A 66,688-nucleotide genomic window follows, 5' to 3' on the forward strand; every position below is an offset into this window, starting at 1 on the left:
CATTTGTCTTTGATAACGAGTTTGGATGGACAGGTGCAGTATCCCTGCCGTTTGGAGATTCCTCGCAAGAGCGGGTGCTCATCTTTTAGAATTGTGAAAAGTTAATAGCTCTACTCAGTACCACGTCACTCTTTACGAATCGGCTAATCTTAGCCAGTGGCCACTGGCCAGCAACAGGCGCACTGATCAATATGTTTCACTCCATGGATGCTTTATACGATCATTCTTCTGGGAAGCCGGTGCTGTCTATTTTTGTCTGCCATCTTCCTGATCAATTAGCACCTCCGAGTTGATTTGTTAACTCTGCTGGCTTGCTAAACCCCTGCCCTTTACTCTGCGCTCTTTTTAGAATTGAGACTGACATGTTGGAAAGCTAGCACAACAAAAAAAAGCACCAAGGAACAACGAGAAAAAAAGCACCGTGGAAGGCGTCATGAATGACTGAACTTGAATGGATGACGGAACAACAAAAATAGCGTCAACGTCTTTGCATACGACCGATGCTACTTTGTTCAAGTCGCGGCAGTGCTGCATCATCTTAGTAGAACATTTTGCGCTGCTATTGTCCCTGAAGCATTCTACAGCAGGGTCGCGACTTGTGACCCGACCGACCCGCCCCCACCGCGCTGTGGTTCGAGCGACCTGCAGGGCGGCTGCCGATATCGGAGGAGCGATCAGCGCGGCAACTGCCGTCAATAGTGCACACCACTGGTGCACAAACACCGATCGACCAACAATGGTCCCACCGGCGACACAACAGAAGCTGCTGCAGACAATTCCGGCTCCGTGTCACCCCGCGCTGATAGTTTTATAGGTGTCCGGTCAGATAACCCGACCCCTTCACACAGATGACCCCATCCTCAGTCAGTGTCAGATGTCGCACTCATAGAAAACACCGCGGGCTCTGTCACATATTGTCAACAAGAGAATGAAATAAATCACTTTAATTGTAAGCTATCTCTATCACTGAAGATGACTGGCATATAAAATAGGTAAACATGGGAAATTACGTTTGAAGTTGGAGACACATACATACAACATAGCACACAACAGTAAGGCACACACTGCAAATTAACACGAACAACGCCCGCCGGGAAAAATATAACCACCGGCGTAGCGTCTTGAGCCACGTCTAAACTATCAGTCATAACTTAGTGGGCTTTGCTTTCCTTTTATATATATTCTTTGCTATTTGTTTGACTGCTCACTCAGCTAATGCCAGGTCTAAGAAAAAATTATAAATAAAAACGTCTTAACTTATTTTCAACTAATACCTACCAACTCCTGTGTTTTGAAATCATACGAGCCTTGCCGGCGGATTCTAAAAATATCACTCGTTAATATCAGCAAATTACTCTTGGCGACAATGAAACTGTGTCTATTTTTACAACTGTGACGTGCGTCATTCGAACAGTTTCATGTTAATCTGCTATGATCTGCTAAGACATTTGATTACAAATCCACCTTGCAGAGGCTGACGACGAACAGTTGCTGGAAGGCTCAATAGTTGCTCGAAATGACATGCTTGAAAGTGAAAACCCGATGTTTAAAGGGACCCTCCCACCTTCAAAAAAGTTAATGAATTGGCATGAAAGTGATGTCGCTCGGTTCAGAAAGAGCAAAAACGAATATCTACCAAATTTCATCGAAAAATATTCACCGGTTTTCAAGATATTAGACTTTTACTTTTGTTTACTTTTTGGGATCTCCGCTGTTCCTAGCGACTTTATTTGAAAGTGCGGCATTTGTTGCGCGCAAAGCAGCATATACCACCACGTGCTACAAAACGTTTTAGTCAAACATTTAACGGACGTTCGAAAGCCTGATGACGTCATCAGATTCCCGTAATGGTTAAGAGATAGGGACCACGCTGGTCCCACCCTGCAAGTAAAGGGAAGAAATTTCTTGAACACCATAAAGCTGCGGGGGTTGCGACCAGGATAAATGGTGGTTTCTGAGCCTGGCCGCAAACTTGGCTATCTCAACTCAAAACTAATGTTAAGGTGGGAGGGTCCCTTTAACAACCATTTTCGTCGAGCTGACCTTATACCTGAGAAGTTGACAATATTCCACGACCACGAGTCCTCCTCTTTTCGCACTAAATATTGCCAGCTGAGGCACAGTATAAGCATATGATGTACCGCACTTTGGAACCTTACCTAATATTGCCGTTGTCTGTTTAATGTATTGGGTTTTTGCACAAACAAAACTTAATTGATCAAGGGTTATAACTACTGTCTTTCCCCGTGACGCACAAAGTCGTATCCATATTGACCTGGAAAGGTCTATATGAAAATTTGACCTTTGGTCAAGTCAAGGTTATGTCAAGACCACAGTATGTCATGTTGGATATTTTCCTAACTACGTGTCCACAAAGAAAACACGTCAAAGCCATCCATAATGCTATATGTATGTAGATTGGATTCTGCAAAGTCAAGGATAATATTTTGCAAATCTTCCATCCCTGTGAATCCTATCGTTCCAACTCTGAACCGGTCCCACTCTGCCTCAGCGCGCGGTGCACCGAGCCCGCGCCGACATTTTGCTCTCCGGACCATGGCATGGGAGCGTCGTCGTCCGCTGATGGTCGTTTAGGAGGCGGTGTGGGCGGGGGCTGCCCGGGACGCCCTAACGTCTCCAGTCCAGCTCTCCTGGCCAGAGAGTTTAAACCTCAGCTCGGCCAGGGACCGCAGCAGCAGCGGCTAATGCTGCAAAACAGCGCCGGGCATGATCAGGTGAGCCTCCGATGGCCGACGGAGTGGCTGAATGGTTTAACGATGGTAATTAGGCAGATGCATTGATCCAAGTCAAGTCAGGAATCAGTAAACACAACTGTCGGAAAATGGGTTTAGCAGGTGGGCGAAGTCGGATAACTATAATATCTTGTAATTGACATTCGGGTGAGTGCCACGTCAACCATCCCTTCTACCTGCGCTATCACCCTACAAAAGCCGTTTCTTTTTAGGGGAGGGGTCGTGGACCGCGTTGACGACAGATGTGCCCTCGTGCGAGCTGGGTGGGCCGCGCCGACCCCGGGGCAGCCCTCGTCGGCCGGCTGGGGCCATCCCTCCCTTCCTACCGATAAACACGGCTGGCGTCCCTCCCCCGGGCTCAAACAGAAGCAAACAGTGGCGCATACAACAGGGCCACGGCGGCGGCGGCGTCTGGGAGTCGCCGCTGTCCCGCCGGGTTCTGGGGACGCCTCCCCTCGTGGCCAGCGGGACGCACTCTGCTCGGGCGGGGAGGGAAGGATCGACCTGTGGAACCCACGGTCGATGTGGCTTATTTAGGAGGGCTTGCAAGGGAAATATTAGGTTTCCCCGTAGCAAGCAGAAAAAAGATTTCCCAAAAAATGGATACTGGTAATGGATAGCGTACGAATGGACTTAGTGAGCCGGCGAAAGTGTCTGCAGCTTCGTGCCGAGTCACTTCCCTGGAGGGAGGTTAAACGTGAGTGCCGGAAAGGGGGTACATTATCTAGTCGCAGGGGCAGACGCGCACGTTCCGCCTGAATTGATATTCTGTCTACACGCAACGAGGTTAAGCGTATGAGACGACTCTCCACCAACCCCTTCACTCTCCTCTCGTATTTTCGTAAATTTTGTACAATCAAAAATCGGTTTTACTATTCCAAATATTGAAGGTGGGCTGAAAAAAATGTTGGCGAGCCTCACATTACAGAGCCCATAACTATACGCTACTGTGCAAGTGCACAGATGCACTTTGGCGTGCTGTGTGCGTGAGCGCCGACTTATGCCATAGCCAAATTTATCCACCAGTTACCATGTTTGAGTCATCGACTGGACCGGTCTGAACCGAGTTGAATCGAAATCTCAAAATAAAGTGTCAGTGGTTTTCGCTCGAGGAATTGAAGTCTCAAAATAAAGCGCAACGGCTTTCTCTTGGAAACAGCAGCACGCTCGTTTTTTCGATGTACGAACCTAGAGAACGATATCTTATTCTAAATCTGTTCTGTCAGCTTATTTAAGGTCCTCTGTCGACCGCTTGCAGAGGACAAGTGGAAGATCCTCAGGAGCATCAATCAATCAATAAATTTTGTAATCCAGTCTCTAATTAGCTGGCTGATTAAAAGTCCATCTGGCTGTCAGGTGGCAGGAGCAGTGCCGCCACCGATTTGAGCACCTGCCCCCGCCCCCAATGACGTCATGACCAGCAGCTGACCGCCGCGGCGGGGCCAGCCAAGGTCGGGCCGCGGCGGTCCAATCGATACGGTCCACTCGGGGCCAGGAGGACGGCCGAGCGGACCGACACTGCACAGAGGGCATGGCAGCCGCCGTAAAGCAGCTTGGTCCCGCACGACAGCAATGTGAGGAGCAGCATTGTCTCCGTGACAATCCCGTGACACAGCGGCCCTCTTCTGTCCCCCTAGGCAGAGCGTTCCGCCCATCACAGTTCTCATTTAACAGAGCAGTCACGTCCATGGGGTTGGAGGCTGCGCTTCAATAAGAACGTGAGGCGCATGGATATCCCCTCTCCTGGCACAATGCAAGGCAGAGCTGGCACTAAAGGGCACGTTGAGGAACGGTCAAGGTAGCCTCACCTGACCTGTGGTAGGGGGGTGGACCTATTATCCGTTGCTGGCGTAATATGCATGCTAAAAGTCATATTCACTTCTGTTTAAACAAATTTAGAGTACCTACCAGTAACGTCAAGTTCGCTGTCAAGCTAGAAATGTCACAACCAAAAACATATTTCAACTCTAAGTGTGGTACAATAAATATTTCGTAGATATTCTTATCGACGTTCTGTAAAAGTGTCGTTTACGTGTTCAGACAACATGCATGAGTCAAGTACGGCTCGTGCCAAGCTCAATTAAGTGAAAATATATAGGAAAAAACTTTCGTTTTTCTCGTTAATGGTATATGAAATCCTCCCACGCCCCGCTGGACTATTCAGCCAAACACGCCCGCTGGAGGAGCGGGGGTCAGATTACCCCCCCCCCCCCTGCGACGTCCGAATAGATAGTCGCAGAAAGATGGAAAAAACGGCAATCGAGAGCCTCTCAACAAGCCGGACCTTCCGAGTATAAAGTTTTTGCTCAAGTAGGTCAGAAGCCAGGTCAAAGTGAGGTCAAGGTAAAAATGGTAAGTTTCTACATACATTACTGGCTTTGAAGCCCAGTTGGCGAAAAATGCTCTGATCAATCAAAACGCGTTCTTAGGCCACCTAGACAAGATGCATTGCAAACAATGTTATGCAATGGTCAATGTGAAGGTCAGACGGGTTCACCAAAGGCGATAAGATATGTGCGAAACATGTCTTTCATTTTACTCCTAAAACTTAATGGGCATACTCAATTAGTAATATGGACCATATTTGAATGAAGTTCAAGTCGAGGTCAGGTCAAGGTCAGGTCAAGAGAGGTCGACTTTTAAAGTTTTCTTTTTAGATGAAAAATGTGACCAAGTGATGCAGTTTTTCACGACAAATCGAATGATGTTATTTCTATTCCTGGAGAGAGTATACATACAGTAGCTACATTGCCTAGAACTCTCATTTTTTAGCGTCGTGACGTCACTAACATTTAAATGACTTCTACACTTTTGAAGCAATTCTACTAGAAATTGAGAGGTAGGTGGCAAAGTGCGCACTTCTCTAGCATATATTTTGGCTTTAACTCCAAATTTCGAAGATTATAACCATGTTAAAACTATTAAAAATGTATATTTTTATAGGATCAAAATCCAGCATACTCGAAAACCCGGAATATGTTGCCGTTTCAAAGACGAAGGAATCACGTACAACTTTTTTGTTACGTCTTGATTTATTAAAAACTAAACATGTTACAGGCGTTTGAAGTGTTGCAGTTTTTGAAGCGATTGTTGATAAGCTATTGGCGAAAAACGGGAGGGGCAGATTAATAATACTCGCCTTAGGGGGGGGGGGGGGGGTCAAGATTACTTTATCTCTTGAAAAGTCAACGCAAAAGGAATTATTCAGCGGATTTTAGAACATAAAAGTGAAATTTAAGATATGCTCAATGTGGCTCAATCAAAGTTATGCAAGCTTGACCGAACATTTTAAATGACTTTTATGTGTGGTTATTTTTTTACTAATTAATTTTTTATCTAGGCACTTAACTTAATGTTTATCCATAAATCAAAATCGTGTTCTATAACTGAGAACACTACTGGAGGAGTGGTAACCTATTGTGATTTCTTTTTTATTATTTTTATAGGTGTCTTATATTTTAATGGTGTCTGTACCTATATAGGTATTTTGTTTGTATTGTATAGGACAATGTTTCCTTTGGGGGAGGCGCTATTAACGACACAAAAAAAGATATACCAGAGAGTGATGATTGTTTTATTATATTTGCCCTCTGCTTAGTTTTATCTGAGCCCTCCCCAGCCGAGGGAGGTTTGTGCAACTCCATTGCGGTTTTCTCGCGCTTATCCAAAGCGCGTTGGAGAAAGAGAGACAAAAGTTGGCATATCCTGGCCTTTGCTTAAAGCTAAATCTTAAGGCACCATTCATATGACCTATAACGCCATAACAGAAGATTGCACGGTCCAAAAAATGCCGCAATTTAGCGACATCCTCAGTGACAGAAAATATTTCGCTGGGAAATGAACCTCACAGAAAGCACTGAGCTCCCGAGCCCTCATATCTCTCGGATTTTTCATACGTTTTAGCTTTGCCTGAGGTCAGTACAGCACATGACTCCATTACTAGGCATAGGTAAATTAAAGTGAAGAAACATGGAAACTGTTATTTTGGCGCCGGAATAATTTAACCCTATTAGTGGCAGGGGTGGGGTTGTTTTTATCCACCCCTCAGGTTTTTCGGGAATATCTCCGAAACCGCTGAAGCTACGATGCTGAAATTTTCTGACTTTTCCTAAAACTAAATTGGGCACATTCCCTGAAAATTTCAAGTTCATAACTTTACCAGGGGCGGCTCCAGAGCACTGGGAATTGGGGGGTCCTATTCGTGAAGCGAGTCATTTGGGCGAAGATCACGATGCTGCACCAGTTTTACGAACAGTGAATGAAAGGTATTATGTGATAACATATACAGTTATTGTGCATCCTCTTTTGACACGTTTTTGCTATAATAGGCGGATCCAGGCGTCCAAAAAGGGGGGTTATGTTTTACCTCCCAATATAGGTGCCCTGACACCGCCTATGCATGACCAATACAATTATAGTCGTTCTCTCATAAGAAAATTGTAACATTACAAGACCATTACCACCCTTTTTAGAAACAGTACCAACAAAAACCTTATTTACTATACTTTTTGTGTACCCCCAATCTCAATGATCTGTATCCGCCTATGATTTTTGAAAATGCATATTTTTAGGATCCATGTGAATTCCTGGTTCATTCTCTATCGATCGGCAAAAGTTGCGTTAAGATTGGTTCAGAAACCTGGCCGTGATAAACAGTCTAAAATGTATCTGCAATCTGCACGTTTTTACCCCCCTCTACCCCCCCCCCCCCTATTGACATTTTTTAATTTTTATTTTTAGAAATGTAGATCACGTTGAGCGAAATCGAATGCCGTTTGAATTTTGAAAATCGGCCCGTTAGATCTCGAGATATCAAGGGGGGGGGGTCGTAAACAGCCCCCCCTGCCACTAATAGGGGGTAGCCAGGAGCCTGCCACTAATAGGGTTAAGGCAATCTTTACCTTCTCCCCAGTGTGGGGAGGGGAGGGGGGCATATGTTACCACCCTGTCGCGTTTTTTTTTTTTGTGTGTGTGAATGAATAACCGCGGCGCGAGTATCTTTCTGTACATCAACTTTGGACAATGTTGATGTGTGAAAATTTTGACCCCAGGTCATGGCAGGTTAGGTCACCAGAGGCCTCTTGCACCAAACTACCTAGCTAGGTAAAATCGAAAAACCGGTTTCAGAATAAGCTAATCTAACGGTGGTAAATTTGTTTGCAATAGCCCAATACATAATCCTACATGTACTTGCTAAATTTTGCACGCAAATTGTTACATTTGAGAATCGGACTGGGCATACGATGCAAAATAATCCGAGCATTGGTGCAAGAGGATTTTGGTGCAAGAGGCCTCAGGTCAAGTTAACTGACCAAGCCTAAAAAAAGTTTGCAATCATATCCAGCCTGCAGTGTTTATAAGAGAGCTTTTAAGTTTGGTGGATTGCATGATGTTATGGGCACCTATAACTTGTATATCTCGCGGATTTTTTTATGTCCGTGACCTAAGGCCAGGACAGTGGCGTGACCTTTCCATTAGGTATAAGTCAACGGATAAAAATGAAAATGCCTCTAGATCCGTTTGTACGCATAGGAACAGTCCAAATATTTCAGAATCACAATGATTTGGCCCACCCGTGACGACCAAGGTGTCTTTTTTGCTGATAGTCTCTAGAAAGGTAATCCGAGGTCATTTCAGGCTACAAACAGATTTTTGCCAATAACTCTCGATTGGAAAGAGATAGAACGCTGGAGATGGCTTCATTGTGTTTGTCTTGTCGAGACGCATCGAATGATATGTAACATGACCTATTTGGGTCACCACGTGACCTTGACCTGAGGTAAAAATTTGACCTTGACCTTTCCAGGTAAAAAAAAAAAATATTTCGAAGCGGCTGAAGGAGAGAAACTTGATATTGCCATTGCCAATTTTTCATCTTTACTGGTTCAAAAGTTATTCGTGAAAAAGTTTTATCCAAAAACAGCTATTTTAACAATATTTGAGCTATGGAGGCTTAACCGTTGACCTGAGGTCAATTTTGATAATGACCTCATCAAACAAAGAGTTCAAAAGCTATCGATTGCTTTTCCATGTGTTTTTCTAGCTATCATAGTTCTTGAGATAACTGCATGTTTTCTGAAAAATATAATGACATTTGGCAAATTTTGACCTTTGATGACCTCCAGTGACCCAAATATTGCTCTAAGATGAAAAATGACCGGAATACGTTCAAACGTACGCATTGAAAGCTATCGACTGATTTACTGCGTCTTTCTAACCCTCTTAGTTTTTGAGTTAGGGGTGGGTGGTAACATATGACCCCCCCCCCCCTCCACTAGGGCTGAGGAAGTTGGCTGAGACCGCCACTCAGGGCGCGGGTCAAGCTCACCAGAAATCCCAAGTTCATCACACCTTGCAAGGTGCGACGCTTCAGTTTTGAATGGCGGTCCCTCACTACGGTCGCTTGAGGTCATCGGAGTTTTTTCCGTTCATACCTAACGGCTAACCTTCGATCAAATAAAACTAGCGAGTCGGGCAAGCCACCAAAAGCGGACTCTGCCTTGGGACACTTGACCTGTCACCATTTAGAAGTCACCATCTGATATAAGACCTTAGCCCTATTCCGGGCGGGCTCTGAAAGGTTCAATTCTGGGTGGGGGCCTTTTCGCCCCCTCCCCTTCAGATTGAGATCTAAAATAAAACACACACACACATCCGAGCGACAAACGGCAAACGGTGTTTGATAGGTCATTCAAAGATCTATAACTTTTACATACGCCTTAACCCTCGCCGGACCTATTGGTTTTCTACATACGCGCCGGCCGAGGGGGGGGGGGGCGGGTACGACCCCCCCCTCGCTGTTTCGCCCCTGGTGGAGCTAGCGCGTCGCGGAAAAAACGAGCGTGTGCGCCGTTACGAGACGCAGAGATTGGTACCCGATTTTAAGGTCCTAGGTCAACCGGTGACCTCTGAGGTCAGGTCAAGGGCCCCAGGGTACGGTTCAGTTTTTGGTGAATAACTTCGCAAAAAACGGCCACAGAGCCCCGATTTTGGCAGCATCGTGCTCGCCTTGCTCAGGCGCGTCGAATGATATACTTTCTGTTCGGGTCAGGTCAACTTAGGGTGTTGACCTCAGGTCAAGGTCAGGTCAGCACCCCCAGGTCACGAAGTTGGTCGGAAGAGGTCATGTCGCATATCATTCGATTCGGCAGGTCTTCCTGAGTCCATTGGTGGCTTTCCCGACTCGCTAGCTCAATGTGATCGGGAGTTATTGACGAAAAACTAATATGACCTTGATGACGTCATAAATGACGTCACGGAAGGTCAACATTGCAAAAGTGACGCATCTTACCTTGCAAGGAGTGCATCAAATCACGATTCTGTGTGTTTGAGATAGTTGGAGATCGTTCCCGGCGCCAGAATAGCAGTTTGAATTTTTCCCCATTGACTTATAGGTAATGGTGAGGTCACGAAAATGACCTGACCTCATATGACCTTTAGGAAAAATCCGAGACATACAAGTTGTGACACTCATAATGGATACTAGATCCTGCAAGTTTCATTTCCCTGTGACATCTCCTCTGGCAGTGAGGGCGTTGCGAAGTTACGACATCTGAAGACCGTGCAGAGGCTCACTTATGACGTCATAGGTCAGTGACCTGACTTGACCCAAAAATGCGGTTGGTGTCAAAAGATGCGGCTTGGATCAAAGGTCAGGTATGCCAAGTTTCAGCTCTCTATCGCCAGCGTGTTCGGAGCTATCGCGAAAAAAACCCTATGGGGGGGGCGGCACCCGCCCCCCCCCCTCGGCCGGCGAGGGTTAATTCATTTTCGGAGCAAGTCAATATTGAGGTCACCAGAGGTCATCAACGATAAACTGTTTTGGAAATAGTTACTTATATAGGTAACTTTTGAACTAAGAAACATAGAGACATAAAAATAAAATAAATACATTTTTTGCTGGTCTCGTCGAGGCGATGCGAAATAAGTATGCGAAGACCTTCACATGTCAATTTGAAATTTGACCCGAGGTCAAGGTCAGGGCATTCACCAATGAGGCTGTGGGGTATGGTCATGCTGCATATCAAACGACGTACCCTGACCAGGCGAGCAGTTTGGTACCACTTACAAGTCTTTAGCGCCATTATGCCGTGATTTATTGAAAAAAAAAACGATTTATGACGTCACATGAACTCCGATGACCTTTCATGGTGCCCCTGTTAACAATTGGCACCTAGATCATCACTGATCAGATAATCTTCCACAATACTGAAAGAGTTGGGTCATAGACCCCTTTAACCCTATTAGTGGCAGGGGGGGGGGGTTGTTTTTATCCACCCCTCAGGTTTTTCGGGAATATCTCCGAAACCGCTGAAGCTACGATGCTGAAATTTTCTGACTTTTCCTAAAACTAAATTGGGCACATTCCCTGAAAATTTCAAGTTCATAACTTTACCAGGGGCGGCTCCAGAGCACTGGGAATTGGGGGGTCCTATTCGTGAAGCGAGTCATTTGGGCGAAGATCACGATGCTGCACCAGTTTTACGAACAGTGAATGAAAGGTATCATGTGATAACATATACAGTTATTGTGCATCCTCTTTTGACACGTTTTTGCTATAATAGGCGGATCCAGGCGTCCAAAAAGGGGGGTTATGTTTTACCTCCCAACATAGGTGCCCTGACACCGCCTATGCATGACCAATACCATTGTAGTCGTTCTCTCATAAGAAAATTGTAACATAACAAGACCATTACCACCATTTTTAGAAACAGTACCAACAAAAACCTTATTTACTATACTTTTTGTGTACCCCCAATCTCAATGATCTGTATCCGCCTATGATTTTTGAAAATGCATATTTTTGGGATCCATGTCAATTCCTGGTTCATTCTCTATCGATCGGCAAAAGTTGCGTTAAGATTGGTTCAGAAACCTGGCCGTGATAAACAGTCTAAAATGTATCTGCAATTTGCCCGTTTTTACCCCCCTCTATTGACATTTTTTAATTTTTATTTTTTAGAAATGTAGATCACGCTGAGCGAAATCGAACGCCGTTTGAATTTTGAAAATCGGCCCGTTAGATCTCGAGATATCAAGGGGGGGTCGTAAACAGCCCCCCCTGCCACTAATAGGGGGTAGCCTGGAGCCTGCCACTAATAGGGTTAAACAAGGGGTCTATGACCCCTTGTTGTTTAAAGGGGTCTATGGTTGGGTGGTTTTGACTCGTTACACGAAGTAGGAGACATTTCAATATTTTCCCACAGGCTTGCAATGTAGAGGTCACGAGTCTGGCCTAGATATGTAAATTCTGCCAGATATAAAAATTGCACCTACTGGTATATAATTAACTAAAACCTGAAGAGTGAAGAGAAACAATTGATCAGTCAAAAACTCTAGCTCTGGCGTGATTGCAAACTTTTCTGAGGTGGGTCAACAAGCCGCCTCTGGTGACTTGACCTCACCTGACCCGGCAACTTTTTTATCAAAATGTGCGCAATGAATGTTTCGGAAGTCACCGAGTATGAACGTTCAGTCTTGCGGCGTTTGGCAATGGCACAAGAAGAACCTAGGGGGGGGGGGGGGGCGAATAACCCTCCCCCGTCCGGAATAGGGTTAAAATTGGGCACCAGTCGCTATATCTCGTATCAACGCACACCATCGTTTTTTTCGCGAAGCTCTAGAAGTCTAGACCAATTAGGGGGGGGGGGCGGCGAGGAGGTCCCTCTCTACCGGGGAGGTAGAAAAGCGATAGATCCGGCGAGGGTTATTCTACGTGTTATCTTTTGGGTGCAGTAGGTATTAAATGTTTACTAATAGCCTCCGTGACCCATGAAAAAGTTAAAAAGGGTTGAGAACTTCTTAAAATAATCAGGAGACATGTTTTTTGTCACTATTGTCGGATGCGATTCCTTCTACGATTGTGAGCCAGCATTTTTCGATGATGCTGCGCGACATCCCATTGTTTCTCCAATCTCTGCGTGCTTCCGGCAGCGGAGGCACGGGGCTGCGCCTCCTACCCGCCGCGACGGCGCCCGCTCGCGGATTGACCCGAGGCGGCCGCCGACGGCCCTCCTGAGGCGGGGGATCGGCGGGGAGGGGGTCGACTGCCTGCGTAGTGCGTACCTGGCCGCTGCCAGCCGGCCGCTCATTGGTCGGCGCCCTCTGACGTCAGAGGCAAGAGTTGATCGATGCTGGCTGGCGGCCGAGCGACTAGTCGGGCCCGAGTCCCTAGCGCCGTTTGGTCGCCGCTGGTTGCCGGCGCGACGCGTGCGCCTATTTTTGAACGTCTATTTTCAGATTGTTGTATTTGACTCGATATTTTCGTTGAGTGGCCGCGTGAGAACGTGGAATTGCGTGAGAGCCACGGCATTGGGGCGCCACCGACCAGCGCCGGCTCCGGAAGACAGCAGCAGCGGCGCCGGACTTGTAGGCGCCACCACTCCGCAATCGACTGTCTTCACCGGGAGCCCAGTAAGTGTGCTACGTCTGTAGTCTGTGTCCGTCCGCCCCTGCGACAGGAGCTGCACGCCGCTCTCGGCAGCAGTGGTAGGAGTACTCCGCTGGGTACCAAGGTGAGACTCGCTCCCCGAGCGCGGCCCGGGGCCCGTGGGTGTGTGCGGAAAGTGCGGACCGCCGCCGCGCCGCGCCGGCCAGGCACCTGGAGCCCACATGCGCTGCCGCCCGCCCGACCGGCCCGGGCCGCGATCGGGACAAACAAGTGCCGCCCCACGCCTTCCGCGCCGCGGCTGCGGCAGACGCGAATCCCGGTCGGCGACCCCTGCCAACCCCAGCCGGACCCCGGCGGGCCAGTGGATGTGCCGCTCCTTGGCGGGGGACCGACCGACCGACTGGAGACGCCTTGCATCGGCCTGTCATTTGAGCCCACGGAAGGGGTGGTTTCGACGACTGGGACCCGGCTGGTGGGTTGGGGTCCTCGGCAGACCAGCCAAGACTGTCAGTGGTGGTGCAGAGACGGTACTTCGGCCACTTTCGGCGCTCTCATAGCATGCTGGGGAGAGCCGGTACCTTTCTGTAAGGGACACGACCGGCGGGATGGTACCGGTACCTTTCCTGTGAGGGGACAGAGAGACAGGCTGGGTGGTATAGTACCGACTGGCACTTTCTCTGTGAGGGCACAGAGACAGGCGTGCAGTACCTTTTCTTGTGGCAAAGGGACAAGCGGTACGATAACTTTCCTGTGAGGGGATACACTTCTTATAATGTGCATCGGTACCCTCCCTGTAGATACGTCACAGATTGAAACCACCTTCCTGTGCTGATGAGCAAGTGCAGGTGCTGCTTTTTCTCCTTGCTGAGAGTTACCGACGTTATCTCCCATGCGTGGGACCAGACGGTTCCTCTACTGCCCTGTGGAGATAAATGTCACCTGTTTGTGTGGTGACAGATATTCACACGGTAGGTACCCTCCCAGTGGGCAGTGAAGTACAGATTGATTCACAGATGGTCTCTCTCTCCTGTGTGCGTGTACCCTCCCCCAGGGACTGACTGTAACTCTCCCGTAGACGACAGGTGGTGCACTCCTGTTTGGAGACGGGCAATACCCTCCCTTCCCTCAGTGCGGCCAGGCATTACCCTCTCATTATCCTCCCGTGGGAGGGTGGAGGGTCACACGGTTCCTGCCTTTCTCTGAAGGGGCCGGACGCCTTCCACAATCCACACCGAGCGGACGTGAGTGGCAGGCGCGTATTGACCGGATCGCGATGTCAAGGTCGTATGGACGATGCTCGCCGTATATAAAGACGCTCCCGCTAAAGAGAGCGTTAAAGTTTCCAGTTTATCTTTTTTAAGCTCTGATAGCCAACTATTAAGAGCAGTCGGCTCGACCAGAATCTCCTACAGCTACTAGGAATAGACAGTAACAAAGCAAGTTCTACCAGATATGCCATGCGTGCTGGTACTAACCTTACCCACAGTAAAAAAAAAAAAAAACGGTGTAGGGATCAGCAGCCCGGAATAAATTTAGTTTGGTAGGTATGTCGAACTACTTTTAAGCTTAAAACAAAAACGTTAAAAACATCAAATAAAGTAAAATGAACTCGCACATGAACGCCAGCTCAGCCTGCGGCGCTGCTGCAGGTCGACCACACTCCGTGCCACAGGTTGCGGAACCAATCCTTGACCATTCGCACTACACGAGCCGCTATGGTGTCTTCCTGAAGCACTACTATGCTCTACGCACCGTGGAGTACGTTTGTGCGTAACTGGCGGGGCGGAAGGTCGCTAACGCAGTAGTGAAAAGTGAAAAGTCCATCGCCTCGGTGAGCAGCTCACAGCTGAGAGCAATAACATTACTCGCAGCCGCAGATGGACTGTTCTTTCAGTTACTGCGTGGAGGTGTCTTCTCGGAATGCGAAACTATGCCACGGGTGGGCGCGGCAAAATTACGCTTCACTGCTGATCGTTTCATACTCGACTAGTCCTCAGTTAAATCGATTACTTATCTCCCCATCGTTTAAAATGTTAGTTACTTCATATTTGATAATGGCTCTCTTCGGTGTAGACTATGGTCTTGTTGCCAGTCATTGACTTCGACTTCCCTGTGCCAAGCTTACTGAACAGCCGAGTGGACCAGGGTGGCATGAGGCGACGCGAGAGAAATGCACAGGCAGTAGGCACTGCTGTGGACAGCAGATCCTTGGCATGTCGATGCGTCAAAACATGAGGAACACGAGGAAGCTTTACTGCAAGTCAGTCCTCAGTATGACGAACCGGGATCGGCGGACGCAAAATTTCATCTCGTGGGCAAGTAATTACCGCAGTTACCGGAACCGCAACTGCTCCATTACGTCGATCAGTCCACGCGCAATATCTCCCGCATTGTCACGTGCATCAAGTGCTATGATATTCAGATTCACTTTCAAATGCACATTCGAAAAAACTCACCAAATGCAAAGTTTTGGCTACCATCGTGTAGCCAGGAAAGCCCTGATTCTGAAAATACATATCCCAATACATGACACTGAATAGTTAACGAGATATACCTGTTTTCCTTTTGAAGGTCATTCAAGGTCATATAGTGGCAGGTCATCAAAAAACTCACCAATATACACCAAAATTACAGGATATATAGTCCAAAGCAGCCTCCATCGAACGGTGGTAGTCACTATTCATGACACTTCTGCGTTTTTGGTACAGGGGCCATTTTTATTTTCAAATGCCTATCTCGCTAATGTTAACACTGCCTGACTTAACCCGCGCGGGGCTGGGGGGGGGGGTAAATTTTACCCCCCCTCGCGAATTTTTGCGATATCTCAAAAACGGCGGCGCGCAGCGCCGCCAAACTTTCAGTACCTTTTCTTACATCAATTTGACACGTTCCCTGAAAATTTGAGCGAAATCCGTCGGAAAATTTTTGAGAAATTGACGTTTTAGTGACGTCATGTTCGCCATTTTCGCCTCAAAAACGGCAAAAGTTCAAACGCCGCTAACATCTTCATTTTTAAAGGAATCAAGACGTAACAAAAAAGGTTATACGTAATTTTACTTTGTCTATCAAATGGCTATCTCGGTTTTTTGAAAATTTTGGATTTTGACCTAATTTTTTTCAAAAAACTGACTTTTTTGGGAAAATCATTATAAAATCCAAAATTTTGAGTCTATCAAAAAAACCGGAATATATGTCAGAGAAGTGGTCTATGTGCACCTACATACCAAATTTTAGAAGAATCGGTTCAAAAATGTGGGAGTTATTCAAAATTTTATGACGTCACGACACACAAAATTTTTGAAAAATGACTTTTTTGGAAGTTCTAGACCTCGTACGGAAACAAAAATAGCACCATTCGATTCGCCGTGAAAAACTGCATCAGATAGACACCTTTTTAGGCCTTAACAACCAACTTCAAAATTTGACCTCACTTGACCCGACCTTGACCTGACCTCGACCTGAAATTCATCCAGAGGTGGTCCATATCACTTATTGAGTGTGCCTATTGAATTCTATGAGTAAAATGACCCATAAAACATGTGTCGCACATGCCCTTTTTTATATTTTGTTTTTTGGTGACCTGACCTGACCTGACCTGACCTTGACCTTGACCTCTGAATGATATTGTATGCAACGAATATTGTCTTGGTAGCCTAAGAACACGTTTTGGGCGATCCGTCTCAGTCCATGACTCCATTCTTCGGCAACTACGGTGCAAGGCCGATACTGTAGAAACTTGCAATTTGTACCCTTGACCTGACCTTGACCTTGACCTCAAACTTTAAATTAAGTACATGTTTTTAGTAGTTCGTGACGAGAGCTTTCGATTGGCGTTTGAATTTTCCAAATCGGACCATTAGTTCGGGAGATAACAGGGGGGGTAAAATTTACCCCCCCCAGCCCCGCGCGTTCGGCTGGAGACCCCAGCCCCGCGCGGGTTAAAGGCCAATAACTCCCAAAGTACATCACCGTTCTCTTTCATCTTTTAATGACACGTTTGCAAGGCCCTAAGGCAGTTTTTGGTCAAGTGCCTACCCATGACGCCTTCTCAAGTCGTTTGTACGCGGGTTTGAAAATTTGATATTTTTGGTCATACGGCCAAAGTCAACAAAAAGAACTCACCAATATGCACAAAAATTACAGGGTATATAGTCCAAAGTGACCTCCATTGAATGGTGATAGTCTTTATTCATGACACTTTGCGCTTTTGGTACAGCGGCCACATTGATATTCAAATGCCTATCTCGCTAATGTTAACGCTGACTGACTTGGATGGGTATAACTCCAAAAGTACATCTTTGATCTTGTTAACCTTTTAGTGGCACGTTAGCAAGGCCCTGGGGCAGTTTTTGGTCAAGTGCCTACCCATGACGCCTTCTCAATACTTTTGTACGCGGGTTTCAAAATTTGATTTTTTGGTGATACGGCCAAAGTCAACAAAAAAGAACTCACCAATATGCACAAAAATTACGGCATATATAGTCCAAAGTGACCTCCATCGAATGGTGGTAGTCGCTGTTCATGACACTTCTGCGTTTTTGGTACAGCGGCCACATTGATATTCAAATGCCTATCTCGCTAATGTTAACGCTGACTGACTTGGATGGGTATAACTCCAAAAGTACATCTCCGATCTTGTTAAACACTTAGTGGCACGTTAGCAGGGCCCTGGGGCAGTTTTGGTCAAGTGTCTACCCATGACGCCTTCTCAAAACTTTTGTAGGCGGGTTTGAAAATTTCATTTTTTTGTTTTTACGGCCAAAGTCAACAAAAAAGAACTCACCAATATGCACAAAAATTACGGCATATATAGTCCAAAGTGACCTCCATCGAATGGTGGTAGTCCCTATTCATGACACTTCTGCGTTTTTGGTACAGCGGCCACATTTATATTCAAATGCCTATCTCGCTTATGTTGACACTGACTGACTTGGATGGGTATAACTCCAAAAGTACATCTCCGATCTTTTTAAACTTTTAGTGGCACGTTAGCAAGGCCCTGGGGCAGTTTTTGGTCAAGTGCCTACCCATCCAAGTCAGTCAGCGTTAACATTAGCGAGATAAGCATTTGAATATCAATGTAGCCGCTGCACCAAAAACGCAGAAGTGTCATGAATAGGGACTACCACCATTCGATGGAGGTCACTTTGGACTATATATGCCGTAATTTTTGTGCATATTGGTGAGTTCTTTTTTGTTGACTTTGGCCGTATCACCAAAAAAATCAAATTTTCAAACCCGCGTACAAAAGTTTTGAGAAGGCGTCATGGGTAGGCACTTGACCAAAAACTGCCTCAGGACCTTGCTAACGGGCCACTGAAAGTTTAACAAGATCGGAGATGTACTTTTGGAGTTATACCCATCCAAGTCAGTCACCGTTAACATTAGCGAGATAGGCATTTGAATATCAATGTGGCCGCTGTACCAAAAACGCAGAAGTGTCATGAATAGAGACTACCACCATTCGATGGAGGTCACTTTGGACTATATATGCCGTAATTTTGTGCATATTGGTGAGTTCTTTTTTGTTGACTTTGGCCGTATCACCAAAGATATCAAATTTTCCAACCAGCGTACAAAAGTATTGAGAAGGCGTCATGGGTAGGCACTTGACCAAAAACTGCCCCAGGGCCTTGCTAACGTGCCAGTAAAAGTTTAAAAAGATCAGAGATGTACTTTTGGAGTTATACCCATCCAAGTCAGTCAGTGTCAACATAAGCGAGATAGGCATTTGAATATCAATGTGGCCGCTGTACCAAAAACGCAGAAGTGTCATGAATAGGGACTACCACCATTCGATGGAGGTCACTTTGGACTATATATGCCGTAATTTTTGTGCATATTGGTGAGTTCTTTTTTGTTAACTTTGGCCGTATCACCAAAAAAATCAAATTTTCAAACCCGCGTACAAATGTTTTGAGAAGGCGTCATGGGTAGACACTTGACCAAAAACTGCCCCAGGGCCCTGCTAACGTGCCACTAAATGTTTAACAAGATCGGAGATGTACTTTTGGAGTTATACCCATCCAAGTCAGTCAGCGTTAACATTAGCGAGATAGGCATTTAAATATCAATGTGGCCGCTGTACCAAAAACGCAGAAGTGTCATGAATAGCGACTACCACCATTCGATGGAGGTCACTTTGGACTATATATGCCGTAATTTTTGTGCATATTGGTGAGTTCTTTTTTGTTGACTTTGGCCGTATCACCAAAGATATCAAATTTTCCAACCAGCATACAAAAGTATTGAGAAGGCGTCATGGGTAGGCACTTGACCAAAAACTGCCCCAGGGCCTTGCTAACGTGCCACTAAAAGTTTAAAAAGATCGGAGATGTACTTTTGGAGTTATACCCATCCAAGTCAGTCAGTGTCAACATAAGCGAGATAGGCATTTGAATATCAATGTGGCCGCTGTACCAAAAACGCAGAAGTGTCATGAATAGGGACTACCACCATTCGATGGAGGTCACTTTGGACTATATATGCCGTAATTTTTGTGCATATTGGTGAGTTCTTTTTTGTTAACTTTGGCCGTATCACCAAAAAAATCAAATTTTCAAACCCGAGTACAAATGTTTTGAGAAGGCTTCATGGGTAGACACTTGACCAAAAACTGCCCCAGGGCCCTGCTAACGTGCCACTAAATGTTTAACAAGATCGGAGATGTACTTTTGGAGTTATACCCATCCAAGTCAGTCAGCGTTAACATTAGCGAGATAGGCATTTGAATATCAAGGTGGCCGCTGTACCAAAAACGCAGAAGTGTCATGAATAGCGACTACCACCATTCGATGGAGGTCACTTTGGACTATATATGCCGTAATTTTTGTGCATATTGGTGAGTTCTTTTTTGTTGACTTTGGCCGTATCACCAAAGATATCAAATTTTCCAACCAGCATACAAAAGTATTGAGAAGGCGTCATGGGTAGGCACTTGACCAAAAACTGCCCCAGGGCCTTGCTAACGTGCCACTAAAAGTTTAAAAAGATCGGAGATGTACTTTTGGAGTTATACCCATCCAAGTCAGTCAGTGTCAACATAAGCGAGATAGGCATTTGAATATCAATGTGGCCGCTGTACCAAAAACGCAGAAGTGTCATGAATAGGGACTACCACCATTCGATGGAGGTCACTTTGGACTATATATGCCGTAATTTTTGTGCATATTGGTGAGTTCTTTTTTGTTGACTTTGGCCGTATGACCAAAAATATCAAATTTTCAAACCCGCGTACAAAATTTTTGAGAAGGCGTCATGGGTAGACACTTGACCAAAAACTGCCCCAGGGCCCTGCTAACGTGCCACTAAGTGTTTAACAAGATCGGAGATGTACTTTTGGAGTTATACCCATCCAAGTCAGTCAGCGTTAACATTAGCGAGATAGGCATTTGAATATCAATGTGGCCGCTGTACCAACAGCGCAGAAGTGTCATGAATAAAGACTACCACCATTCGATGGAGGTCACTTTGGACTATATACCCTGTAATTTTTGTGCATATTGGTGAGTTCTTTTTTGTTGACTTTGGCCGTATGACCAAAAATATCAAATTTTCAAACCCGCGTACAAACGATTTGAGAAGGCATCATGGGTAGGCACTTGACCAAAAACTGCCTTAGGGCCTTGCAAACGTGTCATCAAAAGATGAAAGAGACGGTGATGTACTTTGGGAGTTATTGGCCTTTAACCCTCGCCGGACCTATTGGTTTTCTACATACGCGCCGGCCGAGGGGGGGGGGGCGGGTACGACCCCCCCCCTCGCCGTTTCGCCCCTGGTGGAGCTAGCGCGTCGCGGAAAAAACGAGCGTGTGCGCCGTTACGAGACGCAGAGATTGGTACCCGATTTTAAGGTCCTAGGTCAACCGGTGACCTCTGAGGTCAGGTCAAGTGCCCCAAGGTACGGTTCAGTTTTTGGTGAATAACTTCGCAAAAAATGGCCGCAGAGCGCCGATTTTGGCAGCATCGTGTTCGTCTCGCTCAGGCGCGTCGAATGATATACTTTTTGTCCGGGTCAGGTCAACTTGGGGTGTTGACCTCAGGTCAAGGTCAGGTCAGCACCCCCAGGTCACGAAGTTGGTCGAAAGAGGTCATGTCGCATATCATTCGATTCGGCAGGTCTTCCTGAGTCCATTGGTGGCTTTCCCGACTCGCTAGCTCAATTTGATCAAGAGTTATTGACGAAAAACTAATATGACCTTGATGACGTCATAAATGACGTCACGCAAGGTCAACATTGCAAAAGTGACGCATCTAACCTTGCAAGGAGTGCATAAAATCACGATTCTGTGTGCTTGAGATAGTTGGAGATCGTTCCCGGTGCCAGAATAGCAGTTTGAATTTTTCCCCATTGACTTATAATGGTGAGGTCACGAAAATGACCTGACCTCATATGACCTTTAGGAAAAATCCGAGATATACAAGTTGTGGGACTCATAATGGATACTAGATCCTGCAAGTTTCATTTCCCTGTGACATCTCCTTTGGCAGTGAGGGCGTTGCGAAGTTGCGACATCTGAAGACCGTGCAGAGGTTCACTTATGACGTCATAGGTCAGTGACCTGACCTGACCCAAAAATGCGGTTGGTGTCAAAAGATGCGGCTTGGATCAAAGGTCAGGTATGCCAAGTTTCAGCTCTCTATCGCCAGCGTGTTCGGAGCTATCGCGAAAAAACCCTATGGGGGGGGGGGCGGCACCCGCCCCCCCCCCTCGGCCGGCGAGGGTTAAGTCAGGCAGTGTTAACATTAGCGGGATAGGCATTTGAATATCAATGTGGCCGCTGTACCAAAAACGCAGAAGTGTCATGAATAGAGACTACCACCATTCGATGGAGGTCACTTTGGACTATATATCCTGTAATTTTTGTGCATATTGGTGAGTTCTTTTTTGTTGACTTTGGCCGTATGACCAAAAATATCAAATTTTCAAACCCGCGTACAAACGATTTGAGAAGGCTTCATGGGTAGGCACTTGACCAAAAACTGCCCCAGGGCCTTGCAAACGTGTCACCAAAAGTTAAAAGAGAACGGTGATGTACTTTGGGAGTTATTGGCCTTTAAGTCAGGCAGTGTTAACATTAGCGAGATAGGCATTTGAAAATAAAAATGGCCCCTGTACCAAAAACGCAGAAGTGTCATGAATAGTGACTACCACCATTCGATGTAGGCTGCTTTGCACTATATATCCTGTAATTTTGGTGTATATTGGTGAGTTTTTTTGATGACCTGCCACTATATGACCTTGAATGACCTTCAAAAGGAAAACAGGTATATCTCGTTAAATATTGAGTGTCATGTATTGGGATATATATTTTCAGAATCAGGGCTTTCCTGGCTACACGATGGTAGCCAAAACTTTGCATTTGGTGAGTTTTTTTGAATGTGCATTTGAAAGTGAATCTGAATATCATAGCACTTGATGCACGTCGTATTGTCCACGTTCAGGCTGGCGGCTTATTCAATCCCCGGCAAAGCGAAACACCAAGGACTGCGTCGTCTTTAATATTTTCAATTTTTTATTTAAATGAAATGCGGCTGAGCGCGTAGGAAATCAGACTGAAGCACATTATGCAATGAAACAATCTGATCGTGGCTGTGTGCCGGTTGCACAGTAGCGAAAACATCTTCAGCATAATAGCATAGCGTAATACAGGATCCGCATAGTTTAACGCCGTCATTGACCGTGGTCAGTACCTATACGTAATCTTGTTACCTAAGCTTTCCTGCGCTTTATGCATCGCTACTGCATATATAGGGACATACATGTAGACATATACCTATGTCATGGGATGCTATATGTCATGGGATGCTATATGTCACAGCCAGCATTTCATTATGACTGCCGAGATTCTCGCATTCGGTGAAGACCATGAATCGGTTTTATTGCCGGGTCGACTCGCAAAACCGTTGGCATGAGGTTCACCTTGGAGCGTGTATAGCGCTGTGCCGAGGCACTGCACTGGCAGTCCGGATGCGGGACTGCAGAATTGTGGTGACCGAGGACTGGCTAAGAACCGGTTCCAAGGTTATCTATCAACTCGTAGCTGTGTAACGGCTTGGGCCGTGGGTTCCGGGCAGTGGGATGCACGTAGTAGGTATGAGTACGGCTCTCCGTTGTTAGTGGAACACTCCAGCCTAAACTGTGCCACTTTGTGTGACATGGACATTAGGACAAGCGATAAGTCGTACCCTACACACAGCTTCGGTAACATTGAGGTGACGGATGGAAATAACGTGAATGTATCCTGCTTGGCTGCGAAACTAACGTATCGTCTCTTTTTTTTCAGGAGGCATTCAGCTGTCGTAGCTCGACTTGCCCACAGAAACTGACACAATGGGCCGCAAGAAAATTCAAATATCTCGCATCACCGACGAGCGGAACAGACAGGTCAGTCAGAACAGCCCGCATTTATTCAAGGAAATGAATGGCTTGAGGTGCTTCTATCGTCAGCCTCACATGTGGTGACGATAAATGCGAACTAACTTTATAACCGATCATTGAATTAAATGCTCTATGCAGATATTCACCGTACGAGTTATTCTGCCATTCTTTCACTTCTTCACCCTCTCCCGCACCTGCGATTCCCCATCCCAGTATTCACCGGGGGAGTTGATCTCGGCGCCGTTTCCTCATGGTGATAAGTTTTTTCAATAAAATCATCGAATGGCTTGAAAACAAAGAATCCAATGGTACCGAAATAAAAGTTTCTAGGTCAACGATAAGCTTAGGGTAAGACGTAACTAGGCTGGGGGGATCCGTGCTATCGTAAGTTATATCGGACGTGGCTGCGAAACTTCTCTCGGTACGAAACTTCTCTTGATCGGAAGAAAATCGGAGGGATGAAAAAGAAAGAGCAGCAAATCGGAGCTACGTTGTACGTAAGTTGTTTCGCAGCGTTTAAATGCCAGTTTTACTACGATTTAAATGCCAAGCAGATCAGCTGACCTCGTAGTACCATGTCGATAAGGTCGAATTCCCCATACGTCTATAGTGTAAAAGTGACCCTTATTGCAAATAGGCTATCAGGGACATCTCCTCCTCTGTAAATTTGGAGGGATCATGTGTCGGCATTCCCATGTTCGTTTCGGAGTCCATCTGTTCCATTTGGAGCCCGTCAGTTGGCGTCAAGAGTTGGCGCAGCGAGCGCCCCGAAGACTGCGTCTGCGCACGAGGCTTCGCGATGGAGGAGTATTTTGACGAAATCGCCCTCGCTGCAGAAGAAATAGAGGGACTTGTTGAGAAAGAGGAGGCCGCAGTGTGCCGACGACTTTAAACTGTACGCCAACGCCAAGACCAAGGCAATCAGGGGGCGCTCAGATGATCGGGAGGTTTCAATTGATCAGGGACCCACCAGGTGACCAGGGAACCCTCTGATAACCAGGGGTCCTTCCAGTAACCAGGGACTCCTTCAATAACCAGGGGCCCCTCAGTAAACGTGGGCCACTCAGGTTACTGCAAGAGACAGGAGTCCCTTATAACCAGGGACCGGCAAGGTCTCTCAGGTCCGTTTTTGACAAAGCTGTTATTGACGTCATATGCGAGCCCTTTGCCACCAGCAGAGGGCCCTTTCAAGCCTTTTTAGGGCCGTTTAACGTCTCTTGAGTTTCCTTTGAGGCTAAGGGCCTCTTCAGCAGCCGAGGGGTCTTTGAGGCCTTTTTGAGGGCCTCTTAACGTCAGCTGAGGACCGTTGGACGCCATCTGAGGACCGTTTGGTGCCTTCTGATGGCCAGTAGATGCCAACTGAGGGCTCTCTGACACCAGCTGAGGGCACGCTGACACCAACTGGGGGCCTCCTGACACCAGCTAAGGGCGCTTTTGTATTTGACACGAGCTCAGGGCCTTTTGACGCCCTTTGAGACCTTCTGAGGTCCGTTTGACGCCAGCAGAGGACCCTTTGGGGTCATATGAGGGCCCTTTGCTGCCTTCTAAGCGGCCTTTGAGGCTTTTTGAGGGCCGCTTGACGCCACCTGAGGACCGTTGCGGTTGGACTCCAGTTACGGACCGTTTGAGGCCTTCTGATGGCCATTTTGCGCCAACTGAGGGCCCTCTGACACTAGGTGGGGGCCCTCTGACACCAGATAAGGGCCCTTTAAGGCCTTCTGAAGTCCGGTTAACGCTAGCGGAGGGCCTTTTGAGGCCAAATGAGGGCCCTTTGAGACCTTATAAGGGCTCCTTGAGACTTTTGAGGGCCGCGTGACGGCATCTGAGGACCGTTGTACTCCAGCTGACGACCGTTTGAGGCCTTCAGATGGACTTTTGGCGCCAGCTGAGGAGGGCTCACTGACACCAGCTGGGGGCCCTCTGACACAAGCTAAGGACTCTTTAAGGCCTTCGGAGGGTCGTTTGACGCGAGCTCAGGGCCCTCTGACGCAGGTTTAGGGCCCTTTGACGCCCTTTAAGGTCTTCTGAGGTAGGTTTAACGTTGGCTGAGAGCCCTTTGAACCCATCTGAGGGCCCTTTGAGGCCATCTTGTGGCCCTTCATTTGGCCATCTGAGGGCCCTTTGACACCAGATGAGGGCCATTTGACGCTAACCGAGGGCCCTTCGAGACCATCTGAGGACCCGGTGACCCCATCTGTGGGCCCTTTGAGGTCTTTTGAGGGCCATTGAAATTTCACCACAATACCCCTGGCTGCGCTACTGGGCATTTATGGACTCGTATGGGCCTGCTGGGGAACGAGATGGGCCCTCCCGGTCTTTTCAATCATTATTTCAGTTCATTTTACATGGTTTTCGGCGGTCTAAAGATTAGGGGCCCCAACTCGAATGTGGGGAGGCCCGTGTGCCCTCTCCTGTGTGCGGCCTTGCCGACACTACACCGCTTCCCCTCCCTCCGCCATAAACGCACCGCTGCACTGTTAGGCGCCGACAAATACGGACCGGCGCCGCAACCGGCTCCCCCGCGGCCTGCCTCGCGTTGACATAGCCCTTCCCGAACACCAGTGTAACCCCCACGCGGCCTAGGTATCGCCGCGCCCACCTGTCCGCGGCGCGGCCTCTGATGGCGTATCGGATCATTGATGGTGCGATACATGTTTTGGTCAGATTTTCGCAATTAACGCGAAAAATTGCCCAAAACACTTTTTAAATTTTGAAAAAGTGATTACAAAAATGACGTGAAAGTGGCCGTTTTCAACGTGTAAATTTAAAACGCTCTAGCGCAGCCATTTTTGAAGAAATCGACTTCAAATTTTGCACACGTGTTCATCAACCATATTTGTTTAACATATATTTCGGTTTTGTGAAAATTTTGAAAATTTCTTATATTTTTCTCTTGAGAAAGAGGTAAAGCTTCACTACGATCGGCCTTCCGATCGACCGAGAAGATTCGTAAAGTTAGTTCGTATCTTCACCATTTGCGATACAACTTGCGTATCTACTTAGCCTACGATGTGATGGATCCCTCCAATATCTGTTCCGATTCAACTTACGTTTGATCGCAACTGCGAGGTGCCTTGCGATCACATGGATTAAAATTGTAGCTGTTTTAGATCACCATCACCGTGTAGGAAAATATCGAAAGTTGGCTTAAGTTGGCTGTTTGAACACCCCTGCGGTTTTTGAAGATATCTCAAAATCAGCGGCGCGGAGCCCCATTGGTTTTAGCACACCTGTTCTCGCATCTGTTCAGCACATGTTGTGAGAATTTCAGACCCATGTCGCTCAAGGTCAGGTCACCAGGTCACGTCAAGTGGCTTACCTCAGAAAAGGTTAAAATGCTCGCCATAGCTACGTCGTTAGCGATCGCTTTTAAGCTTTCAGCGCTTGATAAGAGTAACAGCATGTATAAAACGTTTATCTCGGAATTTAGATATCTATGACCTAAGGTCAGGCAAATTTTGCGAACTCTCAATTATAAGTCAATGGAAGAAAATTGAAATCATCTTTTGGATGAACGTCGTTCTAAACACTCTCAAACATTAGTTTATGGGTAAGCATGACAGACTGAATGGGAAAATTGCACCCGTGACACCTCGTTGTGCCTCTGAGATCATTTCAGGTCATGACAGGTCCCCAGCAGTTTTTACCAAACTTTTGATAGATACATGCTAGAGCGGTGAAATCACTTTAGACTTGTGTTCAGGTCGACGATACGGATCGGCTGATATACAGCATGACCTTTTCCGGTCAGGTCATGACATCAGGCCTTGACCTGATGTCAAGTTTTCAAAATGACATTTCAACGTCAAATTAAGTGCATTTTACGCGTGCGCGTCTCGACGAGAGAAACACGATGCCGGCAAAAGTAATGTCGTGACTTTCTCGAGTCAAAAGTTATTACAAGAGAAAAAACACCTTTTTTTCGTAAAAAACGGCTATTATTAGTTTTTGCCCTCTGGAGGCTAAATCGTTGACCTGAGGTCAAAACTGAGGACATGTTGGCGAAAGAGCGTTGAAGGAGCTATGAAATGCGCTTTTCCGCTGCACTGTACCGGGTGGCCCAGAAAAAACGTTCCGAACTTTGGAGGCCCATATATCAAATTCGAGTGCAAATAACGAGACAATATTTTCAGCAAGTTTGCGTCATTTCTTTGCGCATTGGTATGCTAAATTATAACACTATACCATCATTTTCAAGCTGGCAATCTTGAGTTGAACTAAGCAAGACGTTTTTGCTTTTTTTGCCGATGTCAAACGATAGTGATGATTGGGTTAGACGCCCCATGTTATAAAAAAGAATAGAAAAATAGAGCATGTGAATGAAACCAACACGTATGTTCTTATTTTAAATATTTGTGTCTCACTTTTGTGCCAAATATTCAAATACTGAGCCAAAATGGTGCTCATGGATGCCATTCGTTTTAACACCAAATCATGATTCGTGGCACGGTGCATGGATTACTGCTGATTACCCTCCTTTCAGTAGATCAAACAGTAAATCGACCGGATAAGGAAAACAAACTAAAACAGACTAGTTCCTGTGCCAGAAGACCACATAACATTTTATGAAAAACAACATTGCCAGCAGATGACAAAAAAGAAAACTGGTTGAAAAGCTACCTTTTCCCAGGAATGTCAGCCAGGAAAGCATTTGAGCCACAAGATGGTTAGAAAACTGGAAACTTCTTCCGATGCCACTGGCACAGAGCCATCGTGGTTGCCTGATGGAATGTGTCATCCTGAGACCCGAACCATCAATGAGACTAGCTGCCAGTAGCAGCCATGGCTCTAGGCCGTGGTGCCGAGGGGTGAAAGTGACCTGTTCACTCACATTTTTGAGTAAACATCGGAGCAAAAAAGTAATTTTTACATGGCATACTTGAAACACGAACCGTTTAAAAAGTAATTTACCGAACACCATGAAAATCACACCATTTACTGAAAATGTGTGCCGCATTGACTATTCAAAGTTTCAATGTTGTATCTTTATCACTTTCTGAGAAATACTGATTTAAAGTTGGGAACGTTTTTTCTGGGCCACCCGGTATATACCTAGCTCTATTGGTAACCGAATTATGCGTCTTTTTTTTCGAAAATTGATGGTATATGCTAGCTTTGACCTTTGATGACCTCTGGTGACCTGCCTTTTGACCTGACCTAAACAATGACAGAATTGTTTTCTTCATTACCTATTTTTTGACGTTCTTTGTAATGCCGCTTACCGCGTGTCGCATGGCCCAGGAGCCGATTTAAACGGGGGGGGGGGGGGGGGCGTGAAAACATGACGCGACACGGAAAACTCAGATTGTCCAGCACGGTAGGGCAAAGATGCATAAAATGTGCAATATCTTGATAATGGCCTTGACTTTGAACTTGAGCACACCATCGGACTCCTTTGAATGTCTTTTTCTATGTGTGATATTTCGTTGACAATTAATTATTTGGTCCATGCTTTCCTCTGGAGCACTGGTCACTGCGAAACGCTGGCCTTAGGTATACCTATGACCTCTTACCTTGATCTCTGACCTAACAAATTTACCAAGTCAAAATTTTACTTCCTTTAGAATTGCCTTGATAAAACCTTCCTTTTGTACCTCTTTTGCTGCCGTTTGTAACAAAGCTAGACGGGGGGAACGAAAAGCTCTCCTCACGGACACTGGCGATCTGACTTATGACCGGGTCTGGCCTTGATAACGCGGTGTGTAACCACAACCAGTATTTGTGGTCGCCGATAAATTCCTTCCCATTACAACAGGCTAATGAACACTGGAAGGACTGGGATTTGCCAACTTGGTCGACTCCAAGTACTGTGCAATGTTGTAGGTATATTTCAAACTGCCTATGTATACGTAGCCATTGAAAAGTTCCAGGGACCTGTCATAAAGTTAGGTATGTCGTAAATACCACGAGATCTCTCTCGCATAACCTTGCTTTTTATAATATACAATAAATATGGCTAAGTCATTACCGTTATGCATTCGGTGCACCAGCATGCCCCTTTCCATTATCAATATACCTATATCCGTATGTTGAACACGTTTTCCTCTATTTCAGGTAACATTTAACAAACGGAAATTCGGCGTAATGAAGAAGGCTTACGAGCTGAGTGTTCTCTGCGACTGTGAAATAGCGCTCATTATATTCAGTTCGTCCAATAAGTTGTATCAGTACGCCAGCACGGACATGGACAAGGTGTTGCTCAAGTACACCGAGTACAACGAGCCTCACGAATCGCTCACCAACCGAAATGTCATCGAGGTAAGTGATTGTGCTCACGTCTAACTGTGATGTTTCTGTCCCCAGGTCACATTCACTAAGCGAAAATTTGGTCTCATGAAAAAGGCCTACGAGTTGAGTGTTCTGTGCGACTGTGAGATTGCGCTAATCATCTTTAACTCATCCAGTAAGCTGTTCCAATATGCCAGTACAGACATGGACAAGGTGCTGCTCAAGTACACCGAGTACAACGAGCCGCACGAGTCTCGCACCAACAAGGACATTCAGGAGGTACGGTGCACTGTTCGCCAATCTCGCGGGTCTCTGCCGTCCTCAGCATGGAGCCAGCCGCGTGGGGCGCGCGCTGGCTGCGGGCGGCGGACTGCGCCCTTCTGTGCAGAGGTGCTGGACAGGCAGCTCGTACCGCATGGCGGCGGGTGCCGAGCAGGGTGCTTCGGTGGCTCTGGCTTGTATCTGCAACTGGTGGAGGATGGTGATCGCTTCCTGGGCTAATAGCTTGTCGGTGCTAGTGGCTTGCCTGGTGCTGGTGAAGGGGTGTCGGTGGATGGTTGTACTTGTTCCAGCGGTAGACGATGGTTCGTGCTGCCCTTCGGCTGGTGTTGGGAATCTGGCAGAATGAATTGGCGCTCCCGGTGATGGTATTCTCTTCCAAACCTTCCATTCTGCGCTTTGCGCTGCGGAATCCTCTATAATGTGGTCCTTTGCATGTGGAGAAGGAGGCGCCGATGTGTGCCAACCTTTAAACATCTTCAGTTGACGTCTTCCTTTTGGGTATCAACAATGACCGAATGGCTCTCAATGCACGTTTGGGGCGGAGTTGTACGTATATATTTTTTTGTTTGCTATTACGTCTGTCAGGTCAATGTGTCGCAATACCTTTCATTCGATGCGCCAGAGATGAGCAATCGATGGAGCGAGATTACAGAAAACTCATCTGTCGGCATCCCTTTATTTACGAGTATTACACAAATTCCCGATAATCGACATCCTTGGTATGCTGCGCTAGATGACCCTTTCACTACCGTGAACATGTCTCGCATCTAGAGGTCCCAGATGGGTTTTAAAACGTAAGAAGTTGGTGCTGTTAAGCTATTAGCAAATGGAATTTCAGCGAAACGTAGGTATAAGGTATATATTTATACGTGCGCCATGCAGACATTTCTGTATAAGGGACCTCCTCTCGCTGAGAAGTGAAAACTTTCTCGTACATCCATGGAAGGCCCAAAATGGTCATTCGGGTCCCAAACTAGGACGTCGAAAGCATTCAAAGTTACACCTGACCCATGACCCATGCTAGTGTGCATGGACGCGAACTCTGAGATATTTCAAGCGGTTCAATGACTGGTAACTTCAACGGACTGGTCGCACAGCTTCCTGACCCGATGCTGTCACCGGCATTATGTGCTGCAGCTGCATCGTCTCGCATTTGGCTCCTCTGATTGATCAGCTGAGTCGTATGACGTCATCGGGCCGACGGCGTCCGGTCGTCGGCGCCACATATAGACCGGCATTCACCGGAGCGTATCGACCGCCGCGGGGGGGGCGACCCCTGACGGCAGGGTGGGTGGGACGGTCCTCTGCGGAGGCAGTCCGTGACTCTCTGCTGTCCTGCCCTTAGCGCAGACTGCAGGCAGCAGCAGAGTGAGCTGTGCTTGGGCATCGGTTCCTCTCTCTTCTTGCCTCTCTCTGGACATATTTTGGCTCGCCCGTCGTCGGGGCACCTCAGCGAGACTGGTGACTGAAAAGCTGCTGCTTCCAAGAACTGTTGAATCCAGGCTATTGATGACGGCGTTCAAAGCGTTATGCAACGAATAAGTAAAAGATTGCATCGATCACTGTCGCAGGCTTGAGGTCTACTGCTTCCTCTTACTCCAGCTTTTCATAAGTAACCGTTCACCGTTTATTAGTCGTCAATCGTCATAACGTTGTTGCCGGGATCATATGCTTTTGCTTGTTATAGGTGTTGCCTCGTTTGTTTACCTGAAGTTTGTTACGAGCTTCATCGCAGACTTCTGCGTCCAATGATCACTTTTGGCCGCGTGGGACCTGGTGGGCCATTGCAGGGTCTCCTCCAAGACACCGCTGTATTTCTTCTTCACATGTCACTGGTTAGGGGAGATCCGTGTAAGACGCCCAGGGTCGGTAAGAGGCCCCATCGCTTTTTTTACCAAACCAATAATGTTATTTATTTTTTAATGTTCTTGTAAAGCAGAAGCCCTCTTGAAACAACTCACGAAACCTGAGGTATCAGGTGCGTCGCAGCGACTTTTGGTAAGCCTGTTTCTGTTTTTGCCCCTTTACTTGCTAGATATATGCATCTTTATCACCCTTATATATCTGAAAAAAAACAATGGCTATCAAATGCAATCTTTTCTCATCGAAATTGTCACATGTTAGCTTCAGAATAGACCATGTTCTGGTGCGCTGCAAATGTCTCATAAACCATAAATATTGTGGACGTTAAAACACTGTATTTTTTTAAGAGGCCCTCCCTTCGAGGATGATAAAACGCCCTCCGATAAAAAACGCCCCCGATGCTAAAACGCCTGCACCTGCGGCAGGCGTGGCATTCTTTTTTCAAGGAGTTTGTTTTTGTTTCTTTTTTTTTCTGTTTCTTTTCTTAGAGGTTATAGGTACAATTTTCGTTGGTCATCAGCGTTTGGTTGTGCTAGTTTTCGAATTGTTCGAGCGCTTTGGAAGTGTTATTGGTTTCGATAACACCGTATTTGCTTAGCTTTTCGAAATAAAAGGCCTTGCAGCTGTGTTCGCAAAGCGTCTTTTACAAGTCGACTTGACTTTTAAAACGCCCGAGGGGGGGGGGCGTCTTACCATACCCATAGTGTAAGAGGCCCTTTTGCAACTTTTTCCAAAATGTTAAAGTTTACGGTTTGTGTACCCCCTAGACTCATTTTGAATGCAAATATGTATGGGAAAATGATGCATGCTGACAGCGCATGCACACGTTAGCGCTTAAATATTATCAGTTGTCTAAAAATAGTAACTGAGCTTAAGGGGGGGCCTCCTGCACCACTCTCCCCTACGGTCCGTCTCCGCTGGCCTCTGCTTCATCAAAGTGGACGTCGTCATCACTTGCTCGGGCCAATGTGCTACGTGTCCTGTCAGTTAGGATCACGAGAACTGCTAATATCGACCTACCGGCGAACCGGTCCTAGCCGGCTACTGAGGCGTTCCAGTGGACGCAGTGGTCTCCCAGCCCCAGTGGACACAGTGGTCTGTCGTTCATATTGGAAACAGTGGTCTGCCCAGTAGGTATGTCTCAATGTCTGTCACAGTGGAGCCATCAGTAGTCTGAACTGTCCTAGTTGACAGTAATCCAAAATATCCCAGTTGAGGTGGGACAGCAGGACGGCATCGGCAGGATGGCATTCCGGAGGTCCAATAGGGACAAGCGTAACTACTGATCCCTTTGCTGGGCAGCTCAATATCTCAATGCGTGCCAGTCGCATGTGCAAGCGCCTACCAAAAACGACCGATGGTTTTTAACTGATTCTGTGAATAACTAGAGAACATAGCTAGCTTCGGGTCGCATTGTGCATTCGAATCGTCTTAGATTGTTCCCATATAACTCCGTCGACGGATAGCAATACCTTCATAGATGCACCTTACCCGGTCGTTATATGTGTACCTACCTTACATATAGGTGATTTCGGAATAGCACAGGCTTATTCCCAGTTTTTTTTTTGCGAGATCTCATCATTTATTGTGTCGATTCGAATGAACCGTCATCATGAGCCCGGAAAGGGGCACGTCGATTATCGCCCGATCGCCGTTTTGGCCGTATCTCATGTCAACTCTATGATGCACGCGAGCGCGCGCTGACGTCGCACCCCTCGTCCGATCACCCCCCATCTTGTAATACGATGGTCCGCCCCACCCACAGATTGTGCAGTCGAAATTTCGTGACCTTATAGCCTGGAGACCTTGGCCTCCATGGCGAAAACAAGTCCCGACGTAGGTACTCGACTCAATTCATGAAATCCTGCCAGCCACGGTAAACGGGTTATATCTGCTCGCGCCACTGCCTAAAACCTTGATTATGTCCGTTTCTGGTGGCCCACTGACCACCCCATTCACCACAGGCGCTAAACAAGAAGGAGCACAAGAATGGCGGCCTCAGTCCTGAGAGTCCGGAGCCGGAGGACTTTCTCACTCCACGCTCCGCCGAGCCCAAGTACAGCAAGATCGAGGAGGAATACCAGGTTCTGATGCAGCGCAGCAGCCAGCTCAACGGCAACAGGGTGAGTCTGCGGGCGAGACGGCGGTACAGGTTACCAATTCTTGGGTGGCGACGAGAGATTGACGTTAATTAAGCCTTTATATTTTATTGAGTAACTTATTTGAAAATTTGTCCATATTTTACAATGCATTTTTTATTTTACTTCGTAAGCCTATGCCTGCCACTTTTGGCTGGACAATAACTGATATTTGCTCGAGAGTTTTCCTACCGTTTACCTACCGAACCACCGAACCAAAACAAGGTTAACATTGACAGATTTTACTATAGAACTTCACTTCATTCACTGCAAATAGCCTATCTAAATGCACAAAACTGATTTTGCCGTTCCATCCACAGGTCGGTATTCCGTTGGGCGCCTACCAGCTGGGCGGAGGCAGCGGCGGCAGCGGTGGCGGCGGTGGAGGAGGTGGCGGTGGCGGCGGCGGTGGAGGCTCCAATAGCGTGGGAGTCAGCAGTCCTTACGGGTCCGGCGATGGTGGTGGCGGCCCTGCGCTAATGCAGGCGTCGCCTCAGATGCAGCACTCGCTCAGTCCTCGGCCCGGCTCGTCACAAGGTGTGTGTGCTGCTGGAAGCCAGTACGTCCTGTCTATGCGTCCGCTCTCATCTGGCCCACAATGACTGTTTGGTCAAATTCGATCTCATTGCTTAAAATGTTCAAGATATATGGAATTAATCTGCTGCCTTTATGAATTATTTATCATATTTTTTTCCTTTTTATATTTGAGTCTTATAAATTATAAATGCGTCGTCTCATAAACGTACGGGTCTAGAATTCATCTCTCATCCTTTCCCGCACTCGGTCCTATTGCTGTCTGCCGGAAAACCACCTCTCCGCCGTATTAGATGGGTCGCACTTTTCCGACATGTCTGACTTTTCCGACATGCCTGCTCGATATGTCGAACGGATGCTGACTTTTTCTGATTTTCCGACAGGTCTGCTCGACTTGTCGAACGGATGCTGACTTTTTCTGATTTTCCGACAGGTCTGCTCGACATGTCGAACGGCTACCCGAACTCGACCTCGCCGCTGCCTGGCTCCACGTCCCCGAGCATGTTCCACAAGGTGTCCCACAACATGAAGCCGCAGCACTCTCCGAACAGTGTCGGCCAGAGCCCGGTGAGAAACTGACGTCAGCCGGACTTTAACTATAGCTGTGTAGTGTATGATGTGAGTTAGGCCTTGATAGATATAGTACACACAGACCTTCCGAAGTACATAGATAATTCCATTATTAGTTTCAGTTCCAATTGCCGTCATCTCGCAATGTACGAGCGGATATTGTCTTAAGTGTTCGGTTTATATGCGGTAGTCCTTTTATTTTAGCGTCGTAGAATAAGCATGTTCCGTTATTTCTGGATCATTGTCCCGTTTCCCCATGCCACCGGCGGTTCATTGCCCCGAGTGTGACCGTCTCCCGCCGTGCAGCAGATGCCTCCGCGCGCCGGCGCCGCCGCTACCATGCCGTCGGCTCCGTCCGGCCTGGCGCCCGGTCTGGGCTACCCGGGCGCGTTCGGCGGTCAAGAGTTCGTCAGTCCCGACGGCCAGCTGGCCGGCCTGAACTCGCTGCACCCCTGGAGTACCTCGGTCAACATCAGCGTCGGCGGCGGGCCGCACTCCAACATGCCGCATCACAAGTGAGTCTGATACACCCGACTGTCAGATACACCCGACTGTCAGATACACCCGACTGTCAGATACACCCTACCGTCAGATACACCCGGCCGTAAGGTACACCCTACCGTCAGATACACCCGACTGTCACATACACCCGACTGTTAGACGGATGCCGGCGCGCTCCCCCGACACTATGAACCAAGGATAGCCTGGGCCCGTGCTCAGCCGGAGAGCCCCGGCGAGTACCCGATAGGTACATCTAGCCAGATTGGCGACGAGTTTCGCAACGTTTACTTGTCGAAGATTGCACAGATAGCCGGCTGAATATGGGACGGGGTTGCGTACGCTGCTTGCTGATCGGGGCCTGATTGCACTTCCTCGGAAAAATGTGATCTATTTCAGCGTTGCGCTGCGCTAAAATAGCGTCCTGCTTTTGTTTGTGTTCAGGCTGACCTTTGCATCGCTTCATCATGTCATTTATCTACGATGCAAAGTCCGGCTGGGCCATGCGCGGCCAGGGCCGCATGGTGTGTTAGATGTGTATCGGTGGCCACCATTCATAGGTGCGTTAGCTGTGTATTGGTGCCTGGTGGCCCCCCATTCATAGATGTGTTAGCTGTATATTGGTGCATTATGTCGGGGTGTCAGCTGTGTATATCAATGTATATCAATGTATAGTCTCGGTGTGTCAGTTGTGTATCGGTGCATTATGTCGGGGTGTCTGCTGTGTATTGGTGTATTATGTCGTTGCGTCGGCCGTGTAGCAGTGTATCGCTATATGTATTGTACCAATATGTCAGCTGTATATCGGTATACTATTTATGTCTGTGTGTCTGTTGCACATATACTCGTATCGATGTATGTCGGTATACGTTTGCTGTATATCGGTGTATATTGTTTATCGGTGCATTCTGTCGATATGTCGGCTAGTTATTTATCGGTGGTATGTCGGAGTCGGCTGTATATCGGTGCATGCTGACGACGTGTCACCTGTGTATCGGTGTGTTATGTCGGCGTGTCAGCTGTGTATTGGTGTATTGTGTCGGTATATCAGCTGTGTATCGGCGTATTACGTCGGTGTATCAGCTCTGTATTGGTGTATTATGTCGGTGCGTCGGCTGTGATCGGTGTATTATGTCGGTGCGTCAACCGTGTATTGGTGTATTATGTCGATATGTTAGTTGTATGTCTGTGTATTTTTGTTGACACCGTTGTATTGTTATATTCTATCGGTGTGCGAGCTGTGAAATGTGAATTGGTGACGAATTTTGCTATATTTTCTATTATTAGTAAATTACATTCATCTTTTACCACAGCAATTGATTTAATAATGCCGTGCTTTTGCCCCTGACGATAGGGTGGTCGGTGCCGGGAGAGTGGGCTGACCGCTGTTACGTCTCCGTTTCAGCGTGCCCCACGTGTCCGTATCGAGCAGTTCTCCGCCGCCCGTCGGCTCCGACCTGTCCCCAGCGCGCATCATCAAATCTGAGCCGGTGTCACCTCCGCGGGACGGGCACACGCCGAACGGGCTGCACCACCTGCGGCCGGGCGGCAGTGGCCACCTCTCGCCGTCCCACCTGCCGCCGTCAGCGCCAGGTAGGTCGGACTCTATCGGCTTCTCTCGACCTCTACCGGCAGCGGCAGGGCCCCGCTGGGAGGGAGGATCCCTTGGGAGGAGAGCGTTGGGGGACTGTGATACCAAGACCTGTGACTGAACCTGACCGTCCTTCGATGCTTCACGTTGACTCCAGCCGTCTGTGTTTAAATCTGACCGCTGTTCTCCACTGTCGCGAACTGAGGTGTGACCAAGCGTGTCTGCCGTTTCAGGCATGGTTCACCCTGTGCATTTAGCACCAGGGAACCCCGGTCATGGCCACAGCTCACCGGAACCAAGCTTAAGTGACTACGAGCCCGGGCCAATGCATAAACGCCCTCGCATGGCCGACCCGTGGGCCACCTAGCGCCAGAATGGTGAAGCAGCGTTTGCAGCGACCTCCGCCAGAGGCGCGTGTGTCGACTGGCGATACGGGTTTGCTTGCCGTGGCCTCACGGCCTCGGTTTGAGCGCAGCTATGCGAGACACGGAAGTGACGAGACACAGAAGAGTATCTATTTTCTCAGGTGTGCGCCGGTCGGGGGCGAGTGAGAAGGGGGCTTTCGAGAGTTTGCTAGACGGAAGACCCCTGTACATAGCGGGGAGCCGGTCGGCGCCGGGTGGCGCCCAGCCGAGCAGATCTCAGCGGCGCCGGCGGCCGGCCCCCAGCGCGCTCCATAACGGGGCCTGCGGCGCTGCCCAGCCGGCCCAGCAGATGTTGTATCCATGTGCTCAATCTCCCGACTGCTAGTTCTCTGCGCTCCGCACTGTACAAATTGTGTTGTTGTTAGACATGCACTCAAGGACGGAAGCTATTTGTTGCTGTGGTTGTAAGCTATGGCGCTGTCTGTTCACCCAGTATAGTTATGCACATGTACATGTTTCCAGGCCGACGTAGCGTCGGCCAACAGACGTGCCCCTCCCCTGGACGGCCGGCGCGCGCGCTGACAATCAGTGCTGGCCGCTGGCCGCCGGCCGGCCGGCCGGGCTGCAGCTGCCGTTTTGTGCTCTCCCACTATCCTGTTGGACCGGGACGCTGTCCGCCGTCCCCTGTCCCCTCACGGCCATAGAAGAGGAATCAAAACCGCCGGCTGGTGGCGTCTGCTCGGCCGGCCCCTGGTCGCTCGCTGGCGTCGGTCTTCAGTACAAACGGGCAGGCTGGGTGCGGTCAGCCCGGCCGAGCCGGCGCCGGACGGCGGCGCCCACCGCGCGTCCACTCCCCGTGCCGAGGCCGACAGAATGTCCCTCTTGCCTCCGGTTGAAGCGTTGCACTCTCCCGTGTGGCGCTATGAGCCTAAAATTGTTACTATTTTTACTATAGGGTATGTATAAAGTTAGTTGTTTATACAAGTCGTTGGCCTTACCCAGTGGTCGGAAGCTTTAACGCTACTTGATAAAATTTCAGCTTGTGACGAAGTTGTTACCACTGTTGTCGGAGAGCTTTGTTTCGTGCGCTTGCGTTGTGTTTAGTTGACCTGGCCGCCTCGTGGGCTGGCCATTAGCAGGTGTGTGCGGCAGAGCAGGCGGTCGGCGGCGGCCCGTGCCGCCCCGCCAGCCGGCAGCCTTGTAATGTAGTCGTGCTTGGTTTGTCCCGCCGGCGTAGAGCTGGTGTTTGTGCGGCCTGCATGGCCCGCCAAACCCCTGTCGTACACTAGGGCACACAGAGGCGGCAGTGGCCTTCACTGCTGTTCGACACAGAAACACAGACACTGACAGACGCGGCAGCAATTTGTCCCACACTGCTGCCCGACATATACCATAGACAGACGCAGCACTGCTGCCCGACATACAACCAGACAGAAAGGGCAGCAGCCTTCACTGCTGCCCGACATAAACCACAGATATGGCGATGACCTATTCGCCTGCCGTCACGGAACACACTCACTCTGTCTCTGCCATCAATCACGGACATTTTTGACTGTGTCGGCCGACCGCCGTCCGGGGGGCGCGTTGTGCTATGTTCGAAAGTTTTCTAAAATAAAACAAACACCAATGATGCCGTTTTTATTAAGACAATGGAAACGTTCCGGTATTGTCGGATGACTGTTAGAACCAGGGTATATAGAACAACGTTAGGACGGCTAGTGGCTCACGAGTAAAGCGTCTGGGCGACCAACATGCTGCGCTGCTCCGACTGAGCCCGTCATGGTGGGCACTCAGGCCACTCAGACACGCTAAACGTCACCCCACCCCCACGTGAGCCTCCGAGGAACATTCAAAATACGTCGGGTGGTGGTGACTAGCAGGGGTTTTGGCTTGTCGATAAAAAGGGTATGAGCGTACTAACGAGCCTACCGGGTTGCAACCGGCGACCGGTCATGAATGAGGTGGCCCAGTGCCAGCATTCTTTATTAGTGAAGCAGTCTCGTACTGAAAATGAGCATGTACTTACGCCCAGAAACTTGCAAGATCTATGCGACTGCACGGTGCACCGCACATGCACAGGAAAGCCCGCGTATACAGGCTCTGCGTTCGAGTGCGAGGCCGTTGCAGTGATTTATAGACGGAGCAGTCGTTGGCAGTTGTTTAAAGCATTGCTGAGCATTTTCCTTTTACGACGCGCGCGCGACAAACATGATTTTTGGCTTGCTAGCTGCTGCCAGTTTTGAATTGTTTTATTTGGATTCAAGCTGAAGCCTGCTGAAGCCGCTATTGCTATAGGCAGGTAGGCCTCTGCTATTTTTTTTTTCGCGCGTTTACGTTGGGATTGTGCACACTTTGGAATTAACAAAAAGTTGCAGATCCGGAAAAATTATCCTTGGGACTGAAACGGCCCTCCAGCAAAACGGTCAGGGTGTGGTTAGTCACTTAGGTATAAAGCCTTAGCCTATAACTTACCTATATGGCCTTGGTTGGTCAGCGGATGTGTATTTGGGATTGTAATTTTAGATGACAGACACTCAGGATAAATGGTTGATAGAAATGAGAAGATTGCTGATCAGTCATGCACAGTGTGGACAGACACATTGATAAGTTTATTACTGCACATTGATATATCAATATCCTTATTTATCTGTAAAGATTAATTACTGTGCTGTTGGCAACCAGCCACTTGATACCTAACTAGTAAAGGGCCATACACATTGTGGCAGCCCTGCGCCAAAAATTGAGCCGCCGCCATGCACAGAATTCATCACATGTGGAGTTGCCGGATGTGTGCTGAAAGTTTCCGCACAGTCCCACCATTGAGCAGGACATACCTATTTGGCATCACATGTATTTTTCCAGCCTGACCATACATCATCAACACGCTGATGCTGCTCTGCTGAATGCTGCCCACTGCTGCCATTTCAAGATAGGTAAGGAGTTACCTAAGCTTTGGAATAGCTACCAGGGGAACTGGGCCTGGGAAGAGTGACTGTTGACAATGTGACACATCATGGATCATTTTCACATTCTTTATCAAACTGCTCATACAGTGGCTGTTAATGGACAATTTGAGTTGCCACTGGCTGATCCATGGTGGGCATCAAGAGCATTTATTTGCTTTCCCAGAGAAAGTAAAATTGGCAACATTTTGTCATTTCCATGCACATTGCATTGAATGATTAAAAGGGAGCATAAGGGGTATTTATTTACTTCTCCCACAGAAACTAAAATTCATGAAATTTTGTCATTTCCAAGGGAACATTAGATCTGGCTCACTCGTCCAAGGGTGATAATGATAAATGCACTGGCCGCTCCAACTCCAAGGGGGCATTAGAGGCATTTATTTGCTTCTCCCATGGAAACTAAAACTGACAGACTTTTGCCGTTTCCAATTCCATGTATGCATACAAGAATACTGAACAGTTTCTTTTAAACTGCAGAGTTGCATAACTTTTGAAGTGAAATTTTTAAAGTATTTCGAAACAGGAAATCGCTTCTTCTTCTTCTTGGGTTTTACTGTACTCCCTGCCCCCATTACCATATTTCTGGACCCGCCAGTATCCATGTTACGATGAATGGCATTAGTCTGAGATGCTTTTGGTTTCTCTCATTGATCACTTCATTCAGATTTTAGTCATTATCAGTTTTATTGTTGAATCCAGGCTTACATGCCTGATAAATAGATAGATTGATGGATATTGTAACTTTAGATCCCCGTGACAGGCATTTATAAGGCATCTATGTCGATTCAAAAATGTCAAACAAAACACATAAATGCGTACACGTGAAGTGATGAGACCCACGAGGCGATGGATGACTGTTGAAATGTGCCGTCCTGACTTTACTCGTTTGTATTGGTTGTGACAGGTAGCAACAATGCCAGAGCGGGAGTGTTTCGGCGGCCTGTTGACCGGCTACCCGGAGGTGGCAGTGGACAGGTTCGACGGCCGCTGCCTGAATGCCAGCTACTTCCTGCTGAGTCATCTGCACAGCGACCACATGCGCGGTCTGGACTCGGCCGAACTGCGGTCGGTGCTGCAGAGCCAGCCTCAGCCGCGGCTGCTGCTGTCGCGCCAGTCGGCCGCGCTGCTGGCCAGCTGGCCGCGCTACGCCGCCCTGGCGCCGCACCTCTGTCCGCTAGAGGTGGGCGTGCCGCGCCAGCTGACCGACCGGCTGGTGGTGACCGCCCTGCCGGCCGCCCACTGTCCCGGCTCGGTCATGTTCCTGCTGGAGGGCGGCGCCGGCGGCACTGTCCTCTACACGGGCGACTTCCGGTTGGACAGCCACCAGCTGGCAGACATGAAGGCGCTGCACGACGCCGACGGCCACCCTAAGCCCATCCAGGCGCTGTACGTGGACACGACGTTCTGCGTGCCGCAGCGCCGCGAGCTGCCGACCCGCAGTCGCAGCGCTGAGTCGGTGCTGCGCCTGGTCACCGAATGGCTAGACCGCGCACCGGACAACCGCGTCAACCTCGACTGTAAGGCGCGCTATGGGTACGAACACATCTTCCGTCGACTGCATGAGGCCACTGGCATGCGTGTGCACGTGGATGCAGAGAAAATTCAACTATATGAGCGGCTGCCAGACATCGCGCGGTGCGTCACGTCATGTGCCTCAGAGACGCGACTACACTCCTGCCGGCCGGGCTCGACCTGTCTGCGCGACGGTAGCGGGGGACCTCTCCGCTCCATCACCCTCTCCACCATGTTCTTCTTCATGAACCAAGCTGTGGACTGCCTGGAGTACCATCTGGGCGGCGAGCGGTACCGTGTGCTCTACTCGTTTCACGCGTCACTCGGCCAGGTACGAGAGATGGTGTCATACTTGCGACCAGCCCGCGTGGTGCCGTGTGTGGTGCCGCCGAACAGCTCTTTAGAGAGCGTGGTGACACTGCTGGGTGGCGCCAGCGAGCCGCGGCTCGAGCTGCAGAGTAGCCGACTGCTGACTGCGCAGACTACCCACTGGGAGCGGAGACCGAGCGAAGTCCTGCAGCCGCACCGCCAGCACACCGGCCGGAGACAACCGCCCAAGGAGATCAAACGCATCCGCCCAAAGGTAGAGTCCCCCGGACGGCGTCAGGGTCACCAGAGGTCGCCCCAGCCCGCGGTAGGGGCTCTGGAGGAGCGGGCCGGCGCCGCAGACACCCGCCCTGCCTGGAAGTCCCCGTTCGATAGCGACTGACGACGGCTGTTGAACGGACGGCAATGTGATATGGGCGACGGCCGGTGGAATGGAGCCTGGTCCCAGTTTAACAATGGGCAGAGTTTGTGATTCTCCGGGCGCCCGTAAATTCAAATTCATCATTCTCATCATTTAAGTTTGTGATCATTTATTATTGAACATTGGCTGTGATGTTCTTGTGAAATGCAGTTATTGTGCCGTCCTGGGGCGGGCAATCATCAAATACTCGTGCCTTATATTAGAGACGCCGAATGGAATGAAATATCGGCATCCTGTTTAGCATCGCCTTTGAATAATCTCACTTTGAAAGGCTTCCATAACATGTGTATGTGCCAAGGTATTGTGCAAAATAAAGTTTCCAACGGATATTTTGAGTGTTACTATGTGACCATTCGCCCACGGATACGCGATCGTGTCACGCTCTGTATCGCAGTGCACGACTATAGCGTCGACGTGCCACTGTTCGATACCTATGTGGCTCTACGGGTGTACCATTCCTCACTACGCCGAATTTGTGTCCCATCCTCCAGTTAGATACGCCATTGGTGTAGCATAGCGTGGTACTTTCCTTGATCATTGACAAAACACAATGATGGGTGTGAGATAACACATAAGGTGCATGCTCTTGCTCTTATTTTTTGCCCCTTATTTAGAGCGAGATGCGGTAAATTAGTCGCATCAATGGAAACGACGGCATCTGCTCAGAAGCGCACGCGTCCAGAATGCATTGCACTTTACTCTGCCATTGGATAGCCGTTACCAAGAAAATGTCCAATCGATTTCAATTCAACATGGACTGTAGAGTGGTTAGACTGTCTTGGAAGACACGACACAATGCGTTTTTCGAATTTCAATCAGGAAAGCACCCTGCCGATTATTGAAAGCAATTCTTTTCGTCAAACATCAGCGTATGTCATGTTAGATATAGGTTCAATATTAACAAATAAGCAGCGCATTTCAGTATCCAAGGCCATTTAGCGAGCACAAATAACCACTAAGGAAAAACTTTCCAGCAAGAACTAAGACCTAGTCAATTGCCGTCCTGGCTCGGACTTGTTTTAATTTTCCTTCCCGACTGTGTCCTATCCTACCAACCATCTTGGGCACCGAGTTCCACTTCCCCTCCGTACCCAGCCCCGTTCGGCCTCTCGTCCTCTAGCGTATTCCATCTCCCCACTCGACCTACCCCGCCCTTTCCATCCATTGTCCTTTACCGTATCCCATCTTCCCTCCCGACCTGATCCCTTACACTCCGTCTCCCGTTCCTAACTGATCGCGCCCCATCCTCGTCCCGCTTCTGCCGTCCCTTCTTGAGTCTAACCACAATAGCTATATTCGGTGCTCATTCTCTCGTAAATCTGTATTAAAAAACAATGCACAATGTTGTCGTTTGGTACGCCAGCAGTGTGGTACACTGCCACGAATACACTGATGATCAGTGTCACAACAGCACAGGAAAAACAGCTCAAAATACGCCGCTCTCGGCGTTCCCGTCAGGCCTGTTCACCAACAGCCGGCGCCTGATTCAAACTTCCTCCGCCGCTACCAACTCTGCCGTCGGCTGCCAACAACTCGCCGACCTTTACCGCGTGACACAGCCGTTGACAGCATGTGTCGTCCGCTGCTGTTCACATCGGCTGCCGCGATCGCATCATGCCACCATCGCCAACTCTAACTGCCACCTTGAGCCGCTCTCGCAAATCTCACGGTCACCGAATGCCACTCTCACCGTCACTGTCGCCTGCCACCGCTCACCGATTGAGGCGATCGCCGAGTGCCACTCTCGCCACTGTGGCCGAATGCCACTCTCACCGAATATGGTCACTTTCGCCAAATACCGCTTTTAGCGATTGTCACTGTCGCCTTAGTCCACTCGACACTTTCAGCCACTCTCGGCGATTGTCACGGTCACGAATGTCACTTTCACCGATTGTCACTGTTGCCGGCAATAACTGCGACCCTCACCGTTTGTGATTCTAGCCGTCTCGACGCTGCGAGTCTCATGGCTTAAACTTTATGAGCGGGATGTTTTTGCTGCTCAGGCAGCGATCGCATACCCATTCAGCATAAACTTCCGCGATCAAAAGGTGATACGCCTGCTCGATCAAACCCGTGCACATCCTGGAAAATCACAAGAGTAACGTTACATTGTCTGTTGCTGAAAATGCGAACAAAAGACAAACCTAAGCACGGAAATCGGAATACTGTAGCAAATGGACGCACATCGCGCTTGTGCGAACGAATGTGATTAGCCCCCACCCCCATCGAAAATTTTCCGCCGATTAGACTAAAAACGAAGCAAGCAGCGTTTCCGGTTCAGTCACACAACTTCTTATGTTTCGCACATAAGGATAGTCAGCCCAGATCGTTTAGGGTAACTTGGCCACCACCACGTCAGTACAACGGACGGCGAGTAAAAAAAGCAACTTTATGTCACAGCTTCACATCTGCGATTGAATTCAGTATTCTTTTACGATTTTTTTTTTGTGACGCTTCCTTAGTAAGGAATCCTTCCGTCATTTTAAGTTGTTAACTACTAAGGTCAGACGTCAAGTCTTTCTATGCCTCCCAAATAATCAGTCAATGGAAGCAAATGAAACGTACGGAAGTCGCTCAAACTACTCGCAAATATGATGCTGTAGGCGGTCACTAAATAATTATTAGGACATCAAAATATTGATATTTGAAATGCCCAACCGTTGATTCGCTGGTTTCGCAGGATTAAGGTAAAAGAAGGGACCTACGCCCCTAAATTGTACAAAGGTGTCATTTGCACTGGGTGAAAGAACATGGACCTCCTTTTATCTTAGTACACGAAAAGAAAAAAACGATAAAAATAATTCGCACAAGAGAAGGTAAGGTGTGACAACAGCTGTAGACAATCGGTCAAGCCCGCATATTGTCTCTTTGAGCATCCCTTCATGACCCTCCAGTTCGGACTTGAGCTGGTGTCATCCCAGAGTCTTACCTGTGAAACCAGAAGTTGCAGCCGGATTCACAGAGGATCGCTTGGTCGTTTTCGTGTACCTCTTTGTGACACATGCCACAGGGGTAGATGGGTGGCGCGTTGGGGTTTTGTGGGTTGAACACCATCGGCTGGTCGGCCGGGTACACCTGGAGTCGGAACAGCGAGCGGTCAGCTCGACAGTCAGCGGCCGCGTCCGATACGTTTCTGTCCAGACCCACTGTACCTAACTATTATTGATATCAATTTCAATTCGCAGAGTTGCTACCCAGCCATCAACAATCAAACGTCAGCCATCAACAATCAAACTTCAGCCATCAACAATCAAACGTCATAAAAGCTAACCATGAATATCCATTTCTGATCGACATAAGGACCAATTATCGAAATAAGTTTCGTGATATAGTTACTACACAGTAAACGAACTTCAAAGTCTGAACATAAGTGATGTAGAGACTGATATGCAATGAGGCATCAAACATAGGAAAACAAACAACAGAGGATAAGCATTGGTCATCCAGAAACGAGCCAGTCATGCTGGCAAAGTGCAGCTCTGCATAATATTGCAGACAGAACGGCTTAGTGTGAGCTGACTCACCTTTCTGGACGAGTTCGGAGGCATGCCGCCGGGGCCGGGGCCGGAACCAGGCGGCATCCCCGGCCCCATGCCGCCCATGTTCATGTCGTGCATGCCGCCGCCCATCGAAGTCATCGGGTTCATGTTGTTCGGCATTGAGTTCATCATGTTCTGATTGCCCGGCATGCTGTTGGGCGCCGACATCCGCGGCACCATTGGCGGCATGCCGTTTCCGACGGGCCCCATGCCGGGCCCCATGCCGTTCCCGCCAGGCATACCCGGGACCATGTTGGGTCCCGGTCCCATGCCATGGCCCATCGGCCCGTTCATCGAGTTCGGTCCCATCGGTCCCATCGGACCGCCCGGCCCCATCGGGCCACCGTGCCCCACCGGGCCGCCGGGACCCATGGGGCCGCCAGGACCGGGGCCCATGGTGCCCTGCATTCCTGACGGCATACCGCGAGGCATCATGCCCATGTGGCCCATGTGACCCATGTTGGGCATCTGCATAGGCGCAGAGTTGGACGTAGCATCGTCGAACGGATTGCTCGCGAACACGGTGTCGCCATAGCCTGAAACACAAACAAAGTAGTTCAGTTTAGATTTCACAACTTAAAACACCCTTTGTCTGAGCAATGATCAGCAAAAGCATCAATAAACACTTTTGTGGGTGTCATTGACAGACAACACATTGCCACCTAGCTAGGTAGGTACGTTATTTATATGAATTGAATCATTTTAAATTATCTAAGTAAGAGCGGGGATGACAACGTTATCCGCCCGAAAAAATATACAGCTGGAAAAAATTTTGATTGTAATCAATGAACATGATTTGGATACTTTTGTATTCTGAAATACTCATTGCAATTCCTGCTTTCCTGGTGTCAGCACATTTCATGTTTACTTTTGCATTTGATTTTAAACATAAAAAGTCGAATTTCTAAACAATGATTGCCATTCATACAAACAAAACTAGGTACCACTCAAATTTCATGCAGCAAAAATGTTCCCAGATATCCCAAGCGGAAAGCAACTCATCAGCACCAAAAGCTTTAAATGGAAACATTTTCATGGGCAATATGCATTCGTGTTCACATTACCTATCACACTTTGGCTGGCACACCTGTCAACTCAAATTAATAGGTCTCATCCTGGTCCTGGATACTCACATGAAAGCGGCGGTGGTACCAGATCTGGCACTGGAGAAGACTGGGGCATCGATGTGGCTGCTGCAGTGGTAGAGGTGCGACGCCGCTTTTTGGCATTGCCCGGGGACTCGGGAGTATTGCGACCCATTTTCGGCTAGTGAGTCACAACAATAAGCAAGTAGTTAAAGGCTTCGCAGCACAGTGTTTGAGTTAAGCCCTGAGGTCCTGTGAAACAGACATGCCAGAATGTCAGATACAAAGAACAGCCTGCCAGGTAGAACCCAACTCTTACCAGTCAAATGTGAGATGTATCATTTCAAGTCTCATGCTTTGCATAATCAGCGTATGATGTCACACTTAATTGCTTTGTTGGTAATTGGCATTATGGAATCGAAGAGAATGCAGCTGCTTTTAGACTTACACATTATACATTTGGTAATCTGTGACCAAGGCCACACAGCAAAGTGTGAACAGAGTTAACAAGTTGCACTAGCTAGGGTGAAAAATGTGCACCAGCCCACACTAACTGGAACTGGATATCTGCAGGAGTCTGAACCAAACAAGACCTATTTTTTTTTTTTTTTTTTTACCACAAAATGTGCATATGAACACTTGATGTGAAAACCACAATATAAGGTCCATCTCCATTACTCATTAGTCATTGGACAAACTCATTCTGTCTCCCACACATCATTTACTTGGACAATAAGGCAACTACACAGCAGTTCTCTACAGTACCATGCTAGTGACCACACCGTTGCTTGCAAAATCTGCATGAAACCACTGTAATACTGGACCACACTGAAAGTTGGCTGAGTGCCTCCGCACCCACAAGCTCTTGGCCGGTTTGCCATGCCTTACAAGCTAGGACAGAGGCACCTGGAGTGGACTGTGTGGCACCTCAACCTTGACACTGTTTAATTGCAGTTAACAGCATGTTGAGGATTTTTATGATGAGGATTCTGGCAGTTTAGTTTAGGCGCACATTAAATTCACATAGCAAGATAAAAATGGAAAATGAATGGAACAGAATGACTTGGAAATCGGAACCAATTAGAACTGAAGCAAGAGTAAATAATTAGCAAAGGAGATGACTTTATCTACAATGATGTGCACATATTGTGCAGTGAATGAACCCAATCGCTTGCACATTAGTGACCTTGGATGACTGCCTAAGCTGCTTTGATTGTCACTCTGGAGAACAACTAGGAGAATATACCTCTTGTTTCCCAAGTACTCTTTTTATCATCATTTCAATATCGCACAGCATACTACCAGCTTTCATGTATAGGGAAGATCATTTCTGGAATATCTTGGCATTTCATTAAACAACCACACAAAACACATGACTTTGACTACATAGATGCCAAAAAATACCAAAATAGTGCCTGGACTGTGGAAATCACTGTCACTAAAGCTGTGTCACTAAATTGCCATCAACCAACAGCTACAAAAACTGGCCCAACAAGCACTGGAGAGAACTCCAGTACCAAACAAATCAATAAAACATGTTTGTGGACATGTCCCGTGCTTGGTCAGACAGATGAACTGGAGGGCTGCTCATGGGCACCATAAAAGGCAAGGGGGTAGAGAATGGGTAGTCAGTATGACATAACACAGCGGCATGTGGTGGACCACACACAGCCATCACTGTGGCTAGTCCCGACCGGCCACAGCTGTTGCTGTGTGCAGTGATGGAAGGATGACGTAGGGACGCAGTGGGCAGAACTTGGAGCCTGTATACAGTCCTACCGTACACAGGGTCCGTGATCAGCCCTCAGGCAATCCTAGTGCCTCATCCAACTAAAGTTGTACACTCCGGGGCAGATTGAAATTCCACCACTCCCTACCCATCAGGCTCCCATGGCTCAGCACTGGCTGCTGCCAGTGGCAGCAGGTGAGCAGTGCTGATGGCAGGCAACACTGGCAGCAGCCAGTGCTGAGTCATGGGACCAGGGAGCCCGCTGGGTAGGGAGTGGCGGAACATCAATCTGCCCCCGAGTGTACCTGTGCAGTGTGCACTACAAATTGAAATGCCAGAGGTAGGTCAAGGTGTTACTTAGAACAAGTAGGTAATAAGTATGAAGTAACAGTTAACCTCAAGGTACAGTGTCCCAAAAATATATTTTGGATTGGGTGTCGGAGGGGAATATTCGTCACTACAAAGAGGGCTGAGACTTGGAAAATTGCCAGTCAGGAAGGCACAAAAAGAGAGGAAAACAGAGATCAACAATTTATTTGTGAATGTTGGGGAGGGTGCGGGAGCTGCGTTATAGGATGATCAAATAAAATATAGAGGGAGGTAAAAGGTACAATCAGATGCTCCTGATTGGTAAAACAAGGAGTGAAAAATCGCTCTGGAAAATTGGAGGTGAGAGTGAAAAATTATTTTGATTTGGGTGTTGCTTCCCATGCCCAAACTGGCAAATTTTGGGACACTGTCAAGGTACCCACTAAAAACGTTTAAAGGGGGTATGCCATATGATGTAAGTATAAGGCTGCATTATGTAAGGTTTAATCAAGCTTTACATGCAAATGAGTTTAAATGAGAGCCGACATTCCCATTATGATACTGGTGTGACATTTGCGGCGCGGAGAGACATGCAAGTCATAGGCGTTTCAATTCAACTTAAGCGCACTACTACTTTATTAAATACCATGTCATCTCTTGGTTATTCCTAATACTTAAAATGCACAAACTTACACATACTCACAAGCAAAAACAAACATCACAACCCCCCAAACCACCGCCGCTCAAGCAGTCACACACAGTGGACGACGACCAAGGCCCTATATACCAGGTAGGGTCGTCCGGCGATTCTACCTTTTCGTGACGTCAGCTCGTGACGTCATTTGGAGTCAAGTCTCGAAGCCCCGCTCAATCCCCATGTAAATGAGCGATTTTCGAAGCACTGTAGAATGAAGTCTGCACAAGATATATCAAACTTAAGTATCTTATCTAAAAGAGCAGACAATTTTCTGCAAGTTATCTATTACGTGTTTTTCGCTAAATCTTTTGCTTTTTTCACAAAAGCGTAAAATGTCCCCCCATGTCTCCGCAGCCTCCCTGTCGCCGGCCGCCGCGCGGTCGCGTTAGTGTAGTGGTTAGCGTGCCCGCGCAGTATTCCAAAGGTCCCGAGTTCGAATCTATGCGGTGTGGAACTTTAATTGCAATTCCAAGCTGAATATACGCACATCCATAATAAATTATTATTCGTATAGCTAAACTGTCACCAAACTATCCATATAAATTGACTTCACCCAAAATATCGGCAAGATTCTATTAAAATATAAATTCAAAAATGGCGGCTTGGACTGCCGCGTGCGTTAGGCTCCGCCCATAGCTCCGCCCACATGCGTGACGTCATTCGTGTTAGTGGACACGCAGAGAGATAGGGGACGACATGGGCCTGACGACGACCATCAACGACGACATTATAGAGTTCAGTGACGACGACGGTCAGTAAACAAAATCAGCTGACCAAGGCATCTTGACCAAGGCTCACTAAGATAAATTAGTTTTTTATATTCCCGATAAAAACTGCAAACAACGCAGGCGCACCAGAAAGATACATTACATATTTGTTTTAAATTTGGTTTTAAATAGCACTGCACTGATGTCTACTCTTATATTACATTACCAGTAAAACGCCTTTTGGGCGAAGAACGAGCGAGCGAGATAGTGAGCCCTGCACGTGCGGAAGGGCGAGAGGGTGCTTCCAACGGGCTTGCGCAAAGCACCCTTCTAACTGGTCGCTAGCGGTGTGCCAAATTTGAACGCAATCGGCCCAGCCGTTCCTGAGATCTGGAAGCGGCATTCTGCACGTGCGCACGTGCAAGCGGGGTCCAAACTGACTTTTGCACGGCACCCTACTAACTGGTCCCCAACCGTGTACCAAATTTGAGCGCAATCGGCCCAGCCGTTCTCGAGATCTAGAAACGCCCCCTGCACGTGCGCACGTGCAGTAGCACCCTAACCGTAACACATGGGAATGCATTGCCTGGTGGGTGCCTACCTGTATGCCAAGTTTCAGCGAAATCGCCCCAGTAATTACCGATGTAGTGCCTGTAATTTGGTTGCGCTTTCCCTACGACAGCTGAATGTTTACGTTTCTGAAGGTCGCGCCGCCTCGATATTCTCTCGGCACTGGCTCCTCGCGGCGCGGTGTCATCCAGGCCCATGTCGTCCCCTATCTCTCTGCGTGTCCACTAACACGAATGACGTCACGCATGTGGGCGGAGCTATGGGCGGAGCCTAACGCACGCGGCAGTCCAAGCCGCCATATTTGAATTTATATTTTAATAGAATCTTGCCGATATTTTGGGTGAAGTCAATTTATATGGATAGCTTGGTGACAGTTTAGCTATACGAATAATAATTTATTATGGATGTGCGCATATTCAGCTTGGAATTGCAATTAAAGTTCCGCACCGCATAGATTCGAACTCGGGACCTTTGGAATACTGCGCGGGCACGCTAACCACTACACTACCGCGACCGCGCGGCGGCCGGCGGCAGGGAGGCTGCGGAGACATGGGGGGACATTTTACGCTTTTGTGAAAAAAGCAAAAGATTTAGCGAAAAACACGTAATAGATAACTTGCAGAAAATTGTCTACTCTTTCAGATAAGATACTTAGGTTTGATATATCTTGTGCAGACTTCATTCTACAGTGCTTCGAAAATCGCTCATTTACATGGGGATTGAACGGGGCTTCGAGACTTGACTCCAAATGACGTCACGAGCTGACGTCACGATAAGGTAGAATCGCCGGACGACCCTACCTGGTATATAGGGCCTTGGTGTCATCGTTCGGCTATTTTATTCGTTTCGCTCGTTTTTATGTTATGTGTGTGTAAAGTAAATATAACCTAAATTGTGTTAAACCTTTTACCGATCCACGCACAACATATTGGTGACCCCGACAAGATAAGCAACTAGTTCTTCAACGCAAATTTCGTCCAGTTTCGCCGGCGTGCCGGCAGCGTGCTCCTCCCGCTGGAGTTTCAGAGCGCCTGCCCCCCGAACTGGACCGTGATAACTCTACTGACATTTTTGTGACTGTGCTGTGTCAACGTAATCGTCAGGTGCCCGATCGCAGCGCCGACGATTTTTTTTTTCTCATACACCGACAGCACGTGGCGTGTCTATCGGCCGCCGCCATCGACGTCCTGCACCGGATACTGGTGGCGCCACCTAGTGAGAGCGAACTTCACTACAACTTCAACCAGTCGCCATGGCCGAGTCGCCTGATCAGCCGCCGCCGCCGCCGTCACCCGCACCCGCTGAGACCGCTGCCGCCCCACGGGCTCACGCAGCGTTCCGACTGCCTCCATTCTCGGCCGAGGACCCCGCCCTGTGGCTGGCCCAGGTGGAGTGTGCCTGCCGGGTGGCCGGTATCGCCGACAGCAGCGTCAAATTCGACCTGCTAGTCGCCAACCTGCCGACTGACGTCGCTCGGCAGGTCCGTGACGTCATCACCGCCACCCCGGCGGACTACACGGCGCTGACGAGCGCCCTGCAGGCCCGGCTGGTGCAGTCCCGGGCCGCACGCCTGTCCGCCCTTCTGCGCAACACCCAGCTCGGGGACCAGAAACCGACGCAGCTGCTCCTGCGCATGCGTTCGGAGCTGGGAGAGGAGGCGCAGGACAGCGCGCTTCTTAGAACGCTGTTTCTGCAGCGCCTGCCGCGGGCGGCCACGGCTGCCCTGTCACTCCTCCCGGAGGACACCTCCCTGAGCCAGCTGGCAGCCGCGGCCGACCGCTACCTGGAGGCGACCGGCCCTCACGAGCTCGCGGCCGTGCAGCTCCCCGACCCGACGGCCTGCGCTACTGCTGGCGATGTGCCAACTCTGCACAGCACGGTGGCATCGCTGACGGCTGCGGTTCAGCGACTGGAGATGGCGCTCGGCGACCGCTCCCGCGCCGCCTCCCGGGACCGTGACGGAGGCGCAGTCTCTGACCGGTACCGCCGCCGGTCCCGCTCTCGCGGTCGACGGCAGCAGCCGCAGCAGCTGCAACAGCCACAGCAACAGCAACAGAAGCAGCTGTGCTTCTTCCACCGCCGCTTCGGTGCAGCGGCCAGGAAATGCGCCGAGCCGTGCTCCTGGTCGCCGTTAAACGAGACGGCCTAGGGACATCGGCGCCGTCCCCGGGCCGGGCATCGCCGGCGCCGCTCCTGCACGTGACGACCGGCCAGCTCACCATGATGGTGGACACTGGAGCTCAGATCAGTGTCCTGCCTCCGAGCCAGCTCCCGCCGGCCTGCAGCTTGGACGCGGCCGCCGCGCCCCGCCTGACCGCCGCCAACGGCAGCACCATCCGCACGCACGGGTACGCCGACCACGCAGTGGTGCTCTCCGGCCGGCCCTACCAGTGGCGCTTCCTGGTGGCTGACGTCACGTCACCGATACTCGGAGCCGACTTTCTCGGACACTACCGGCTCTCCGTCGACATGGGACGGCGTGTCCTGCGCTCTCCCACCGGCGAGACGTGCGCCACCGGCGTTCTGACCACGGCTGCGTCGCCCGCCGCCCCGCCGGGCGTGCTCGGCCTCTCCGACGACCCGTTCGGCGAGCTGTGGGCCGAATTCCCGGCCGTGACCAGCCGCTCACCTGGCGTGCGCACCGTCACTCACCACGTGACTCATCACATCCGGACCACGGGTCCGCCCTGCTTCAACCGCCCTCGTCGCCTTGCTCCCGACCGTCTCGTCGCAGCCCGCCAGGAATTCGACCGCATGCTAGCTGCTGGCGTCGTCCGACCGTCGGACAGCAACTGGGCCTCGCCTCTGCACCTCGTCCAAAAGTCATCACCGGGCGAGTGGCGAGCATGCGGCGACTACCGTGCGCTCAACAAAGCGACGGTCCCGGACAGGTATCCGATTCCGTACCTAATGGACTTCACGGCGCACCTCCACGGCTGCTGCTACTTCTCCAAGCTGGACCTGGCACGGGCGTTTCATCAAATCCCGGTGGAGCCTGCTGACGTTCACAAGACGGCTATCTCGACCCCCTTCGGCCTGTTCGAGGCGGTGTCGATGCCGTTCGGTCTCCGTAACGCGGCGCAGACCTGTCAACGCTTCATGGACGAGGTCACGCGCGGCCTGCCCTTCTGCTTCGTCTACATCGACGACATTCTGGTGGCCAGCGCCACTCTCTCGGAGCACCGCGCGCACCTCCGCCAGGTCTTCCAGCGCCTCAGTGACTATGGCGTGGTCCTGAACGCGCAGAAGTGCGTCCTGGGAGCCCCCAGGGTCCGGTTCCTCGGCCATGACGTGTCAGCGAGTGGAATCGCGCCGCTACAGGACCGCGTGGACGCCATCACCGAGTTCCCGCGGCCTACCACCGAGAAGCAGCTGCGCAGGTTCATCGGAATGGCGGCATACTACCACCGCTTCATTCCAGATGCCGCAGCTCTGCTCCGTCCGCTCCACCAGCTGCTGACAAAGCAGCCAGGCTCCAAGAGCAAGAAACTGCTGACATGGACGGACTCTGCTGAGGACGCGTTCGCACGCGTTAAGGGCGCGCTCGCCGCTGCTGCGACGCTGGCTCACCCGGTCCCGGCCGCGCCGCTGGCGCTGCACGTGGACGCATCGGACAGCGGAGTCGGCGCGGTGCTACAGCAGCACCATGACGGCACGTGGCAGCCTCTGGCGTTCTTCTCCCGGTCTCTGACGCCGCGTGAGGCCCGCTACAGCACGTTCGGACGGGAACTGCTGGCAGTGTATCTCGCTCTGCGCCACTTCCGCTACGCAGTGGAGGGCCGCGAGCTGATCATCTACACTGACCACAAGCCCCTGGTCCACGCTGTCGGCTCCAGCACTGACCGGCACTCGCCTCGTGAGATGCGACAGCTGGACTACGTGGCCCAGTTCTCCACGGACATCCGTCACGTCCCCGGACGGGACAATCTGGTCGCGGACGCACTCTCCCGCACCGTCTCCATGCTGCTCGTCCCCCAGCCGCCGCTGGACGACTTCGACGCCATGGCAGACGCGCAGCGAGAGGACCCGACGTTGGACACGTTCCGGTCCTCTAACCACTCGCTCCGCCTCCGAGACGCCAAGCTCGCCTCTGGAAAGACGCTGCTCGTGGACGACTCCACCGGCATGCCCCGGCCGTGGGTGCCCACTGCCCTCCGCCGGCACGTGTTCCGACTGATGCACGACCTGTCCCACCCGGGCATCAAAGCCACCACCGAGCTGGTCACGGCTCGCTTCGTCTGGCCGCAGATGAAGAAGGACCTGCACACATGGACCCGCTCCTGCGTCCGCTGTCAGCGAGCCAAGGTTCAGCAGCACACCAAGGCTCCTGTGACCCCGTTCCGACCGCCGGACGAGCGATTCAGCGCGGTGCACATCGACCTGGTGGGGCCGCTGCCGCCGTCCGACGGCTACACGCACCTGCTGACGTGCGTGGACCGCTACACCCGCTGGGTAGAGGTGGTCCCGCTGCGCGACACGCGCGCGGCAGCTGTCGCCCGCGCCTTCGTCAGCACCTGGGTGGCCCGGTTCGGCGTGCCTGACCACGTCACCACCGACCGCGGCTCGCAATTCGAGTCGGCACTGTGGGCCGAAATGTCAGCGCTGCTCGGCTGCGAGCGCCGCCGCACCACCAGCTACCACCCGGCGTGCAACGGCCTGATCGAGCGCGTTCACCGACAGCTCAAGTCGGCGCTCCGTGCCTGCGGCCGCACCACCTGGTCCGACGCGCTGCCGCTCGTCCTCCTTGGCATGCGCACTGCGCTGAAGACGGACCTCGGGTGCTCAGCGGCCCAGCTGGTTTACGGCACCACGCTGCGCCTGCCCGGCCAGTTCCTGGAGCGCTCCGCCACTGCCGCTCCGACGCCGGACTCCTACGCGGACGGCCTCCGCCGGGCGCTGGACCAGCTGCGGCCCACGCCGCCGCGTCCGGGCAGCTCAGCGGCTCGCGTCCCGCGCGCTCTTCAGGACGCCACACACGTGTTCCTGCGCCGTGACGCCACGAAGCCGCCTCTCGCCTGCCGCTACGACGGCCCGTTCCGAGTCGTCGCTCGCTCGGACAAGACGCTGACGCTCGACCTCGGCCGCCGCCAGGACGTAGTCTCGGTCGACCGTGTCAAACCGGCTCACCTCGACCCAGCGGATAGAGACTGTCACAGCGAGCAGCGCCGGCCACGCTCCCTGTCTACTGGAGTGACTCCTGGCCGGCCCGCGCCCGCGCAGCCGCTCCTCGGTCCGCGTCCGCTGATGCCGGTGCGCGACCCGTCTGCTGGTCGGCCGCCGCCTGTGACGCCTACCGGGACGCCCGTGCCGTCTACCGCGCTGCCCGTGCCGCCTACCGCGCCGCCCGTGACGCCTACCCTGTCCTCCGTGCCGCCTGTGCCGCCCGTGACTCCTGCCGCGCCGCCCGAGGGTCAGCCGCCGTCGCGCGTGCCGGCGCGACCCCCGGCGCGTGCCCCCCGACCGCCGTCGGCGCCCAGCTCTGTGCCGGCGCCGCGTTCGATTTTGAAGACTCGATCTGGACGGGAGGTCCAACGACCCGCTCGCTACCGTGTGACGTTTGTTGGACAGTGACGTTTTTCGTTGTGTTGTGTCGTGCAGGTTCTCCTTTTTTTGTGTCGACCGGTTCCGATTCGTGTTTCTCGTCACCGCTCTGGGGGGGAAGCATGTAGTGCCTGTAATTTGGTTGCGCTTTCCCTACGACAGCTGAATGTTTACGTTTCTGAAGGTCGCGCCGCCTCGATATTCTCTCGGCACTGGCTCGCGGCGCGGTGTCATCGTTCGGCTATTTTATTCGTTTCGCTCGTTTTTATGTTATGTGTGTGTAAAGTAAATATAACCTAAATTGTGTTAAACCTTTTACCGATCCACGCACAACACCGAGTTACTGAAATGGGAACAAATTTGGCACCTCTTATTGTTGTATTTTGCACGTGCACTGGGGGTGACCCACATGCATCGAGAGTATCCTATTTTGGGTAGAAGGGATGCTGCTGCCCTACAAAAATTACCGCAAGTCAATCGCCCAAGCGGCTGCTGAGATATGAGCCTCTTAAAATCACTACTTTTGTAAAACAGCTTGAACACCCTTGACTTTTCACGTGGCACGTGCCACGACGGTCACTGAGATGTATCAAAAGTAGTCAATTACGGGGTAGAAGGGATGGGGCTACCCAACAAAAAGACCGCAGGCCAATCGGTCCAGCGGTTGCTGAGATATAAGCCTCTCAAAAGCGTTACAGGCCGGGCCGGGCCGGGCCGGGCCGCTCATACTGAGATTTTTCCGTTATATTGAAAAGACTCACTTCGCTCGCTGCGCTCGCTCGCTCGTAATTATGTTTTTGTCTGATGCAATTGCAAGTCAACTGCACTCGGCAAGTAGGGAATCCAAACATGGGTGATTACGAGCGAGCGAGCGCAGCGAGCGAAGTGAGTCTTTTCAATATAACGGAAAAATCTCAGTATGAGCGGCCCGGCCCGGCCTGTAACGCTTTTGAGAGGCTTATATCTCAGCAACCGCTGGACCGATTGGCCTGCGGTCTTTTTTGTTGGGTAGCCCCATCCCTTCTACCCCGTAATTGACTACTTTTGATACATCTCAGTGACCGTCGTGGCACGTGCCACGTGAAAAGTCAAGGGTGTTCAAGCTGTTTTGCAAAAGTAGTGATTTTGAGAGGCTCATATCTCAGCAGCCGCTTGGGCGATTGACTTGCGGTGATTTTTGTAGGGTAGCAGCATCCCTTCTACCCAAAGTAGGATACTCTCGATGTATGTGGGTCACCCCCAGTGCACGTGCAAAATACAACAATAAGAGGTGCCAAATTTGTTCCCATTTCAGTAACTCGGTAATTACTGGGGCGATTTCGCTGAAACTTGGCATACAGGTAGGCACCCACCAGGCAATGCATTCCCATGTGTTGCGGTTAGGGTGCTACTGCACGTGCGCACGTGCAGGGGGCGTTTCCAGATCTCGAGAACGGCTGGGCCGATTGCGCTCAAATTTGGGACACGGTTGGGGACCAGTTAGTAGGGTGCCGTGCAAAAGTCATTTTGGACCCCGTTTGCACGTGCGCACGTGCAGGATGCCGCTTCCAGATCTCAGGAACGGCTGGGCCGATTGCGTTCAAATTTGGCACACCGCTAGCGACCGGTTAGAAGGGTGCTTTGCACAAGCCGGTTGGAAGCACCCTCTCGCCCTTCCGCACGTGCAGGGCTCACTATCTCGCTCGCTCGTTCTTCGCCCAAAAGGCGTTTTACTGGTTTGAACAGAGTTGTGCTGCAACGGACAACCACATTAGAGCCGATCGAGACGAAATCGCCATCAGACGATTCCTAAATCAGTCGCAACTAGTCAGCGCCCATCCCACGTTTATTACGAGCGAGCGAGCGCAGCGAGCGAAGTGAGTCTTTTCAATATAACGGAAAAATCTCAGTATGAGCGGCCCGGCCCGGCCCGGCCTGTAACGCTTTTGAGAGGCTTATATCTCAGCAACCGCTGGACCGATTGGCCTGCGGTCTTTTTTGTTGGGTAGCCCCATCCCTTCTACCCCGTAATTGACTACTTTTGATACATCTCAGTGACCGTCGTGGCACGTGCCACGTGAAAAGTCAAGGGTGTTCAAGCAGTTTTCCAAAAGTAGTGATTTTGAGAGGCTCATATCTCAGCAGCGGCTTGAGCGATTGTCTTGCGGTAATTTTTATAGGGTAGCTGCATCCCTTCTACCAAAGGTCGGATACTCTTGATCTATGTGAGTGACCCCCAGTGCACGTGCAAAATACAACAATAAGAGGTGTCAAATTTGTTCCCATTTCAATAACTCGGTAATTACTGGGGCGATTTCGCTGAAACTTGGCATACAGGTAGGCACCCACCAGGCAATGCATTCCCATGTGTTGCGGTTAGGGTGCTACTGCACGTGCGCACGTGCAGGGGGCGTTTCCAGATCTCGAGAACGGCTGGGCCGATTGCGCTCAAATTTGGTACACGGTTGGGGACCAGTTAGTAGGGTGCCGTGCAAAAGTCATTTTGGACCCCGTTTGCACGTGCGCACGTGCAGAATGCCGCTTCCAGATCTCAGGAACGGCTGGGCCGATTGCGTTCAAATTTGGCACACCGCTAGCGATCAGTTAGAAGGGTGCTTTGCGCAAGCCCGTTGGAAGCACCCTCTCGCCCTTCCGCACGTGCAGGGCTCACTATCTCGCTCGCTCGTCCTTCGCCCAAAAGGCGTTTTACTGGTACTAGGTTACCATTTCAACGCTTCAATGATGGGCGAAATTTCGCATTCGACGATTCTACTAGTGGTGTTTTTGTTTCAATCGGTTTGTAGTTGCTCATGGTAATTAAATAACTGCAATAGGTGAAAACCTTGATATTTTAGTTAAACGGGGTTATTTGAGATTATTTCATTAAAAAAATATACAATTGCTTATTCAGATACCAAAATTATCAGTTATTGACTCCCTCAAATGCTTATAGTTTATTTATGGGATGGCTGCAAGGAAAGCAGTGGAATAGGGTTGGTGTGGCTTCGGCAAATATGGTAGCAGGATAGTATCATTTGTATTTAAACTAGAAATACTGCCAGAAAATGTCACCTAGTTGTTTGTGTTATCCTATATTTTAGGCTTACTTTGTGCATTCATTTGAAAATTTTGTTAATAGAAATTTTGTTTTTTTGTTTTCATCAGAATCATGAAATGCTAGCACACAAAATATCAAAAATAAAATATATTTTGATAACCATGTAGTCTACTAGATTTTAGAAATCAAGCTCCCGCCTTGTTTCCGCCTAAAGGATTCCCGCTTCCCGCCAAATTGGCGCGCTGCCAGATTCACACGCGCTCGTGTCGGTCAACAACAAAAGATTTTATACTCTGGTGCGCGTTTGGGGGTAATTAGCCCTATTTTTCGTGTTTTTGGTTATTTTGGATATTTCCTTTGGTAAGCCACGTCTGATCGTGTCTTTTTCTATAAGAGTTATGGATGTCGCGGACAACTTTGTCGGTCAAAGCCAAGTGAAAGATGAAGTCGGGGACAGGTGCCAAAAACTTTTTCAAGATTTCCTCGAAGAGTAAGTACCTGCTCATATGCATTTTATATTATTTTGCCTGCTTTTACCATGCATTTGCCGTACAAAATAATGCCCATCTGTCACTTTCATTGATAGGTGATGTTATGTTACAATTGAAGCACTGTGAGGTAATTTTTTGTACCTATAACCGAACGCAGGTTAAAACAGGGCGCCGGAGGGCATATTAGTCACGTGACATTTGGAGCTTTTCCCCCTTCGTGGGCCTTCTACGTGCTAAACGTCACGTGTGAATTTCATGAACCTTGATCAAATCGCCCCAGGCACCCTGTTTTCACCGTCGTCCCTATAACCCACAGTCCAGTCTGCAAAAGGTGGCAGGGAGCTCGACAAGATTTTCGGGGCAGATGAAATTCTGCCCTGAATCAGGGTGCTGAGAGACGCGGTGCAGCCCAATTCTGGTTCCCAAATGGTATAATGGTCCCAGGGGCAGCCCATTTCCAATCTTTTTCTCATCTCTGCCCCGAGATTTCTCAATCCTGCCCCGATTTCTGCCCCGATTGTGAGAGCTGCCCCAACGAGATCTCGTTGAAACCTGCCACGTTTTTCAGCCAGCCCACAGTGCATATCAAGTAGGTAGGTATGCTGATAATGATAACCTTCTTCAAACATATAAAGTAGGTAGGTACCTTGGTTATAATATCAATCTATGCATGCAGATGGAAGGACCATAGCGGCGAGATCAAGTACCTGGAGGCTGCAAAGGAATTGGTGAAACCTGAGCGTAATACACTCCAAGTCAGCTTTGAGGATATTCAGCGCTTCAATCAGAGCCTGGCAACCACTATCCAAGAGGAGTTTTATCGGTAAGTTTTAAAAGATGTCAAATGAATAACAACATTTTGAAATTGGTTGATGTGACCTTGTCTCGTATTGGTGTTTTCCCAGCTGCTAATTAGGAATGTATAAGTTGGACCCCGGTGCCGTTCTGCCCCTAATTGAGCTAGAGCTTTGTGGGAAAAAATGAGCCTATTGCCTGTGACAAGAACAAACTGATGATACGAAATTTTAAGGTCCTAGGTCACTGGCAGACATTCCAGGTCAGGTCAATGACCCAAAAGTATGGAAAATCTGGACCTGCTATAAAAAGGTAATAGCTGCTTATGGTTTTTTGTCCTGATTACAAATGTCATGCTAGTTTTAATCAGAGATGCTGGATTCATGCATTTTGGGTGGGTGACTGAGGTCAAGTCAGGTCAAATAGTAGGCATCTGGCCAGCTATTTATAGGTGTCGACTGTCAACCACCAATATCAGCTTTGTTCCATGTTATGAAGGCACTAAAACTGTTTTTATTTGTTTCAGAGTGTGCTTAATTCAAAATCAGCTCCAAAAGCTAGCCTAGAAACTTAAAACACTTAAAAAACTGAATTGAGGTCATCTTACTATAGTTCGTTTTTCTTAAGTTTGCCCCTCACTGTAAACGTCTTTTTGAACACAGCACGAGAATTGCTAGCTGAATTACTGAAAAAACTGGTTGGCGCACATTGTATTGGAGATTTGAATAATATTTTCAAAATAAGTTTTGAAAGCCGACGATGTAACGTTAATGTTAAACGCCGTGCAAATTATTAATTAGTTCAGACATAATTCCTGAGAAGTCGTCTATCACTGTGGAGCTGTAGGTATGGGCAACTACGAGCTATGCGTCTGTGAAATAGTAAACAAATTTGATTAAATTGATCGTCTGTGAAATCTGGTGAAATCAATGTGCGCCAACCAGTTTTCTCAGTAATTCAACTAGCAATTCTCGTGCTGTGTTCAAAAAGGCGTTTACAGTGGGGGGCAAACTTAAGAAAAACGAACTATAGGTAAATGGCCTTGACCTGCCCACCATAATGCATCAGACAAACATCATATCACATGATGGAATTATGGTGAAAATTTTACAACCATCAAAAGACCAGATATGCAGATAATGTGCACCAACATTCGCTGAATCGTCCGACGTCCTGACATGGTCTAGAGAAATAGGTCTACAGCCCAAAGTTCACTTGGGTCAGGGTCATTGAATTTTCAGTGTAGGTGTACAGTTGCTCAACTGGAGGGTGCTGAAAGTTTCATGACGATCAGCCGTTTTTTACGCGATTTATTCACGAAAATCCGAGAGGTTCCGACTGCCCCCCCCCCATGCGAGTGCGAGGATTATCCCGGAACTAACGGTTTTCTACGTAAGCCCTGGCCAAGGGGGAGGTGGGTATGACCCCCCCCCCCCTAGCCGTTTCGCCCCTAATTGAGATAGAGTCGCGGGAAAGCGAGAATGTGCGCCGTTACAGACGTACCGAGCGAGCGACGTACCGAGGTAGCGATTGGTACCCAATTCTAGGTCTGAGGTCAACCGAATATGCTCGATTGTAAGGTCTTCTTCATGTTAGGTCTTCAGGTCGACCAAACTTGCTCTGCCAGCATCTGGTGGCAGGATTCTCTTATATCTCTCGACTAAAATACCGCCCCTGTCAGATTGTCTGGATCCGTTTCAGACCACTCAACGTCATTATAGCTCATTGAAGTGTTTGGCCCATTGTTGCAGAAAAATCAGCTGTTAGAGTGGTGCGACTATTTTCTTTTTCTTCTGTAGCCAGCCACAACCAGTGTCGCATACAGTATCCCCCCCCCCATCCTTAGAAAGAGAATCGGCCGTGGATGAATCTGTGCCAATGACCCAACAGCAGCACTTGTGTGGGTTTGAAAAGCCCATTGGCTGTGCAGATAATCACCAGGGGATAATCACTACGTTTCCATCACACGTCTAAATTGAAGAGAAATTTCACGTGCGTTCTTCTCGGATACTATTCACCTTATGCAAAAAAAAACAGCATATATTTGGTTTTAGCTAGCATCTAATCCTATATTTACATTTTTAAATGCTGCCTTTATTTTATGATGGAGCAAATCCATTTTCAAGATCGGCTTTACGTGTGTCATGGAACCGTGAACAATGAAACCGTTTCATAAAGCATCGTTTCATAAAGCGAGTCCGTAACTTACGGCGGTTTTTGGTCTTGTATTGCAAGTGCATGTGAAGCGATGACGTTAGTTTGAATTGTTGAATTTATTTATCTTGCAAGCAAGAACAGAAGGGAGAAGGGGAAATAAATTTAACGTTTCACGTGCTTTTGCAATACAAGACCAAAAACGGCGTAAGTTACGGACTCGCTTTATGAAACGAGGCCCAGCTGTTCGTTCTCATGGTTTTAGTGTTTCACATTCCTTTTCAGTGTTCACCCTTTCCTGTGCCGAGCTGTGCGCATCTTCGCAAAAGACCGTGGCGGCGTCTCTGTGGAGAAGGAGTACTACGTCTCGCTGGTGGAGTACCCCAGCGCGGTGCGCGTGCGTCAGCTGACCACCGACCGCGTGGGTCAGCTGCTGCGCATCACCGGCCAGGTGGTGCGCAGTCACCCGGTGCACCCGGAGCTGGTGACGGGCACCTTCACCTGCCTCGAGTGTCAGACCGTCATCACAGATGTGGAACAGCAGTTCAAGGTGAGGCGGACGCTGATGAGCCGTCTTTTGTGAGATAGATCGATATAAATTGACTGTTTTTCTTTTGAGGCCGTGAAGCGTCACTTCCGCATAGTGTTCACATTGTTTCCATTCCTTGCCGGTTGCCAATATCAGGCAGTAGAGAAATGTTATGCGATGATTCACTGATGATTCTAGGCTCCTTGCGCGTTGTTCGTGTGAAGGTGTCCGCACATTCCGGGAGGGGAGATACGATGCATTAACCCTCGCATGTGTGCGGCGTTTGCCGGCTTCTAATGTGTGTGTGTGTGTGTGGGGGGGGGGGGGTCGGTTGGACCCCCTCCCCCCTTGCCGTTTGGCCCCTGATTGAGGCTAGAGCTTCGCGGAAAAAACGAGCGTGCTGCCCGTGTCGAGAGGAAGCCGATGATACCCAAATTTAAGGTTCTAGGTCATTGGTTGACCTTCCAGGTCAGATCAATGACCCAAAAGTCGGGAAAACCGGGACCTGTTTGAAAGTCGTAAAGTGTGGCTGCTAAGAGGTTTTTCGGGGTGCTGATCACGAATATCGTGTTAGTTTTGATCACAGATGATGTCATTAAGCATTTAGACTAGGTCGGGTCAGGTCAGGTCAGCATTCGTAGTACGTGTCAACCGCCTCTGGCAGCTTCGTAACATGTTACGAAGGCACCAAAACTACTTCGTTAATGTTCAAATAGTTTCTAAATTCGAATTCAGCTCCAAAAACTAGCTTAGAAACATGTAAAGCTCAAAAAGTGAATCGAGGTCACCAAAGGTCAATGACCTGACCTGACCTTCAGGTGACCTTGACATCCACCCAAATGCATGGGAGCAGCATCAAATCACATGTTTGAACGTTTGAGACCACGAGAAGCTTGCATGCAAGCTTTCTTTATGCGGATAGAAACGGAGAAAGCAACAGTAGAAACACATATTAGACAACGTTTTAAAGAAGGGCTTTTTCTTCTTTTTGACCTTGTCACTATCCACAATGAGATCGTGGTCTCATTTCACTGATCGACCCTTGTCAACGCACATTTTGACACACAAAGTCGTTTTATTCTACTCTTACGGTAGAGCGAGACATTTAGAACGATGAATCACAAGCCAGCGATACCAGTTTTCCATTCATCACCAAAGTGTCTCACCTGTCGAAGCGAGACATCATCTCAAGCCTGTGTCGCGCACAGTAGGTACCCGTTGCTCGGGATTAGTCAGCAGTGTCAGAGCATCAGTGCATACTGCATATGCATCTGCAGTGCCAGCACCGTGGCGGCAGCCTAGGTGTGGTAGTTCTGGCTGCAGTGGTTATGCAGTCGTACTTGGCAGATGCTACACATTGTACGCGTTTTTTTTTTTTTTGACACAGCTTGCAGCGGCCTTGAGTGGCAGCCGGGACGATGAAGTGGTTTTGTGCAGTTCGGGAGACCACCGTCACCCGGCCGCTGCTGGGTCCTGGTCCGCTGCCGGTGACGTTTGGCGGACATGGCTCTTGTCTCGGGTTTTTAGGAGCTCCAGAGCGACCTCGCGAGTGAACACCAGCTGGTCCACACTTCTCTCGGTGCAGCTGCGGTACATGCGCCAGCTGGCTACTCTCAGTAGACCGAATGCGTTGGTGACGAGCGTGCCGTACCATTTCTTCCACCGGATCACAGGCCTGTAAGCCGCCACCGCTCCGTCCACTAGGTCTACGCCACCCATGTACAGGTTATATTCGTATATGAGGTTCGGCTGCTTGACCGTCACCTTCTTCTTTTCGTCACCCGACCAGCGTTGCACGTCTTTGAGTGGGCTGATGTCCGAGTGATTTGTGACCACTGTCACTGCCCTGTTGTCTCTCCACTTCACGGCCAGCACCCCGTTAGTGGATTGGTACCAATGCTGTCCCCTGGGCACCTTTTCAGCAGTTTTGTTGTCAGGCAGGGGACACTTCTTCAGCCTGTTGTCGCGCACAGTGCCCGTTGCTCGGATGCCTCTTTGACGGAGAGCTATCTATCATCAAGGCATACGACGAGAAGTAGTTGTCAAAGAACACATGGTGCTGGGCAGGCGTCTGAAGACATTTACGGGTGGCAGCTGATCGCCACCTTCCGGTGGCAGTATTACCAAGTCCAGCCCTTCATCGTGGTCATCACTGGCAACAGCAGCGATTGCCTCACTCAGCAGGCGCACAGATCTACGCGCCATGGTCAGGAGGATAAGTCACCACCCGTCACCTCTGCCGTGCATCACTCCCCGAACGCACTTGGCAGACTGAGAGCTTCTGTCTCGGGCACCCGAGGTGTGTTGAGTGTCGATACCAACGACCCTACTCCATTCGCTGACATTGGCGCCGACGGATATGACACTGCTGGACGAGACGACGCTCTATCATCCGAGCATCAGTAACGTGAGTGATACGGTCACTTGACACACCGGGTGTAAGACCTAGCGTGAGAGCAGAACCAGCCAAGAGACGTGCAAATTGAGTCGTGGAAATTGAGAACAAGTGAGAGTGAGAGAAAAGAGGAGGGAGAGAGAGAGAGAGAGAGAGAGAAGAGAGAGAGAGAGAGAGAGAGAGATAGAGAGAGAGAGAGAGAGAGAGAGAGAGAGAGAGAGAGAGAGAGAGAGAGAGAGCGAGAGAGAGAGAGAGAGAGAGAGAGAGAGAGAGAGAGCGAGGAGAGAGAGAG

At 49.4% G+C, this 66,688-nt stretch overlaps 5 protein-coding genes across 17 annotated transcripts; 4 read left to right on the top strand and 1 right to left on the bottom strand.

The window, feature by feature from the left end:
* Positions 1 to 12,865: 12,865 nt before the first annotated feature.
* Positions 12,866 to 39,219, top strand: LOC122376298 (myocyte-specific enhancer factor 2-like). Of its 4 annotated transcripts, none has more exons than XM_043356095.1 (9): positions 12,866 to 13,166; positions 23,429 to 23,529; positions 29,578 to 29,781; positions 33,861 to 34,019; positions 34,355 to 34,571; positions 35,002 to 35,135; positions 35,445 to 35,653; positions 37,042 to 37,229; positions 37,461 to 39,219. In XM_043356095.1, the coding sequence occupies exons 2-9, from the start codon at positions 23,476 to 23,478 to the stop codon at positions 37,592 to 37,594; spliced, it is 1,299 nt and encodes a 432-aa protein (XP_043212030.1). In that variant the 5' UTR covers positions 12,866 to 13,166; positions 23,429 to 23,475; the 3' UTR covers positions 37,595 to 39,219. The 4 variants fall into 4 exon arrangements, with proteins under 4 accessions (XP_043212030.1, XP_043212029.1, XP_043212032.1 ...); XM_043356094.1 differs by lacking the exon at positions 29,578 to 29,781 and adding an exon at positions 29,827 to 30,030 and having other exon boundaries at positions 12,907 to 13,166; XM_043356097.1 differs by having other exon boundaries at positions 12,908 to 13,166; positions 35,448 to 35,653.
* A 396-nt stretch (positions 39,220 to 39,615) lies between these two features.
* Positions 39,616 to 43,145, top strand: LOC122376300 (protein artemis-like). 5 transcript variants are annotated; one of them, XM_043356099.1, is made up of 3 exons: positions 39,616 to 39,891; positions 40,455 to 40,561; positions 41,463 to 43,145. In XM_043356099.1, the coding sequence occupies exon 3, from the start codon at positions 41,472 to 41,474 to the stop codon at positions 42,777 to 42,779; it is 1,308 nt and encodes a 435-aa protein (XP_043212034.1). In that variant the 5' UTR covers positions 39,616 to 39,891; positions 40,455 to 40,561; positions 41,463 to 41,471; the 3' UTR covers positions 42,780 to 43,145. The 5 variants fall into 5 exon arrangements, with proteins under 5 accessions (XP_043212034.1, XP_043212033.1, XP_043212036.1 ...); XM_043356098.1 differs by having other exon boundaries at positions 40,455 to 40,525; XM_043356100.1 differs by lacking the exon at positions 39,616 to 39,891 and adding an exon at positions 39,979 to 40,014 and having other exon boundaries at positions 40,455 to 40,525.
* Positions 43,146 to 44,121: 976 nt separating this feature from the next.
* LOC122376301 (protein pygopus-like) lies at positions 44,122 to 51,599 on the bottom strand. Of its 6 annotated transcripts, none has more exons than XM_043356109.1 (5): positions 51,579 to 51,599; positions 47,491 to 47,694; positions 46,343 to 46,893; positions 45,748 to 45,893; positions 44,122 to 44,900 (listed from the first exon to the last, which is right to left on the bottom strand). In XM_043356109.1, exons 2-5 carry the CDS (start codon positions 47,615 to 47,617, stop codon positions 44,780 to 44,782), a joined length of 945 nt encoding a protein of 314 aa, XP_043212044.1. In that variant the 5' UTR covers positions 47,618 to 47,694; positions 51,579 to 51,599; the 3' UTR covers positions 44,122 to 44,779. The 6 variants fall into 6 exon arrangements, with proteins under 6 accessions (XP_043212044.1, XP_043212042.1, XP_043212041.1 ...); XM_043356107.1 differs by lacking the exon at positions 51,579 to 51,599 and adding an exon at positions 51,032 to 51,054; XM_043356106.1 differs by lacking the exon at positions 51,579 to 51,599 and adding an exon at positions 50,240 to 50,265.
* LOC122376297 lies at positions 50,874 to 53,603 on the top strand. Its single transcript, XM_043356093.1, has 2 exons — positions 50,874 to 50,928; positions 52,789 to 53,603. The coding sequence occupies exons 1-2, from the start codon at positions 50,874 to 50,876 to the stop codon at positions 53,601 to 53,603; spliced, it is 870 nt and encodes a 289-aa protein (XP_043212028.1).
* A 6,681-nt stretch (positions 53,604 to 60,284) lies between these two features.
* Positions 60,285 to 64,022, top strand: LOC122376302 (zygotic DNA replication licensing factor mcm6-B-like; the record flags this gene model as incomplete). Its single annotated transcript, XM_043356111.1, has 3 exons — positions 60,285 to 60,522; positions 61,200 to 61,346; positions 63,758 to 64,022. Coding segments are annotated over exons 1-3 (504 nt in total), but the record flags the coding sequence as incomplete, so codon positions are not given.
* Positions 64,023 to 66,688: the final 2,666 nt, after the last annotated feature.

Source organism: Amphibalanus amphitrite, unplaced genomic scaffold (assembly GCF_019059575.1).
Source record: "Amphibalanus amphitrite isolate SeventyFive unplaced genomic scaffold, NRLGWU_Aamphi_draft 002091F_arrow, whole genome shotgun sequence".
Lineage (NCBI taxonomy): Eukaryota > Metazoa > Arthropoda > Thecostraca > Balanomorpha > Balanidae > Amphibalanus > Amphibalanus amphitrite.

Coding starts and splice junctions, on each gene's coding strand:
- LOC122376297 (XM_043356093.1), top strand. CDS start 50,874: ATGGGCCTGACGACGACCATCAACGACGACATTATAGAGTTCAGTGAC. Junction 50,929..52,788: donor AGAGTTCAGTGACGACGACG/GTCAGTAAACAA, acceptor GGGCTCACGCAG/CGTTCCGACTGCCTCCATTC.
- LOC122376298 (XM_043356095.1), top strand. CDS start 23,476: ATGGGCCGCAAGAAAATTCAAATATCTCGCATCACCGACGAGCGGAAC. Junction 34,572..35,001: donor TCGGCCCGGCTCGTCACAAG/GTGTGTGTGCTG, acceptor ATTTTCCGACAG/GTCTGCTCGACATGTCGAAC. Junction 35,654..37,041: donor TCCAACATGCCGCATCACAA/GTGAGTCTGATA, acceptor TCTCCGTTTCAG/CGTGCCCCACGTGTCCGTAT.
- LOC122376301 (XM_043356109.1), bottom strand. CDS start 47,617: ATGGGTCGCAATACTCCCGAGTCCCCGGGCAATGCCAAAAAGCGGCGT. Junction 46,894..47,490: donor GGTACCACCGCCGCTTTCAT/GTGAGTATCCAG, acceptor TTTGTGTTTCAG/GCTATGGCGACACCGTGTTC. Junction 44,901..45,747: donor TGCAACTTCTGGTTTCACAG/GTAAGACTCTGG, acceptor GTGATTTTCCAG/GATGTGCACGGGTTTGATCG.
- LOC122376300 (XM_043356099.1), top strand. CDS start 41,472: ATGCCAGAGCGGGAGTGTTTCGGCGGCCTGTTGACCGGCTACCCGGAG.